Below are 72,089 nucleotides of genomic sequence, written 5' to 3' on the forward strand. Positions count from 1 at the left end.
TTATATTTATTAGACTGTCTTGCTTGATTTCTTTCTCTTTTTAATGTGCTGCAGGACCTCTGTTTGCAGTCTTATGCCTTGTCATATTTTATTAGCCTAAGGTTTCTAATTCTGTTTTTAATTCTTTAAAGCTGTCATCAGTTGATATAATATTTATTTTTTAGAACTTCATTAGGTTTTTCCAGGCTAGGGAAAGTGTCATCTTCATGTGTTGAAAACACTGATTAAAAATAATCATTGATTAAAAAAAATCACTTAATTTCCTACATGAATTCCTATTTAGTAAGACACACATACACTTAATTTTTGAATCATTAATACTGCTACCACTTAAATTGGTGTTAAGTCTGGAGTGATACTGTTAACGTCTGTGGTTTTACCTTCTGTCAGCTAATCAAAGTTATGGTTGCACTTTTCAGGGTCAGACTTTTCCCTGATCTATAGGTGTCAATGATGAATGTAGTTTATGGAGGCCTGTTCAAATATATTTTTATGTAACTTGCATGTGCTTATTAGCTTTGATGGCAGTTCATAACAGCAACTTTTTTAGCATGACTGTCCATTTAGTAGTAGTGCGTTGCACTAGCTATAGACATCCTATACCAAATATAATTCAAGTTGTCAGTTCTTTTTTTCAAGAACCATGGCTTTGGATGAGTCTAATTAAAAGATGATGTTCATATCCCTGAATGGGAATTCTGCCAACATAAATACTAAAATACAGTTAGCTGGTTTCCTCTATCCTAGACCCTACAGCAAGAATACACCTGTGGAATAAATAAGTAACGTGGTAGTTTCAAAAATAACTGTGAAATAAGTCTGCATAAAATATTAAGCAGACCTTAAAATCAAAGCACCAGGCTGAGTACACTATTGACAGTAAAAGGGTAAACACTTTTTCCCTGCTTTTATGAAGTCCTGAGCAATGAAAAGAAAGCAGATTAAGTACGATTGGAAGCAGTTCCTTATAAATGCGAAGTGGTTGTCCTTTGAAACTTTACATTTAAGGAATCAAGAAAGCTTATTCAGTCAATGAATAATTCAAGTGTTCTCTGAAAAGTGAAACAGCTAGACTTTCCATATTGTTTTCACAGTGCCTGATACTCATTTTGGTTACAAACTTTAGAAAATGGCATTATTGATTCCCAAGAATGATAAATTCAAATTAAGTATCTATTTCATCACAAATAGTGTTTTAGAGAATTATTACAATAACCTGGTAATACTTTAAAACGTGCTGCTGAAGAAAGTGGTACAGTCATTCTTAGCAAAAATATATACCATTTCTGCTGAAACTGTATGAAACATTCATACAGCAGTGAAAGGTGAAGGATACATACTGATTTTTTTGGTGGTTTGTGATTGCCTTATGAGAAACATTTTGAAATCTTTTGTAGGTACCTGTACAAGAACATACTGGTACCAAATACACCCTTAAACCTGTTCATTGAGTGTTTCTTCACCACCAGCAAATAAATCCAAAATATTTTAACAAATCAGTCAATGAACTGGAAGAATTATGAATTCTGACTTTCATTGTTAATTAAAATCTGTCAGTTTGAAGTTTTTGAGAAGTTTTTCTAAATTGTATTACATGCATTATTTGCTGTGAATTCTTAGAACCTGACAGTAATTTCTTTGTCAAAAAAATAAAATAAAAAGAATAAATACAAACTGAATAAATACAGACATTGTTTCAAGCATGGGAAAGTAAATGGAGGAAAAGCCAAGCATGCAAACATGTTGAAATTCTTAGAAGTTCTTCCCCCCCCCAAAAAAAAAAAGTGTATGCACATACTTACTTTATGGACTAGGAATAGAATTAAGAGCATGTCTGGGTAGATGAGGTATAGCAGAAGTATAAATCTTAACAAATACGAGCTTCAGCGCTTTTTAAATTAAGCGGGCAAGTAATTGCCTTAGTGTATCCTTTAAATATTTTCTTTTCATTCTGTAGTATACTCATGTATTGACCTAACGCACCTTTGTTTCAATGGTAATTGCTTTATATAAGAATATGTTTTTATTACTTATATTTTATAATTAACTGTAGCAGGTAGTGCCATATTCTGTCATGGTCAGCAAAGTATTTCTATCCTCCTTATCTCTTTGCTGTGTTTTACAAGTCTTATTTTAATACAGATAATCTTCTGAAAACTTGTTGTTTGAAAACTGTCCTTCTTAAAATACATCCTTTCCATTACTGTTAGGGTAGTGCTGATAGACTACAGTTAGGTTGATAAATGATACTGAAACAGATTGCTGTGGGACAGCCTACATTAATTCTATTAAACGTATTCAGAACAGGGCGGTTATACACATTCTATTGGGAATGTTTCTTAATATAAGCCAACTCTACACTCATGAAAAATATTCACTGGGAGAGCTGGCATAAACAAAAGTTCTGACAGATACTGATCTAACCTTTTAAGAATATGTGCATGCTCAAGTTCCTGTGCTGGGAAACATTCCCTGTCAATGTATGTCAGGGGTAGCTGATGACTTAAAGAAACAGATATTGGCATTTGAAACACACATAGTTAAAGTGACACATAGAACTTTGAAGATTTAGCCTGTTGTCAGTTGGTTTTCAGAAGATAGTGGATTTTCTCTTACGAGAAGTTAAAATAGTTTTTGCTAAGGTGTTGGGCAGGGGGAGCATCAGTAAAACATACAGTTCCTGTGTTTGTGTATTTTATTTCAACAGACTGATTGAGGTATGTCTACCCAGTGCAGCATTCTAACCTGCTTCATACTGGAACATTCCTTGCCCATCCCACCATGTACAGATTAACTGGAACTTCCAGTCTGTTACTTCAGGCTAAGTAGTTTGCTTGGAAACCTGGTCACAGATTTAAGGGTGGTCAGCACATTGGTCTGGATATGGTATATGCTGTGACTACAAGTGGTGGAGCTATCAAGTACTTTCAAATACAGTTTACATAGAATTGAACAAAATTCTAGCTCTTGAGATACGCAAGGCATTGGAGAGACAGGCAGAAGGATTTTTTATCTTAAAGCAGAAAAAAATTTTAGCATTCATCTTGTGTACCAAAGAGCAGGAGTCAGTGTGTTACATAATCAAATCCTACAAAAAAGTGACGGAAACAAACACAAAATAAGCTTTTAGAAGCAATCAAAACCAAATAACAAAATAAAAAAGCTAGAAATATATTATCATTATAAATAATTTTATAAACACCAGTAAACTCTTATATACAGATATTTAAAACCATTAAAAGGGTCATTTTAGGTACTGTAGAAGTTTTATTTTCCTGTACCACTTGATTAAAAAGTATCTATAAGGGAAAAATGAAAACCATGGTAAATTAAAATACTGCAAATAAACCTGCACTAATGGACTTACTATCTGATTTTGATACCACACATGAGATTAGTAGATAGGAAGTACAATGTATAATGCTAATAACAAAATTAGATACCTAAAAGAAATTTAATACTTATAGCCATTAGCAAGAAGTACTGTTTCACAGGAAGAACTTTAAATGCTGAGCTATTTATCTATGATATTGATCCAGATAATGATGACTTACACTTGCTTTGTTCTGAGAAACAATGTGAGAGATTTGAAAAATCAATAAATTTTCACCTTGGATTTATTCATAGTACACCTTAACTCTTTATTTCTATCTAGTTACCATTGAATTACAAAATTATTTCTTTAGAGAATGCTCACATTGTCCTAAACATTAAGCATGATTTGTTATGACCTCAGTCATGAATAAATCACACCATTAACGTAATGTAGCATGCAATATATCACATGCACAAAAAAAAACAACCCACAAAACCAAAAAAAAAAAAAAATACAAAACAGAACAAAACAAAACCCCAAACACCCAAAGCCAAACAACAAAAGCACCAAAAACCTGTAGCAGCTTCTGATAACACTGGTGTTACGACACTTACAACATCTACAGATGCTCTGGGAGGTACATTTCAAAATATCTTTTGACATCATAAATGGCCATTTGTTGACTTTCAGTGACCTTTGGATCAGGCTCAGCAGCTGAGGATGTTTTTGAATCTCACAAACCTGCTTCAATGGCCCTTACTGCCCTTGCGTATTAGTTTTGTTCAGTGTACAGCTTTCCAGTACTTGTTAAGGCATTCCTCATTCCTCCAGTGAACCTGAATATCAAATTTGGGTTTTTGAACAAATACTGTGGCTGGGTAAGCTTTTTCTTGATAAGAATAAAATAAAAATTAGGAAAAAAAAAAAACAAAACACCAAAAAACCCAAACAGAAAAACCCCAACACAATACGAGGTCTGTTTGAAACATTAGAAAGCAAATTTCTTCAAATGTTCTAAGGTAAAGGAGTTCAATAAGCAGTAGGTTAGACAAGCTTACAGGTGAAATTGGGGAATACTTTTGAGGGAAGCAACATGGATCTGTGTTTTTGCTTGAAAACCAAACCAAACAAAATTAAAATCTCACATAAGCTCCACAAGTTCTATGGTTAAGAAAATACCCTTGTATTTTGTAACCTACTAGAAGTAAATTGACATTTTAATGGAAAAAGTCAGATTAAAAATACCATGGTTCTAAGAACACAAGTTAAGTATTGGAAGATATTCCAGTATCACACTGGAAAACAGTATGCTATCTATTCGCATAGGAGAAAGAATATTAAATGTACTTAATTTCTTAACCTTATACAAAGGGAAACTTAAGCTACTGCTGACATTTTGCTTCTAGCTGAAGTGCAGAATTGTGTGACTAAATTGATAACATTCAAAATGCTTGCACACATAAAAGAAGAAATGTAATGCATTGGGTTACTGGAGTAACATGTACTGTGTAACCATGTCTGCTTTTACCTTTTCAAGATAGCTTCTCAATTACTTCAGCAGTTTCTATGGTCTCTTTTGAATAGCAAATGAAAAGGCTAATTGTCTCAAAATCAAAGAAATTAGGTAACAAACACTTGGAGGCAGATAATATCCTCGGAAAGGTGAATGATTTGACAATACCCATATGAATAGTGTCATATTACAAGATGCAGAGACTCTTTTCTGATAATCTGGTTTACTAATGCAAAGAAACCGTTTGTTGAAAATTAATATAAACATTTTTCTTGCTTCACCCCATAAAGTAGACAAAATATCCATTCTTTAAATTTGGAGAAATTCTCTAGATCTGAACAAATGCATGTGAAAGGTCTATGACTTCGTATTTCTTTCTGGGTCTCCAAACGTCTATATTAAATGGGCTGCCTCAGATCTCAGATTTATAAGCTTTCCACATTTGAAATTGATTCCTCTTCAATTTATTTCTCTTCAAAACGTGTCTGTTATATTTTCCCCATGCTAATTTTAAAATTGTTTTCGTAGAATGGTAGAAAAATATGATAATATCACACTGAAATTAAATAGATCTATTGTCAGCATTTTTTTCTCCTCAGTTTTTGTTCAACTTGTGTTCTTACCTAGCATAGAACTGAAACTAGTGATTTCTTCTGCAGTATATTCACTTTATCTTTCTGTGCTATAGATGTTACAGACATAAAGAACACATTGTATGACATAATATTGAACAACAGTGTAATGTGTTTTATAGGTTTATAAAGAACCAGTGTTTCCATGTGATCTGTTAAAAAAATTGTTCAGTCTTTTGAAATTATAAAATTATTTTACCTAAAATGCATTTTTGTATATCTAAACAGCCTCAATACTGTCTTTCTTTTTCTGGCACAACTACTTTGAGCATTGTGCCTTGCTTCTTTGATCATTGTAGATAGATAGATAGATAGATAGATAGATAGATAGATAGATAGATAGATAGGTAGATAGAAAGGTAGAAAGGTAGAAAGGTAGATAGATATAGATATACATTCTTGAAAAACTGAATGAAAGTAAAGTGTGTATTTCAATCAGTAAAAGCAGATAATTTCAATTATAACTGAAATTATAATATATCTCCATTTAATATGCAAGCTTTTGGATGCTTCTGCCTGTAAGATTTTTGTGTTATCTCTACTCTTATCATACAGATGCAGAAATTTCATATATTGGGAACAGTGATGTTCTTGGAATGATATTGTAGGAAAGAGTCAATAGAACAGAACAGAATGTTGACCTATTATGTTGTTAGCTACTGCCTGCAAGGTTTCACACATTCACTTACAGGTCACATGACAAGGTGGATAAAGGAGCTTTTTTTCTTTGTTAGGGTTTGGGTTTTTTTTCCTCCCCCTTAAATCCTTGAGTAAAATAGTAGTTTACTATGAGAAATTATCTCCCAAGCATTATCCTTTGATCAATCTTTTACAGGTTCTTGATTTTTTTTTGATAGCTTGACTATCTTGTCAGTGTTTATTATGTTTACTATTACCGGTTGACAACATTTTAGTAAAATAAATATAAATAAATATTTGTATTTAATTAAACAAAGTTGTGGGGTTTTTCATATGAACAAAGTAATGTCAAATGACATTTTCATTGGTATGTTCAATTTTGACAACTTTGAAGCCTTTGATCTTGTTTTTATCACTGTAATTGCTATGGTACATTGATAATAATGTTTTGTGTAAAAGCCTTTTATTGAACACAAAGTATTTAGATCTCTTTTAACACTATTTCATTACAAATTCTGCCTTCTTCTTGTATCAAGACAAAATTCAGTTTGCTTTTCTAAATGAGCATTTAGTATGGAGGCCTACCTGCTGTAAAATCATAGCACCACATAAAAAAAGACGCAATGTGTTCTCAAAAGGTCATTGAGCCACTGACTTCCCCAAAGGTAAATAATCTATGCTTAAACTATTCTTTTTGTTTGACCTGCTCTTTAAAATTCCACTGACATATACTCTTTAACATCTTTCCCTAATATCTTTCCATTATCCAGTATCTCTGTTTGGAAAGTGTTTTCAACAGAATGTTTTTATTCTATCATTCTCACTTTAGCTTGTAGATAACCTGATTTAAACCAGTTTGCCTTCACATTGTCAAAATTCTTGTTAGGTAGGATAAAGCTTATTTATAACAATATCCTGTTGTCTTTCCTTAACTTGCTTCTACTGTTTTCTACTGTTTTTGGTTTCCTGCTAACACCTTTATCCTGGGACAACACTTAGTCTTCTTCTCTGCCATTTTTTTGGCACTTCACAGTTACCAAAAAAGTCCTGAAGCATTAAAAAAAAACCATAAAAATCTGTTCTTGCAGGTTTCAGTTAGCAACTATCTGACTCTAAGAGGTAATGCACCTAGGCAAAATATGGATATGCACTACACAATGAGAAAGGTCACTTTATTACTTGCAAATAAAAAGCAACAAAAAGAAAAAAAAAGCTTCCTGATTGACCTTCTGTCTTCTATTTTCCTACACACTGCAAATTTCAGGACCACTGCTGCTTGAATTCTGTTTGAATTATTAGAGTGAAGACCAGCAAAAAAGTAAATCAAAACCAAACCCAAACCAACCAACCAAAACAAACCTAAAACCAAAACAAAAGGGCTGGGCAATGCCAGTTCCTTTCAGTTCAGTAGCATTTATCACTTAGATTTAAGTGATTAACAAGATCTGCAGTGGTTTTGCCACAAGTCTGTCATCCCTCTGAGGGATCTGAGCAGTGAATTCTCTTAATTTTAGATGGCTTAAGGTGAAACATCACTGTCTGACTTACAAGTCCTAGTCTTCTGTACTGTGAAATGAGAGACTCCTGCAGAGGACAGTTCAAGCATACTGTGTTAGCTACATCACAGTGAGAGAGAAGGAAAACAAACTAACAATGATATATTCCTTATGGTGATAGTATGACTTTTGCACTTCCAGCATATGATACTCAGAAAGGCAGGAGTGGGACTGATAATGCAGTTATGTCAACAGATAATTTGCCCCCAGTGTACATTACATTTTTTCAAAATCTTTTTGTCACAGCTACAGCAGAACATACGGTAATTTTTAAAAGTATTTAAAAATAAACAAGCAAATAAAAAGAAAGTAAGAAGAAGAAAAAAAACCTTAATTTCTTCATGGGTATAGGGGACAGCTCCATACTTCAGCAGAGAGAAAGCCCCTTTGTTCTCTTTTTCCCCTTATCATGAACTCATTCATTTGTTTTGATAGAAATTTTGTAGCAAGAAAGACTTAATGAGCTACTTTCCAGAAGCAATTTATTATACACAAGAAATGTCAGTTCAGGCTTTATGTGAGACAGAAAGAGTCCATCTGGGGCTACTTTCTAGTGGGCTTGTTTCAAAATAATCATTGAGCTTTAGCTATTTTTAGTTATGGTAGATATGCTTTAAAATGCACTGTACAAATAAGCAATGCTCATGTAAACTACATCAATCAGTTCAAAGGCTCAGAAGTCAAAATGTTTACACAGAGAATTGAGTAAGAAATGTACTTATTATACTAATGGCCTTAAGGTAAGCTTCACTGTTAGGAAGTCACACTATCTCGTATAGCCTGGGGAGACACTAAGCTGTAATATAAATAATATTTGCTTTGTAAATGTGATCACTAATGAATAACAGAAGTATAGCAGAGAAAGTATGATGAAACAATATACTGAGTATCTTAAAAGCAAAAAAAGTCTCTGTCTTACATAAAAAAGCTCAAAATTGAATTGATTTAATGAGGTCCAGAAGCTAAAAAATCAGGCATTTTAATGAATATTAGGACAATTTCATAAATATATGTCTGGCATATATGTATAAAAGAGACACCCTTGCAGTTAATACTGAAACTCTTAGGGCTATGTTGTGGTTCAGGCCCTGTAGACAGCTAAGCCCCACACAGTGCTCAGTCACTCTTCACCAGTGGGATGGGGAAGAGAATTAGAGGTCCAAAAATGCAAAAACTCATGGACTGAGATAATGACAGTTTAATAGCTAAAAACAAACAAACAAACAAAACAACTGTACATCCATATAAAGTAAAATAAGGAATTCATTCACTGCTTCCCATCTGCAGTCTGAAGTTCACTCATCTCCAGGAAAGCAGGGCTCCATCATGATTAATGGTTGGTTGGGAAGACAAATGCCATCGCTCCAAACTTCCCTCTGTCCTTCTTCTTCCTCCAGCTTTATATGTTGAGCATGCTGTCATATGCTATGGGATATCCCTTTGGTCAGTTGGGGTCAGCTGTCCCTGCTGGGTCCCCTCCCAACTTCTTGTGTACCCTTAGCCTTCTTACTGGTGGGGGGGTGTGAAACTAGAAAAGGCCTTGACTATGTGTAAGCACTGCTTGGCAGTAACTGAAACACTGGTGTGTTATCAATACTATTTTGGTCACAAGTTAAAAACAGTGCCATACGAGATACTGTGAAGAAATTTGACTCTATCCCAGCCAAAACCAGTACAGTAATTAATGAGAAAGACATGATGTGATTGCATACATTCAGAATTCACACATACATACTTCACAGTAATTTCCAAGTTTCCCTAGCTCCATCTGTATACCAGTCCACCTTGAAGTGAGGCAGTTCCAAGAGAGAAGCTGTTTTGTTGTGTTACTGGTGCACTGATACAAATATAGAACACCTGCAGCTATACGCTACATACCCTGTGTATCTCATGGCACAAGCCTCTGATATGCTGTCATGGTAATTATTTTCACTGACAGAAATTCAGTTTAATTTAATTCAAATCCCCTGTTGTTTCAGATAGGTATTCCTGCTTTGCTTTTCATATGCATGTTCTCTTGTCTTCTCCCTGTATGCTTCCTTTGAGTGTAGTGTTTTGTTTCCTTCTGTGAGCAAATAGGTGTCACTTTCATGCCATTCAGTCTTGAGCATTGTTCTACAGGTGATAAAATCACTTACATTAAAAGAGAGATGAGATAGCTGGAGATGCAGCTAAATAATGATAAGTAGTCACTAATTTTCTCAATTCTGCTTTGGTACCTCTTGCCTGTGCCATTTTTTTTGAACCTGGTACAGAAATTCATTACCTTCACTAGGCTGTACCTTAATCCTTTCTTTGGTGATTTCCAATTCTACTAAAATTAATTATAATGCAATGGTAAAAGCAAACTACAGCACTAACTTTCTCCCTACACTATTTTTTATGCCAAGTTCAACCTTGGCATAAAAACTGTTGATTTAAAATACATGACATTAAGGGTGAATTAAATTTATTATTCTGAATAGCTATATAAGACTAGAAAAACTACCACATGACTTTCAAACCCAGATCTTGAACGATTAGATTGTTAAGCAAACTAGAAAGCAATTTCCATATGTGCATGCAGTGAAGACAAAAAGCCAAGGAGCTCTATTCAGCTAGTTCTGAGTGTAACCTTTAAATCTGCTGAGACAGTAAGGTTCAATATTGCATTTACATGTACATTTGTCTGCATTTGTAAACTCATGCAACAAACTGGTTTGATCCAAGGTACTCAAGTATACGTCTGAGAACTCTCTGTCTGATGAATTGGAGGGCCTCTCAGGCAGAGCATCGAAATAATTAGAAATACAAATCACTGAAGTATATTTCTGCTCCCTGACAGGTAAAATCTGCAGTGTGAGAGATCCTCTTAATTCGGCATAATGAGGTCTTCCACATGCTACTTACCTTCTACCCAGGCTTTTAAAGCCACTTGCTTTTTGAGCATTTCCTGATACTAACCACCTAATCCAACCACTAAATCTGCTTAATCAATTGATGCCAGATGGATAACCCTGTCAGGAGACTAAAGCCCAAAATAAAATTTCAGTCATCTCTCAGTTACGTATCACAGAACTTAGTTTTTAGTTATCCATACCTTAATAGAATCCAAAGGTGGTATCTTCGGGTTCTCTCTCCTATATGCAGGAATGTTTAATGCTTCAGAGATAGAACATGAAAAACTCCACTTTGTATGCTGACTGTGGAATGGATCTAGAACTACCCAAGGGAAAGACCTAAAGCCAGAGGTATGTCTGCACTCTTATTGTACTCTAGAGATTAGGGGCTTGAATCAGGTCTACAAGGACAGAATATATTTGTCTGCATACAAAAGCCACTTACAGTTACTAACTGAAGGTGTTAAGCATGGCTGCTTCTAAAATGTGATTTCTGAAGAAGACAGCAGCGGTTTCTTACTGTAAACCAATTCAGCATTTGAAGCAACCATGCTCAATATAGGTCATATAGGTCTCCATCAGCTGAAAAGAAACACATTTCCAAGGGAAAATTACAGGATGTTCCACACTCAGAAAAAAAGAAAACAACCTTCTCCCAAAACCACCACCCTCAAAAAACCCCAAACGGATTTGAAAACCTCAAGTCACTTTACTTTCCTTACAGAAAGATTGCCACTAGAGAAAAAGAATTAAAAGATCAGTGATTAAAGAAGTGTTTATAATTTAGCACGCATAGATTCAGCTGCAAATTTTAGACATCCATGTCTAAATAAAGCCCTAGAATTCACCCTAGAAATGAGTGCCACTTGGGAGATCCTACAGTAGGTATGTCACTTCATCTCCTATTTTCATTTTAGAAGGACCAGAAGTATTCCATGGATCACAGAATCATGGAATTGTTTGGGTTGGAAGGGATTTCTGGAGATTACTAGTCCAATCCCCCCTTCCAAGGCAGGGGCACCTAGAGCAGGTTACACAGAAATGCACTCAGGTGGGTTCTGAATGTCTTCAGAGAGGGACCCCAGTGATTACATATGCATAGATGGCTAAGCTTCCATTACAGTCAACAGAGATCAGGATCATGATCTCTGGTGGGTCACTAGAACAGGTGAGGGTGCTGAGACTGGAAGAGGTTGCCCTGAGAAGTTGAGGGTGTCCCTTCACTGAAGCGTCCAAGGTCAGGTTGGATGGGGCTTTGAGCAACTTACTCTAGTGGAAGGTGGCTCTGCCAATGGCAAGGGGGGTTGAAACTAGATGATCTTTAAGGTCACTTCCAACCAAATCGTTCAATCATTCTATGACTTTTCCTTGCTCAGCCAGGTGCTTTTTTTTTTTACCTAAATAAATTGTTTTCATCCTTTTATCCAAAAGTGCAACACTCCAAAATGAGAGAAGAAATTGTATTTCATCTGTCAAGCTGTTTTATAAAAACTAGATTTAGTTCACATTGCCATTGTTGATTTTCACCTACGTGGTTAGTGTTCACACTGCTGATATGCTCAGTGGTGAAAAAGAACTAGTTGTCCCTTCACCAAATTTGCAGATTTTGAAATGGGTTAGCTAGCACTGAACTGTATAAGCTAAGAGAGCAGTAAGAACAGCAATGTTTGAAGTTCTTTAGATGACAAAAATTGGTATTGGCATTTGTTACCTATCTGTTCTCAGTAACCTCAGTAACCTTTGCAAGCACCCCAGGTTTCATATTGCCACGCATGTAGTAGGTATGGATTGTGATGAATACAGTCATTACTTATAGTTTTGATGTCTGTATAAAGGCTTAATATTCTTATTTCCAAATGTTACCCGACTATTATTTTCTGAACTGTGTATTTTGTGACAAACTGAGTCTTGGTTAATAGCATTATACAGAACTAGAAGAATGCATAAGAGCTTTCTGTTTCGATCTATTGTTCTGTAATTCTAAGAATAACTCCAAAGATATTAATGAAAATAAATGGGCCAATGTTTTAGATTACTTTGACAAGTATATGCCTGCATTAATTGTAATGTACAATTGTACATTGTAATGTAATGACGAGTATTAATTACTTTGACAAGTATAAAGGAAAAACATTAAAAAATAAAATGCAGAAACCAACTGCAACTTGCTCTCTTTTGATTACAAAAGATTTTATCTTCTATGTTTAGAGAACTGTATTGGGTTTGTATGGCAAGGTTTTGGTAGTGGTAGGGCCACAGGTGTGACTTTACTGTGGGAAGCTGCTACAAACTTTTCCTACTGCTGGCTCCAAGATGAGACTGGACTAGATGACCTCTGGAGGTCCCTTCTAACCTCAAATGTTCTGTGATTCTGTGACTGACTCTGTGACTCTGTGATTATGTGATGTGATTTCCTCTTTTTTTGGTTCTAAAGCCATTGCAGCTTTTTAGGTATAATATATGTCAGTGTTTACAGTAGGCAGATATATTTTGGACCTGTCTACACTAAACCTCTGGAGAAACTACAAGCTGTTTCCATACTGGATCTATGGGAAACTACTCATGTTTACCTTTGGTTTAATCACATAAGCAGTGTTAATATACTGAAAAACAAACTAAGACAAAACAAAACAAAAAGAAAACCAACAGCGAAGGGACTATGTCACAGTATGATCCTATAAAGTTACCCAGGAGGAGTAGCGTTCATGATAATTACTGAGTAAATAATGACTTAGTATTACACTCCGCTGCAATTCCGCTCCTCCCAACCATCCAACAGAAGGAATGAACTAAATGGAAAATGCTAATTATATTACTTTTTATTACTTTTATTACTTTTTTTAATTATATTATTTATAATTATATCATAATTATTTTATATTACTTATTTTTTAAATTCTAACTATTATAATAGTAATATTATATATTTATTATATTATTAGTGGCAATTATATTACTTTATTATATTTATTATAGTTAATATATTAATTATAATTATTTACATTACTTTTATTACTTAATTATATAATATATTAATATATCAATCATATATTAATATGCTCTATATATTAATATATTAATAGTAATATAATTAATTATATTCATAGAATCATAGAATCGTTAGGGTTGGAAAGGACCTTAAGATCAACAAGTTCCAACCCCCCTGCCGTGGGCAGGGACACCTTACGCTAAATCATATCACCCAAGGCTTCGTCCAACCTGGTCTTGAACACTGCCAGGGTGGAGAATTCACAACTTCCCTGGGCAACCTATTACAGTGCCTCACCACCCTAACAGGAAAGAATTTCCTCCTTATATCCAACCTAAACTTCCCCTGTTGAAGTTTTAACCCATTACCCCTTGTCCTGTCACTACAGTCTCTAATGAGGAGTCCCTCTCCAGCATCCCTATAGGCCCCCTTCAGATACTGGAAGGCTGCTATGAGGCCTCCACGCAGCCTTCTCTTCTCCAGGCTGAACAGCCCCAACTTCCTCAGCCTGTCTTCATACGGGAGGTGGTCCAGTCCCCTGATCATCCTCGTGGCCCTTCTGTAGACTTGTTCCAACAGTTCCATGTCCTTTTGATGTTGAGGACACCAGAACTGTACACAATACTCCAAGTGAGGTCTCACGAGAGCAGAGTAGAGGGGCAGGATCACCTCCTTTGACCTGCTGGTCACGCTCCTTTTGATGCAGCCCAGGATACGGTTGGCTTTCTGGGCTGCAAGCGCACACTGCCGGCTCATGTTCATTTTCTCATCAACCAACACCCCCAAGTCCTTCTCCGCAGGGCTGCTCTGAATCTCTTCTCTGCCCAACCTGTAGCTGTGCCTGGGATTGCTCTGACCCAGGTGTAGGACCTTGCACTTGTCATGGTTAATGCACTTGGCATATTACTTTTGAAAACTGCATTATTAGTAGTTTGTCTGTGATATGCAGATAAAGATAGGATACCTGGAAAAGGTAGAGAATGAAAGATGTCGAAGGGACAGAAATAAAACTGCTTCATTGTGATATGACTCCTCCAAAAGCTGTAGGCTTTCCAAAACTGAAAAAAAAGGTTGTCAATGGCTATATTGATTTGATACTTCAAAAGGTAATGAAGTACATTCACTGCAAATAAGAATGCCAGGGGATTTGTAGGATGGATCCCATTAATTAAGTGTACAGTCATAAGCTACCAGAAATTTAGCTGGTCATGTATTAGTTCCTGAATGCATCTATTTAATTTAATCTTTCTCAGTGTTACTTCCCCACAGAATCACTAATTTTGGTTCAGCTAGGGGTTAAGGTAATTTAGCGTAAGAAAGATCTAAAAGAAAATAATTCCTTCTGATTTTAGACTGCATGTTTCTGTGGGGGTATTTAAAGAGACTGCTAAGTTTTAAAGAGAAACATAGAAAATAAAAAGAATAATTTTAAAAAATAATAATAGATTCTCATGAGCTGCTTTTGAGAACAGCGTCTAGACATGAAAGAATGCCAGTGTCACGATAAAACCAGAACAAAAGTAATTCAATAAAGTCTACCCTTAGCCTTAAGTGTTTGTATTTAAATATCCCAAGGGAAAAGCAAAACTGGATAGATTTGACCAATCCTGAATTTATCAATAGATAGAATTTTTATAAGGAAATCCTACATTTTCTTAAATACCTTCATATACCTCAACTGCCTAAAGATACGTATTAGAACATAATTGTCATCTTCTTCGGCAAGTCATTTTCCAGCTCTGTTCATAAATGATAAATGGGCATCTTTAGATAAATTAGGTGTTTACTGCCTAAGTGGAATTCCCTCTGAGTGAAAGGAGATACAGTATTTCTAATTACAACAAAGAATATACATATTTTTGTACATCCAGAGATTAAGGAAAACTAAAAAAAGACCAACTGAAAACACAGAAGAGTTATATGACTGAGTTATTTCAGGTTTGATCAAAAGATAGAGGAATGTGAAAAGAATGAAATTTAAATAATTACAAAAAAAAAAAACAAAAAACAAACACATAAACAACAATGAAAAGTGGACCACAACAGGGTTTTGTCTAACTTAAATCCAGTGCACTCCAGCATTGTGATCACTCAAGTGCTTCACATAATTCCTGTCTGAAAAGCATCATGATCTTCTTCTGAGACCTTCTCTCCTAGGTTTTCCTCTTGAGGAATAGAACTGTAAGCTAAGGAAAGTCCGATATATTTCTGAGGTGGAAAATATGGATTGGAAGTTAGCAGAAGTACTCTCTTGGACAGAGGAATGTAGGTGCTCTCTCACAGGCAACAGTCTCTCTAATTCAGGCTTGATAAATAGTATCAAATTTCTGGAGGACAGTATAGACTGAAGAATGTCTGTGTACTGGTGAGTCTCATTTATGAAAATTAAACAAGTAGGCCCATGGATTTTATAAAGCCTGGTTTCCATTGTATTTTATTTGTAACTTAATGACTTTGATCTCGAAGAACATATAAGGTATGAAGGAAGCTTTTTTTTTTTTTTCATTTCTGTAACTCATTTATTGAGTTCCTCACCACAGAAAATGTCATGTGTTATTAGGTGTAAGAACATGACAGCTTTTTTTTCATAGTTAGAACATTAACCTGGTACATCCCTTTAGTCAACCTTTTGTTTTAATGGTCTTTTATGCTTCTGAAGGCAGCCAGCAGTGTGTGAGCAGGCAAAACCATTTTCACAGGAATCTTTGCAAAAACAAACTAATAAAATAAGCTGGAATTAAAGCTGCCTGTTACAACAGGTTAACAGAAATATACAGAAATATTAACAGCTAATGGAGTTTTCTTATTGTTTGCACATACGCATGGATTTATGAGTGCATATTAAGACCTTTCTGCTTGCCAGTAAGCCTTCAATGTCACCAGCAGTTACTGGAAGATTTTTCTGTCAGCCTGACTTGTGTAATACAGACTCTCCAAGGGAATGTACTGTTTTAACCTTAGAACATTGAAAGTGACATTGAGTTAAGGTATTGACTGCTTTAGGTAACACAAGGACTGATCTACAGTTTCAGCATACTCAAAGAATAGAATGTCATGTTACCATCAGGGTTGCTGAACCACAAAAGAAATTCAAACTAGATTAAGGTCATTTGTACATATAATGCTTTAGTAATAACACTCAAAATAGTCAACACTGATATAGATACTTGTAATAAGATAACTGGTGCAGAAATGAAAGAAAATCTGCTTAATGCATTTACAGGAAGTAAGTACTTACCAGTTATCTCTCAGTCTTCTGTGCTTTAGTGACTTGCTGTGTTCCTCAAAAGGACACAGCAATTGAGATTTCCATTTACATGTTCCAGTTTGAACTATTTGTTAATATTTATGAATAAAATCATTCATAGGAAAGAGTCTGTCTTGAAAAGATGCTGTCATGGAACACATTCAAGGTCACTTCTCAGAGAGCACATAAAATTGAATCCTAAATATTATCCTTTCTCCCATTATTTTTGAGAAAGTCTGCTGATTTCTTATAGCCTGTATCCCCTTTGAATTATTCTAGTGGGTTATAAAAATGTAGTCTTTCATTTAAAGTTTCCTCTATTCTCTCATTATCTTGGACTTAGTTGTGCCACTTTCTTAGCTAAAGTAGATGTTGCTTTACATCTTTAGGAAGAAAGGTGTCTTTTTTACTTTTCAAAACAGAAAGTGCAGTCACCTGCACTGAAATGTATAATAAGTAAACCTGCATTTCAATGACATGTAAACCAGTTATTTTATCCCTTCGGTGACTGATTGCTGTGTTTCAATATGAAATGTCCCTTGCACTGAAATATATTGTACAGCAAACTATGCATTTTCTACATAAATGCTAAATAATGTAAATGTTACTAGTTCATAACTAGCTTCTGACCAACTCTTTCTATATATTACTAAATAAAGCGGGGCCAAAGACTACTCTTTGGCCATAAGTTAAGAGGCCACAATTACATCACGAAAGCTCTGGATATGGATCTTTCCTGTGGCTCCTTTGATTGTCTCTAGAGCCAACATGTAGTAGCCCTGCTGGACACTTTTTTCCCAAATCAAATTGTACGAAATAAGGTGAAGTTTCTGTTTGCCAGATTAGTGTTTACGCAGCATGTTGTTGAGGGGTACTGTATTTCTTTGGGATGCGGCATGAAAATATATGGAGGTATGAAGATATATGTAACAGTGTTGAAGCACTGCATGGGATGGAGTAGCCAAACCTGGTGCAGTGTTCAAAATAACCTCACTGCAGGGATATTTTATAGAATCATAGAATCATTAGGGTTGGAAAGGACCTTAAGATCAACAAGTTCCAACCCCCCTGCCATGGGCAGGGACACCTTACGCTAAGTCATATCACCCAAGGCCTCGTCCAACCTGGTCTTGAACACTGCCAGGGATGGAGCATTCACAAACTCCCTGGGCAACCCATTACAGTGCCTCACCACCCTAACAGGAAAGAATTTCCTCCTTATATCCAATCTAAACTTCCCTGTTTAAGTTTTAACCCATTACCCCTTGTCCTATCACTACAGTCTCTAATGAGGAGTCCCTCTCCAGCATCCCTATAGGCCCCCTTCAGATACTGGAAGGCTGCTATGAGGCCTCCACGCAGCCTTCTCTTCTCCAGGCTGAACAGCCCCAACTTCCTCAGCCTGTCTTCATACGGGAGGTGGTCCAGTCCCCTGATCATCCTCGTGGCCCTTCTGTAGACTTGTTCCAACAGTTCCATGTCCTTTTGATGTTGAGGACACCAGAACTGTACACAATACTCCAAGTGAGGTCTCACGAGAGCAGAGTAGAGGGGCAGGATCACCTCCTTCGACCTGCTGGTCACGCTCCTTTTGATGCAGCCCAGGATACGGTTGGCTTTCTGGGCTGCCGGCTCATGTTCATTTCCTCATCAACCAACACCCCCAAGTCCTTCTCCACAGGGCTGCTCTGAATGTCTTCTCTGCCCAACTTGTAGCTGTGCCTGGGATTGCTCCGACCCAGGTGTAGGACCTTGCACTTGGCATGGTTAAACTTCATGAGGTTGGTATCAGCCCACCTCACAAGCGTGTTGAGGTCCCTTTGGATGGCATTCCTTCCATCCAGGGTATCAACCAAACCACACAGCTTGATGTCATTGGCAAACTTGCTGAGGGCGCACTCAACCCCACTCTCTGTGTCAGCAACGAAGATGTTAAACAAGACCAGTCCCAACACCGATCCCTGAGGGACACCACATGTTAATGGTCTCCAGCCAGACTTTGAGCCATTGACCACAACTCTTTGTGTGCGGCCATCCAGCCAGTTCTTTATCCACCGAGTGGTCCATCCATCAAATTGATGTCTCTCCAATTTAGAGACAAGGATGTCATGTGGGACAGTGTTGAACACTTTGCACAAGTCCAGGTAGATGACATCAACTGCTCTACCCCTGTCCATCAGTTCTGTAGCACCATCATAGAAGGCCAACAAATTGGTGAGGCAGGATTTCCCCTTAGTGAAGCCATGCTGGCTGTCACCAAGCACCTTGTGGTTTTTCATGTGCCTTAGCATGTTTTCCAGGAGAATCTGCTCCAAGATTTTGCCAGGCCCAGAGGTGAGACTGACTGGTCTGTAATTCCCTGGGTCATCCATTTTCCCCTTCTTGAAAATGGGGGTTATATTTCCCTTTTTCCAGTTGTCGGGAACTTCACCTGACTGCCATGATTTCTCAAATATGATGGCCAGCGGTTTAGCAACTTCATTTGCCAGCTCCTTCGGGACCCGCGGATGGATCTCATCCAGACCCACGGACTTGTGCACGTTCAGATTTTCAAGACGGTCTCGAACCAGTTCCTCTCCTACAGTGGGCGCAAGGTCTTCATTCTCACAGTCCCTGCATCTGCCTTCCAAGACTTGGATGGTTTGGTCAGAGCCTTTGCCAGTGAAGACCGAGGCAAAGAAGTCATTCAGAACCTCAGCCTTCTCCAAATCCTGTGTAGCCAGTTCTCCTGAGAGCTTCCTGAGGGGGCCTACATTCTCCCTAATCTGTTTTTTATTTGCTATGTACTTGTAGAATCCCTTCTTGTTATCCTTAATATCCCTAGCCAACTTTAAGTGGGCCTTAGCTTTCCTCATCTGGTCCCTAGCTTCCCAGACAACACCCTTGTATTCTCCCCAGGCCACCTGTCCTTGCTTCCACCTTTTATAAGCTTCTTTTTCCCTCTGAATTTTCCTCAGCAGCTCCTTATCCATCCAGGGAGGTCTCCTGGCCCTCCTGCTGCACTTCCTTCTGGTTGGGATGCAACACTCCTGAGCTTGTAGAAGATGATCCTTGAATATCAACCAACAGTCTTGGGCCCCTCTGCCCTCTAGGGCTGTATCCCATGGAACCTTCCGAAGCAGGTTTCTGAAGAGGCCAAAGTCTGCTCTCTTGAAGTCCAGGGCAGTGAGCTTGCTGCATGCTCTTCTCACTGTCCTGAGGATCTCAAATTCGAGCATCTCATGATCGCTGCTTCCAAGGCTGCCCTGGAGAGTCACATTTCCAAGGAGCCCTTCCCTGTTGGTGAGCACGAGGTCAAGCATGGCACCTCTCCTTGGCAGCTCCTCTATTACTTGCAGAAGGAAGTTGTCTTCTACACAATCGAGGAACCTCCTGGATTGCTTGTGCCGGGCTGTACTGTCGCCCCAACAGATGTCAGGGTGGTTGAAGTCACCCATGAGAACAAGGGCCTGCGAGCGTGAGGCTCTTCCTGTCTATGGAGTGCTTCATCCGCAGGTTCTCCTTGATCAGGCGGTCTGTAACAGATCCCCACAGTAATGTCTCCCATAGCTATATTCCCTTTAACCTGACCCACAAACTCTCTGTGGACTGCTCACCTGTCCCCAGACAGAGTTGCATACTCTCCAGCCTATCCCTAACATAAAGGGCAACTCCCCTTCCCTGCCTGACAGGCCTGTCTTTCCTAAAGAGCCCGTAACCTTCCATTCCAACACTCCAGTCATAGGAGCCACCCACCATGTTTCTGTGATGCCTATTATATCATACCCCCGTAGACGTGCACACATCTCTAATTCCTCTTGTTTGTTCCCCATGCTACGGACATTTGTATAGAGGCATCTGAGCCGAGCTCCAGCTGAAGCTGGCTCATTGGCTGGAGTGGCTGGGATATCTCTACAGTGCTCCAAGCACTTATTATAGGTTCTGGCAACTGACTGGGTGTGTTGGAATGGAATGATGCCTCCCTCCCCCAGCACAACTAGTTTAAAGCCTCCTTGACCAGTCTGGCAAGCCTCCTACCAAAACTGCTCTTTCCCTTCTTTATCAAACCAGCTCCACCAGCCCCCACTAGACCTGGCCTACAAGCTTGGCTCCCATGTTCAAGACACCCAAACCCCTGACTATGACACCACCCTTTTATTAACCTGTCTAATCTTCCTAGCTTTTTTTAGGTCCTCCCCTGTACCCTGGAGAATTGATGAAAATACTATCTGAGCTCCAGAGCCCCTAACCACCTCCCCCGGGGCTCTCTAGTCCTTCTTTATGTTCCCCAGGCTACTACTATCTATATCCCTAGCACCCACATGTATCACCAGGAGTGGGTAATAGTCCATGGGACTTACTAGAGCAGGCAGCCTCTCTGCCACATCCCTGATCCGTGCCCCTGGTAGGCAACACACCTCCCTTGAGACAGGGTCTGGCCGGCAGACAAGTGCTTCTGTCCCTTTCAGTGTAGAGTCCCCTACTACTACGACCCGCTGCTTTTTCCTAGCAGCACCAGTAGAGATCTTCTTTACCAGTGCATCAGCCAGCTGTTTCTGGCTCGAGTGCATTTCCTCATTAGCCCCCTGCAGGACAGCAAAGTGGTTCTGCGTGGGGACAGGGGATTTAGGGGGAAGCCCCTTGCTTTTGGTAGTCCTTTTCCTTCTTTTTTTTTTGCTGTTTTTTTTTTTTTTTTTGTCACTAATTCCCAGCTTCCCAGGGTAACGGCCTCCTTCTTTCCTTCATGAGCTAGAGGTGAAGCTCGAGGCCCCTGCACAGTTTGGCCCAGGTGCAAGCATTCCTGCTTACTCTCAGCTTCCCTGATATCTCGCAGCCTATTAACAGCATCCCGCAGCTCAGCCACCTGCTGCAGGAGGACCTCCACCAGGGAGCACCGAGTGCAGCCCTGCCCATTGTGCACCCTCCCCTCACCAGACCAGTGCGGGCACTCTCTACACCCCGAGCTCTGCGCTGCAGCCTCCCCTCTCACCGGCTCTGCCTGGGTGCCTACGCTGGCCACCGCCGGGGCAGCCAGAGCAGAGCTGCCAAACCGGGCCCTGATCATACAACGAGTGCTCACCATCCCGCTCGACTGCCCGCACAAACTGCCTCGACCACCTCTATTCGCCCGGTGTCTCGCGCTCCCTGGGGCAGGTTTTTACCCAGCCAGGGCTGGTAACGCCGCTTCAGGCTCCGCCCCCTGTGAGTCAGCTGCTCAGGCAGGGCCTGTCGAGGACTTGAGGCTCCCTCGGTGGCTCTTATCGCTCTGAGTTGAGGCTCCTGGACGCTGATCTCCCCCCACCCCGCTCCGGTGTTGAAGGTGTCCTCTCTCGAGCTACTCACCTCAGCAGTCTCTCATAAACCTGAGTGACACCAGCTGCATGTGCCAGGGAGCCTTCTAGCACTCAAAGATTATGAAGAACCATTGATCTAGTAACGAAGATTTTCAGTGAGCTCTGTGTTACTCAGCAGAATGGACAGAGCCATTGTTGACCAGCAAAAGTGAGAGTTAACCACTCTAGCATGTGTTATGTTTCCTGGAACCTGTTTAAGAGTCTTACTCATCCAGCTGAAGTAACAGACCTGCAGTTGCATAGACAGTTTTCCTTACCACATATAAACTTAGTTCTGGTACACAATCAATAATAAAAGTTGTGGAAAACATAACAGTTTCTGAAACTTGGTGTTCTGTACCACTAACTTGATGTACTGAAATTGCATCAATTCCATTTTATTGGTTTCCTTCTGCAGAAAATTAAGTGCTTGTTCTACCATTACATCTTGTGTAAGAATTCAGAAAACTGCTCAACGAATATGTGAAACTGTTAACTTAGACACAAATGCATTGCCTCAATTTAAGTCAAAATTACTGTAAAATACCACTTTTACAGAACAAGATGATTTTAGAGAACCATAAAATAAAGTTTTCAGTATATATGAATATTTATTTCCCAGGTGAGGATTGCTTGTGCCCTGCTATTTTGTTCCTCCAACAGATATCAGCGTGGTTGAAGTCCCCCATGAAGACCAGGGCTTGTGAATGAGAGTTTGGAATCCTGGTGGGCAGTAGGTTAAACAGGAATCAATAGTGTGCCTTGGTGGAAATGAAGGAACAGCAGCCTCAAGAATACTTGGACTTGCAACACGGACAATAGAACTGGATTTAGGAGTACAAGAATGATGTCGATCATCTGGAATGAGTTCATTGGAAAGCGACCCAGATGGGTCTGGAGCACTTGAACTGTCAGGAAATGCTAAGAGACAAAGCATGTTTAAACTGGAAAAAGGCAGGTTTCGAGAGAAACAAAGAGCAATTTCCCAGTATGCAAAAGAAGGTTACTGACAGTGCCAGGCTCTGATGAAATGCATGGCAGGAGAACAAGAGGCAGTAGCCACAAATTGAGGGGTTGTGACTGGATAGAATGAAAATAAAATCTGTGTGAATATAATTAAGCACTGGAAAGAGAAGGAACCTGCTTAGGCTGGGGGTGTAGGTATGAGAAATTGTTGCTTTATTTTGGGGGGTTTGATTTTTTAATTGGCAATGTTTTGATTTTCCCCAACTTAAGTCTTTTTTACCCATGACAGTAATTGGTAAAGAATCTCCCTGTCATTACTTCAACCCACAGGATTTTTTCATCTTAATTTCTGTTCTGTCCTGTTGAGGGGGAATAATTACATGGGGGGAAGGAGGAGGGAGGTAGGAGGCTGGCAACTGTCCAAGACTAAATCACCACATTAGGTTACATAATTAGAATAAAGCCTGTTTTCCTTATCCCTGCTCATGCCTACATTAGATGCTTTGCTCTACTGAATTAAGAAAAACAAGCAAATCAAAACAAAACAGGGTAAAAAAAACCTTTAACTTTCTAAGCAAGGCTTTATGTATCTCTCTCAGGCACATGCATTCATTCTGGTTTGTGTTTCATGGGCTCGAAGGCTATTTTTAACATTTTTAAGCAAACTTCAATAAATTCAATAATTTTTTCCCCAAATCTATTTAATTGCATCATATTTATATCTCACCCGAGACAAAATTAGCACAGTAAAACTCTCTCTTTTCTTCAGGACAAACTATTCATGATTCCTGAGAATACATCATCCCCTAAACAATGAAAACTGAGTGTTTTACTGGGAGAGTGTTATTCTGAATGGTTGCCAATGTCTAAACTATATGATATTGGAGGGAAATAGATTGTTCCCTCACCTGATGGCTAGCTTCTAAAATTTTCAATAGTAACTGCATTATGTATTAGAGGGATAATCACTTCCATCATTTTTGTCATGTTGACAAATTGAAAATAATACTGGAAGCACTTTGCATGCTTTTGGTATGAAAGTAATTTTTTTTCTTTTTCAAGTATTGTGAGTAGATTGACTGAGTACTGGCAATCCTTGCTGATGTAGAAAGATGGATTCCCAGAGTTCTTTCAAACTTTGAACTAAGAGCAGATGATACTACCTCATTATTTCAGTTGTTCCAAGCTTATATGACTTAGCTTCTGGATTTCAACAGGGCTATTTTGTCTAGTGATGAGTTAGCACAAAATGAGAACTCTAGCAGACTGGTCAAGAGTATAAACATGGAAAATTCTGAATATCTTCAAGCAAAATAATTCCCCCTCCCCATTCCACCCCAAGAGAAAGGTGTAAGGGGCAAAACTGAGGTAAGTATCACTGGGAATTTTTACTAGTTGAAAGCACTTCGAGTGCTTTACTGTCCACACGGAAAACTTGAAATAGTGGATAGCAGTCACTTGGTAAAGTGGGTAGCCACACAAGCAAGTTTAATCCACCTGGTTTTGCTTGGAATAACTGACCTCTACTTTAATATTTAAGAGACACCTGGGAGAGCTTCTGAACTCCTCCACCCTAGTGTGATCCTTAGCAATATTTGCTTGTATGTATACATTGTCTGTGGGTCCCGTTCTCCATGGCAAGGAACAACTAAAGTGGAGTACTAGATAAAGCTAGATACAGCTATCTGCTCTCACTGGTGACAAAAAAGCAATAGATGGGAATTTTAAATTAGACACACAATATCATACTGTAGAAATGAGATGGCATGCTGGAAAAAAATGGAGAAATTAAGTAAATAAAAGATTAAAGATGACTGTAATTTCAGTACTTTCCTGTGCTATTATTCAAAGGAATTTAAACACTTTTTTTTTCTACTAAGTTAGAAAGAAGGAACAGTATGTAGCTCAATTTTGAATGCAAAGAATTATCTACTTTCAAAGTACAGTTGCTAGAATGCAATGTACCCTTGCAGAAAAAGCCAATTGTTTCTGGAGCTCCATTAGGAAAAGCATCATCGGTGAGTTGAGAGGGGTGATCCTTCCACTCAAATTTACAATGGTGATCCTCACCTCAAGTTGTGCATCTAAGTCTGGTCTGCCTAATACAAGAAAGATATGGATTTATCGGAGCAAGTGCATCATGGGGCCGTGGGGCCTCAAAGATGATTAAGGGACTGGAGCATCTTCCATATGCTAAGGGGTTGAGTGAGCTGGTATTGTTAAGCTTGCAGAAAACAAGCCTTAGTGAAGATCGTATCAATATCTTTACATACTGGAAGGGAATGAACAAAGAAAACATTTGTTTCAGTAATGCCCACTGACAGGACAAGAACCAATGAGCACAAAAAAACATGACATTCAAAAGCCTTTATTCTTGGAGAAACTTAAAACCCCCTGCATATGGCCAGATTTTTTGTTATCTATGTACATTTCCTGGGAGAAGGGAAATAAATTCTTTGATATCTAAGTCAGTTAAATCACTAAGTAGAATCTTGAAATCAGTATTCTAACTTTGTGCTGCGTGAACTACAGATAAGTAATTTACATTCTAAATCTGTGTCCTGGGTTCAGCAGTAGCATTCATGTTTCTCCTTCGTGGTAGCTGGTGCAGTGCTGTGTTTTGACTTCCAGCCTGGGAGCAGTGTTGGTGATACCGATGTTTTCGGGTGTTGCTAAGTGATGTTTACCCTGACCAAGGACTTTGTGAGGCTCATGCTCTGCCAGGGAGGAGGGGAAGCTGTGAGGAAGCAGAGAGGGGGCACCTGACCCAGGCTAGCCAAAGAGGTATTCCATACCACAGCACATCATGCCCGGGGTGGGGGATAACTGGGAGTTACCCGGAAGGACACGGGCTTCCAGGTGGAACTTGTTTCTTGGCCGGTGGTATCGTATTCTCTTCCCTTGTTATTTTCTCTTATCATCGTTGTCGTTGGTAGTAGCGGTGGTGATTTGTGTTGCACCTTGGTTGCTGGACTGTTCTTGTCTCAATCTGTAGGAGTTGTACTCTTTTGATCCTCCTCCCCGTTCCTCCAGGAGCGAGGAAGGGGAGAGCCCCTGTGGGGGGGGGGACCTCAATTGCTGTCAGCCCAGCACCACTCGCTGGGAGTGAGTGAACAAGCTGTCTGGCTAGGGTTTAAACCACGACAATCTGGATTTTTGTACTTTATTGAAATGAAATTGGATTTTTTTTTTTAAATCGATATAGAATATTGTCAGAGCAAAACAATGGATGGCATGTATCAAATACTTTTTTCTAGGAAAGTTGTTTTAAGGATCCACTTCTAGTTATGTCTTGAAAAGAAGCTAGTAACTGCTCAAAATATCAAGTAATGATCATTCAAGAGTGCAACACAGAACACCCTTGGCAATAATATGATTATCTTGTAGCTTAAACTGAGCTCAAGGTCACAACCAAGCTTGCATATCCTTTAAAACATAAGTTCACTTTACAATAAAAACAATGACCTGAAAATTAAAGCAAGAATGTTTGAAAATATTTCAATATGGTGTTAATAGATGACTACTGTCATAGGTACCATATTGATTGATTTATATCGGTAACAGTTACATTTTAAAGAGATCATTTGACAATGGAGCATTTACTGTTAAGGAATGTAATTTGTTAGTGTCCTCACAACTTTAATTGGGAAAAAAAAATGGATTATGAAAGCAATATGAATTTGAATTCAGTAATTTGACCTCCTGGTTGTATCAGCTAGATAGCAGAGTAGATTTCACATACTGGAAGTACTTGTAAAGTGCTGTGGTTAATGGAAATTTGATGGCATTTTAAAAGTGAATCACTGCACAAAACCCCTCTTCTTGCAGCTGCAGTATCTGTTATTCATACTATGTGAAGTTCATCAATTAAAGTTCTGGTTCATGAATTAAAGTTCATCAATTAAATCTTCTAACTAACACATACTTAAATAGTTTTTCAGTTTCTGGACAAATCTCTAATTGTTAACAGTTCCATTACTAAATTCTTTAATTATCAGCTAACCTGTCCATTTTTTGTCTTCTCAAAATGGGTATCTACACAACATTGCCTAATTACACCTTAGCTAACTGATTCTTTCTTTTCATTGCAATTGGCTTAGTCAGCCTTCTTCAACATCCCCAACAGTACAGCATTTGTAGCCCTTTGCTAAAAAACACAGTATGTCATTTCTGTGCATTGGAAAACATTCAATGTTTTTTATTCCTCAGCACCACATCTGGCATTTTATCTTCACTGTTATCAAGAAATAAAATTATACTGGTAGGTAAACTGAAGTAAGCTACATTTTCCTGTGCTTGAACTGTTTTCAGATGGAAACCCTTTACATCCAGCATTTGTGTTGTGCTTTCTTGAAATAAAATATATACTAAAGAAATATATATTAAAATTTCAAAATAAGGTTACACATACAAAATTTACAATCTTTTAATGAAGCTAATAAAACCAAGGATGTGATAAGGAATTGTTTGCATTCAAATTTACCTAACTAAAATAAGAGATTTAAATCAAGATGTTGTTGGCAGTATATATGATCCCCCATTTTAAGACTTGTTATTATTTGATGTTTGTTTACTTGCATACTCTCAAAAACACACATATATGTGTTCCCTTGTATGTCAATAGAAACAAAGCAAATGATCAAAGGTAATGATACAATTCAATGATTAATGCTTTTGTAGGAAACAGGATATTCTACAATATTGCTTAAACTTGTTAACACAGGAGCTGATTTTTGATGTGAATTTAAGACATCAAACTGTTATTTCCGAGCAATCTCATTATCTAATTGTAGGGATTTTACTTGCTTTCTCTCCCCTATTATTAAAACTCTTACAAATGTTAACTCTATTTATTATTATATAGAAACAATCAGGTCTAATAGCTGTTTTCTTAAAGAGTTTTGAAATTTTTGAATGCTAATGAACATCCAGCTGACTTGAACAGATGGCACAGTTACTAGAAGAGTTAAGTGGCTGTTGGTTAAGACTGAATAGCAAGTTCTTGAAGGAGCAACAAAATATACTTCACAGTCTATTTCCTGTTAAGTAGCTCTGTGAAGGAACTACTATGAGACACTGTGAAGGAAGCATCTGTGAATTTATTTGCTGGAATGGATGCTGCCACCAGGAATTTCATTCACAGTGTTTCATAGACATGTAGAGGTTTTTTGGAGTAGATGAGTTCACTTGAAACTGTGGAGCTTTTTGGAGAAATTAAACAAATAAATGCTGACTTATAAATATGCTTTCAGATTTGCATATATTAATAAAATTAGACAGAGAAGAGTGATAATTTAGTTTTGAGCTTATCAACTGTGCAAAGTTTAATATTACACAACAAGTCCCCAGTAGCTTTGATTCCCACAGTCAATTATTGAGGTCAACATCTTTGTCTTGCTAGTACATGACGTTTCCCAAAGGGATGAATTTGAAAAGAGAATCATGTAATTAATTTAAATCTGTTTTCAATGATCAAATCCCAGTAAAAGCATCCTGGGTAATGGGGGGGGGGGGGTGGAAGGGTGGAAGAAAAGTAAATACTTGCACTATTAATATTGATGGGGTAGTTTTCTCGGTTACAGGAATGTAGTGTGATTAATTGATTAGTCGTAGTAATAATTATTTTAAAACAAAGTTAATAGTTATTTTAAAATACTTTAGTGTAATTCCAGGTATTGAGGGTTTTATGATTAATACTAGTTCACATCAAAACTTGGTTCTAAATTTAAACATCTCAAAACCTGTAAACACTAAGATGTCATGTTTGACATTATGAAGTCAGGGATCAGATCAAGAATATCATTAGTAGTCACCCAAGTTTTCAGTGTTTTTTTAAAGGTGTTGTACTTTAACCTCAGAGGCAGCTAAATACCATGTAGCTATTTGCTTGCTTTCCCTTCCTCCCCCCACTCCCATTTGGGATAGGGAGGAGAATCAGAAAAAGCAAAAACCCACGGCTGAGAGAAGGATACATAAATAATTGATATAAAATAAAATATTAATATAATAACTACAACAATAATAATAGGGAAAAGAGAGAGAGATAGATAAAACCCAAGATAACTGAAGTGATGCACAATAGAGTTGCTCACCACCTGCTGACCAGTACCCAGCCCAGCATGAGCAGCGATTGGCAGCTCCCAGCCAACTCCACCCAGTTTATATACTAGGCATGACGTTCTATGGTATTAAATACCACTTTGGCTAGTTTGGGTCAGGTGTCCTGGCTGTGCTCCCTCACAGCTTTTTGTGCCCCTCCTCACGAGCCAAGCATGAGAGACTGAAAAATCCTTGTTATCAACATTATTGTTCGATAAAAGATAAAACACAGCACTGTACCAGCTACCAGGAAGAAAATTAATTCTATCCTATCTGAAATCAAGACAGAAGGCCTATTCGTCTATTCATGATTTTATCTAATAAAATATAACGAAAACAACACGTACTATTTTTGATTTAACTCTTAAAAAATTACTTTGTGTTGGGAATTTAATTCTTTCAGAAATGTACTGTAATCTGAAACTGACATTTGTGATGTGATTTAACTAATAATAAGAGTCAAGAAAGACTGGAAACTACAGGAGAAATATTGCAACTCTTAAAATTAGTGCAGCTTGGAATTGCAGTGTATAACACAATGCTGTGAATATTAAAATGTCTTGAACAATTTTAAAAATCTGCAGTTATTTCTTTTCTGTGTGTGTGTTTTCTATTATGCAGGTTAAGTTCAAATGTTGCTTGTAAAACTTTCATGTTGGTGAAAACACAATCTAAAGCAGTTGATAAAAAAATCATATACTAAATAGAATCTGGGAAGCAGTATCGGTCAAGATCAACTCTAATGAAGATAGCAGTGCTCCTTTTAGTTTGCAATATGCAACTAAGACCAGAATCTGTCACAAGGGCACTTTCACCAATAATGTAGTAACATCAAAGCTGGTAGTCATTTTCACATGTAATTCTGGATTTTAGGAGGAAGACGTGGTTAGATGGAAGTATCATACAAGTAAAGAACTGTTCCCTGTGAGAATTCAGTCACAAAATGAATGCAAAGCACAGCTAACACTAGGAAACTGATCCATAGGGTTATGCTACCAGTACTGTCCTGCCCCCTGGCATACTTAAGACCTGTCTCAAACCTACTGTAAATATATTTGCTTTAAAGCCTGTTAAAGGAGGTTAAGAGATTTAACAGTTTTGTATGAAGTGCAAACAAAGAATATGTGTTTCTATTGCATCTGCTAGCACCTTCTTAAAACTCCCATATCAATCACAAACTATAATGATAACTGAAACCTATTTAGTAGCAGAGGTAACTGAAACTGAAGATTGGATTTGATCAGCACAAAAATAGTAATTTAGTAATCAACTGCATTTTATCTGAATTTTGAGATGAAATAAACTGTTCAAATACAGCTTGTAAAAATCTATCTTCCATTACAGGTTGAATATTGTATGTCTCTTCAGACTGATACAGCTGAGATTCCTGAAGTATCACTGAAGATTGAGGAGTAGATGGAGATATAGCTAAATTTTTTCTTGGCTCATTTTCTTTCTGCAAAATGTTTAGTTCTCTTTGGAAGAATAGAATGGCAAGAAAATTAGAGTTAGCTCAAGAGAGCTTTAAACTAAATTGATGGGGGAAAGGGATGCCAACAGGACTGCAGTAGGTGAACCAAGGGTTGAAAATCAGGTTTTGATTGTTGACTTCTTGTTTTAAACTGCAATATTAATCATTATTACTTCATGGACACACATGACAAATAAACAGTGGATATAATTGAAACTATGGTGAAATTGGAAGCACTAAAACATTAAGCAGGTTAACCATTGCAACAACAGCATGGGATGGGAGGAGAAGAGTGCTCAGCAGAAAAAAAAAAGTAAAAATTATCAGCCTTTGAGGAGAGTAATAAAGTGTAGAACAACTAAGAGGAATCAGTTTTGTGTTTAATCCATGCAAATATCCACTGATAAACTGGATCCTAAAGATTCAAAGATATGACTAATTACAATTACTGATCTGATAAAAAGGTCAATAATTGCTTGCTGAAATATTTAAACAATCAGTCTCTGTTTTTGAAACTTCCAATAATCAATGTTTGTCTCATGCTTCAGCAACATTTTTGCTGTTACAGCATGCCACATGCCAGAATACCTTCAAGAACCTGTCAACAGTATTATGTAGGCTTAATTCTAAATTATTGCAGTAATGAATGAAGGCTCAAATGTCTAATTGTCAGTGAAATAAATAGTATCTCTGATAAGATGCTTAACAAGAGAAAAATATCTTTTCCACCCTATTTCTGCTGAAGAAAAATATAAATAATTGATGCATTATACTATGTTGCAGGTAGGATGAATGGTGATATTTTTAATCCCAGTCATTAGAGAACACATCATGGCTGCCCTGAGACATGTCAGCAAGGGACCTTCAGGCTTGCCACCACTTGCCTCCACAGATTCCCCTGGAATGAAAACCTAAACATGCAGTCATGGAGGGAGCTGAAGTACTTTCTATGTAGTACCCTCTCTACAATACCACGTTTTGTGTGGTCTGGGCTCTAGCCGGCTTGGTGGTGAACACCTTCCTTCAATATAAGCATAAGCATTAGGATCAATCTTTTGGTCTTTCTTCTTCATCTCTACAAGCCAAAGAATAATAACTGCTCGGTGGAGGAAAAAGCATGATAAAGATTATGATTCTTCTGTGATGCAAAAATAGAGGATAATTATTTCATCATTTTCATATCCAGTAGATACGTCTTTTTAAAAATTAAATATGCCTAATTTCAAGGGATTTGGTCCAGACAGAGAAAACAAGCCTGTGAAAATCCTTACTGTGCTTTGTTTTTTGTTCAAAAAAAAAAAAAGAACCTTTAAGATATGTACTCTTAGTGGTTATTGTCAATTCTGTAAGCCACCCACCTTTTGATATTAGTCTTCAAGTCATCATCAACTCCTGAATTCCTGAGTAAAAACAGAGGGGAAAAAAAGGGAGGTTTTTTTGCTTCATCAACATATGCAATAGTAGAAAATACATCTATATTTAAGAAACCCAATGAAGTATCATGCCTGAATTGAAAACTAAAAATTGTTATAGATTCTCAGCCAGTAAGATAAAAAGCTCATGTTAGGAATTATTATAATTTAAATACGTAATGAAAATAGAAAATATTTATATAATAAGATAAATAAAAGATGGTACCATTTTTAGCATCATGACACATCCATTACTTTCATGTAACCAAGAGATCATTTGAGAAATTCAGTCAATAAGATTGCATACTAGTGAACTGTAATCCAATAAGACTGGAAGCTAAGGGATATAAATACATATACATATATAAAGTTGATAAATATATGTATATTGCAGATATATAAATAATAAGGGGAAATTATATAAGAAGATCTATATATGAACAAAAATGCTTATTCCACCACATATAGGGCAGAGGTCTCATTAAAAGTTTATGTGACTGATTTTTTAAAAATAAATGTACATGTCTGAAACTAAGCTAGTCACCTAATTCTCTCTCTAAGTCATCTATGGAGATGCACACATTTTTAACTAAATCTCATTTCATCATAAAGTAGATTTCTATTTCTGGTCGGATGAATCATGTATTGGAAGTTCAGAGCTGAACAATGTCCACAGTATAGACCTCTAAAGCTACTGGCAATTAATTCCATTCTGAGAATCATCAAAATTATAAATAAGGGCATTTGTATGCATCAGGCTATTAAAAAAAAAAAACAACAAACATTTAATTTAAAATAATGTATTTATCCTTGCAACAACTTCCTATGTATTAATTTGCATAAATGACACAATTTCTCACTAGTCCAACCAGTCCAGTTCATGCTTTCCTATACTGAGAAAATTTTCTTTTATAGGTTGCCGCTTGCCTCCTTTTCAAGGTCACAGTTTCCTTCTTTTCTTATTGAAGCCTCTTAAGCAAACTTCTTTTTTATTATAAAAATTATTACAAGTATCATTATGCCCTGAGACATATCTAGTTATTTTATTCATTAGATTACTATTAAAACCAAAGGCACTGATTGTGTTTGCTTACATTTCATTGCTTCTGTTGCACTGTGTGCAGTGGTTTAGTGACAGAAAGAACAGATATCCAACATATTCATTTCCATGTGTTATTATATTCTGATAGTGTGTTTCATTATAAGGGAATAGTATTTTTTGGTTTTGGGGAAATAGCTTTTATGCTTTAGGAAAGGAAGCCTTCCTCAACATTAATAGAGCATTAACACACAGGAATACAAAAGCATTTTGGCAAAGAAGCATCACAAGGAAACATACTTGAAGTCAGAGAGGTAATTAGGACAGGTAACTGCCTGCAAGGAGGGAAACAGCATTATCTAAATAATTGAAGATATTAAAAAGCTAAAAGAAAAGCAGGCAACAGTGCAGTGAGCTAGAGTTTGCTCAGCATTCTTTGTCTCCTAAACTGTATGCTTGAGTTTCAATCCACATAAATCTGGTGAAAGAAAAAGAAGGCTGACAGAATTAGTCTTTTTTTTAATAAATTGTCTGTTACATTTTGTCTTCTCCATTGCTTTATCTCTGTGAGATATCCAGATCTGAAGTCCAATTTTACCCATGCATCTCACCTTTATGAGTATAGAGGGACTCTGAGCTACAGAACTATATTTCAGAATCAGTTAGGTATAATAAATTCCATAATTTTCATCTAAAATGCATTAATTTGTTGAGTTGAACCAAACAAACACAAGAAAAACAGCCTCAAGAAATGCCAGAAATTACTGAACTAATTATTCCCAAACCATATAATTTTATTTTCAAGGACCTCTCCTCATAACTGCTATACTATTTTAATTTTGCCTGTAATGTTTTGATTCACGTTCTTAGGACACTTTTAGAGGGGATAAGAGCATTAAGTGAACCATGCCTGTGTTTTATACCTGTCAAGTTCAAACATGTTTTTTATAAGTAGTTTTTAATTTATATATATATTTTTATATATATATTTATATATAGTATTTAATTTATGTACAGAGAGATACATATGTGCAATACATATTGTTAAATTCAACAGATCCATACTTTTTGTTACAGTTCGTGAAAAACTAAAAACAATGGAGCACTGATTGATTAGAGTATCAACAAACCCTTTTGAGCAGGAAGTAAACTTAATAAAAATATCTCATGCCTCATTTCTACATTTTGTCAGACTTTACTCAGTCAGAAACATAGCTTGCAGTAGTTGTGAGTCACTAATACCAGCAGTGGTTTCTTGTCTAGTACAAACTGCGAATAATTATCTGTGGTGTGTTAATCTTGGCTGGACACTGGGTGTTCAGCAGGCCACTCTATCAATTCCCCTCCTCAACTGGATAGGGGAAGAGAAAATACAACAAAAGCCTCATGGGTTGAGATAAGGCCTTCCCCTCACCACTCCCTTCTTCCCACACTCAACTTCAGTTTCTCTATACCCTCCCTCAGAGCGGCACAAGGGGACAGGGAACAGGGGTTGCAGTCAGTTCATCACACCTTGTCTCCACCACTCCTTCCTAGAACATACAGGTGTATTAACATTGACTTATAGAATATTCCAGATAGCTATTTCAGATAGCTTTGATATAATGTTTAAGATATAGATATTTAAGAGAATAAGATGAATTTTTATACTTGTACCACCAGTAAATAGTGTTGGGGATCCACAATACTGTTGGGGATCCAGAATAGAGTTGGGGATTGGTGAGGCACTGGAATGGGTTGCCCAAGGAAGTTGTGAATGCTCCATCCCTGGCAGTGTTCAAGGCCAGGCTGGACAGAGCCTTGGGTGACATGTTGTAGTGTGAGGTGTCCCTGCCCATGGCAGGGGGCTGGAACTAGGTGATCTTAAGGTCCTTTCCAACCCTAACTGTTCTATGATCCTATTCTAGGATTCTAGGATTCTAGAATTCTATGATTCTACTTGCTGGAGCACAAACTAGCTTTTTCCACAGAGACCAAGCAAAAATGCAAATGAGTCAGATCAAGCCTCAAAGATCCTAAAAGGTCTCTAATGTCATTCCCAAAGAACCTTTTAATGAGAAAAAAAACCCACAAACTGCATTCAAACTCATGGTAGGTATATCACAGTATAGCAAAAAAATTGCTGCCTTTAAGTGACTACCGTCAAAACAGGGTTAGAGCTTGTTTCTTCCTGATGATTGAAATGCCTGCTATTGGATTACTACTTTCTGCAGTAAAGTATGTGAAATTGTTAATCAGGTGTTTTCTATGATTAAAACAAAGAAATGGTCAAATAAACAAACAATTTCCCTGTGTTCTGGGTTCAGCAGTAGCAGTCATGTTTCTCCTTCTTGGTAGCTGGTGCAGTGCAGTGTTTTGACTTTCGGGGAACAGAACTGATAGCGATGTTTTGGTTTGGCCAAGGACTTTGTGAGCCTCATGCTCTGCCAGGGAGGAAGGGAAGCCAGGAGGAAGCAGAGACAGGACACCTGACCCAAACTGACCAAAGAGGTATTCCATACCATAGCACGTCATGCCCAGGATGTAAGTGGGAGTTAGCCGGAAGGGCTGGGAGACTGCAGGGTTGGAGGAGGTATGGGTCAGAACTTGGTCGGGCTGAGGGGGGTGAGTTATCGGTTGGCTGGTGGTGAGATGTTGTATTCTCTTCCCTTGTTATTTCCTTTATCATTGTTATTACTGGTAGTAGCAGTAGTGATTTGTGTTATACCTTAGTTACTAAACTGTTCTTATCTCAACCCGTGGGAGTTGCATTCTTTTCAATTCTCCTCTCCGTCCCTCCGGGAGTAGGGGGAAGGAAAGAAGGGGGGAAGTGAGTGAACGAGTTACCTGACTGGGTTTAAACCACAACACCCTGTTCATTAATTGAAACTTATGACAGCAGCATATAAAATCATAGAATAGTTAGGGTTGGAAAGACCTAAAGATAATCTAGCTCCAGGCACCCTGCCATGGGCAGGGACACCTCACACTAAATCACGTCACCCAAGACATTGCCTCATTTTAAGTTGTTATATCCTTAATAGGTAGGCTTTATATTTTGGAGCTTTACAACAAAAGGAAACAAAGAAAAGTGTTTGGCATGTGGTTAATTTATCTTCAGTGTAGACATCTAAAAGTTCAAGTGACCTAAAAGTGACCTAAATGTGATAAATCCCTCTGGTATCTGCTGAGTGGTGTCCATCACATAAAACATGCAAAATAAAATGGGTAAAATGATCTGACAGCATTACTAAGGGCTCAGACATGAACTGAATGGTCCTTTATTTCTCATGTGCTGAAGATCATTTCTCATGTGCTGAAGTGCTTTAAAATTTTGTAATTTTTTCCAAAGTTGGAAAATTTTCCTAAATCTTGCATAGGTACATTCACTTCAGTTCATGGCTCAGTGGAATAAGACTTTATAGGCCATTTACATCCCATAATCACAAATACAAATCAACTGAATTTCTTCTCCCTCCATGATCCCTCTCACTTACTTGCCTCACTTTTAAAAACTCTATTACAAACTTGCTTTTTCAAAGAAAATAAGGATGAGGAACTCTCTCGTTGTTTCTTGCATAGTCAGGCTTCAGAGCTCAGTAAGTACAAAATTTATGGTACTTTTTTCACTTGGAACTCTGCTTTTTCCCTCTCATTACTCCTTGAATTGTCTTTAAAATACTAAAATCACAAGTTAGTATCAAAAGACATATACTGGGGAAAAAAGTTGTCAAAAAACAGCTCTGTCCCACAGTCTAATCTGACGAAATTTCTTCTGCATTCAGTGTTGTTTGGCCTCAGTAAACAGCATTGCAAGAAGAGACAAAACAGTCTTTAAAGGAGCATAGATTACTGAAAATGTGTAATCTAAAACTAATAGATGAATAAAGGATATTACTGTCATAAATATGCAGGTTCCTTGATAATTTCCAATTAAGCATCTGAATACTCTCAAACAAATTAGCATGTCAATAGGAATGTAATTTTATGTTCATTCTTTATGTAAACTCATGTTTTTTAAATGGCAACCTAATTTCACATTCATTTTCCTAACTCTAGTTTTGAACTGTTGTGTGTACTTTCAAGTTCACTTATTTATGTGGTCCCAATGATAAAGCTAGAGTAAGTAAAATCAATAAAGAAAACAGTATCACCTATAGACATATGTAGGTATGTAGATGTGCACTTCCTAGAAGGAAGTGCAGTGGGAGGGCCAGGAGACCTCCTTGGATGGATAAGGAGCTCCTGAGGAAAATTGAAAGGAAAAAAGAGGCTTATAAAAGGTGGAAGCAAGGTCAGGTGGCCTGGGGAGAATAAAGGGATGTTGTCCAGGAAGCTAGGGACCAGGTGAGGAAAGATAAGACCCAGTTAGAATTAAACTTGGCTAGGGATGTTAAACAAAATGGCAAGTGATTCTATGGGTACATTGGGAATAAAAGACAGACTAGGGACAACATGGGCCCTCTCCGGAAGCTGTCAGGAGAACTGGCTACCCTGGATTTGGAGAAGGCTGAGGTTCTGAATGACTTCTTTGCCTCAGTCTTTACTGGCAAATGTTCTGACAACACCACCCAAGTCTGGGAAGGAAGACACAGGGACTGAGAATGAAAACCCTAGGCCCACTGCAGGAGAGGATTTGGTTCAAGACCATCTTAAGAACCTGGACATACACAAGTCCATGGCACCTGATGAAATCCATCCGCGGGTCCCGAAGGAGCTGGCAAATGAAGTTGCTAAGCCGCTGGCCATCATTTTTGAAAAATCATGGCAGTCAGGTGAAGCTCCTGACAACTGGAAAAAGGGAAATATAGCCCCCATTTTCAAGAAGGGGAAAATGGATGACCCAGGGAACTACAGACAGTCAGTCTCACCTGTGTGCCTGGCAAAATCTTCGAGCAGATTCTCCTGGAAGGCATGCTAAGGCACATGAAAACAACAAGGTGCTTGGTGACAGCCAGCATGGCTTCACTAAGGGGAAATCCTGCCTCACCAATTTGGTGGCCTTCTATGATGGGGCTACAGAACTGAAGGACAGGGGTAGAGCAGTTGATGTCATCTACCTGGACTCGTGCAAAGCGTTCGACGCTGTCCCACATGACGTCCTTGTCTGTAAATTGGAGAGACACCAATTTGATAGATGGACCACTCGGTGGATAAATAACTGTGTGGATGGCTGCATGCAGAGTTGTGGTCAATGGCTCAATGTCCAGCTGGAGACCAGTAATGAGTGGTGTCCCTCAGGGATTGGTGTTGGGGCCGGTCTCGTTCAACATCTTTGTCAGTGATGTAGACAGTGAGATTGAATGCGCACTCAGGAAGTTTGCCAATGACACCAAGCTGTGTGGTTCGGTTGACATGCTGGAGGGAAGGAATGCCATCCAGAGGGACCTCGACACGCTTGTGAGGTGGGCTGATGCCAACCTCATGAAGTTTAACCATGACAAGTGCAAGGTCCTACACCTGGGTCAGAGCAATCCCAGGCACAGCTACAGGTTGGGCAGAGACGAGATTGAGAGCAACCCTGTGGAGAAGGACTTGGGGGTGTTGGTTGATGAGAAAATGAACATGAGCCGGCAGTGTGTGCTCACAGCCCAGAAGGCCAACTGTGTCCTGGACTGCATCAAAAGGAGCATGACCAGCAGGTCAAAGGAGGTGATCCTGCCCCTCTACTCTGCTCTTGTAAGACCTCACTTGGAGTATTGTGTGCAGTTCTGGTGTCCTCAACATCAAAAGGACATGGAACTGTTGGAACAAGTCCAGAGGAGGGCCACAAGGATGATCAGGGGACTGGAGCACCTCCTGTATGACGATAGGCTGAGAAAGTTTGGGCTGTTCAGCCTGGAGAAGAGAAGGCTGCGTGGAGACCTCATAGCAGCCTTCCAGTATCTGAAGGGGGCCTATAGGGATGCTGGAGAGGGACTCTTCACTTAGGATGCTCTTCCCTAGGGACTACAGTGATAGGACAAGGGGTAATGGGTTTAAACTTAAAACTTTATTTCTCCTCCCCCCCACACCTTTCTTTTTTATTTTTTTTTAATTATTATTTAATTATTAAACTGCTTTTATCTAAAAACATGAGTTGTCTCACTTTTACCCTTCAGGTTCTCTCCCCCCATTCTGCCTGAGTGCTGTGTAGTGCTTATATGCAAGCTGAGGTTAAATCTTGACAGTAATCCATGCATCTAATCTAATCTGCAATAGTCTGGTTTTTGGAGATAATTTGCGGCTGTGTATACTATGAAAACTTAAAGCCGAGTACAAATTTTAGCACTTTTGCCATGGAATATAACCTTGAAAGTGATGCGTAGTAAATTATGTGGTATTTCTCATTATAACAATCAGTATGAAATGTGGGTACTTCTCAGACATTAATTAATTAATTTTCACTGTGCTGTATAACACGAAGTGTCCAGTATCTTATTTTCCCAGATATTTACTGGATATGAAGAAAGGAATGCCACAGAGAATAAATATTCACAAAATACTAATGTTCAGCCTGCTGTGCTCTGGATCATATTTTAAAATCATCAATATTTTAACACCATACTTTGCAGTATTTTGTTTTTTCTTCTCCCACTCCATCTCTACAGCTTTCAATAACTTTAGTTGCTTCCTGGAATGATAATTTTTTCTTCATAATTTTTCCCAGAAATTAAGTCAGACATACACAATAAGCAATATGCAGTAAATTATCACTTGTGAAACGAAAGGGTTAAGTGGCTTGCCTACTGTAATGCAGAAACTTTCCTATGGAGGAAGGGGTTAAATTTAGTTCTATATCTGTTATATATCTATATCTATATATCTAATATGCTATTAGAAAATATATATATATTTTCTATATATTCAGTAATTTCATCTTGACATGTTTTTTGAGTTCTCATTGTAATTAACAGATAACAAGTGAAAACCTTCTAATTTCATTTCTGTAGACTAAGTAATTTAACTTTTCTTTCTCAGCAGCAGGTCTGGAAGCCTCCTGCCAGCAACCTCTTTTGAATCCTTTGCCTTTCATTCAGACAAACTTGGGAGGATGCCATGATTCTGACTGGAAGACTGTTGTACTTTGAGGAGTTAATGATTCGCACAACTGATGTAAGCAGGTACGTGCTGTACAGCATTGCAAATAACCCTTGACCTCCTGGGCTGTGCTGTGTTGCACATACTCCTTCACAGAAGATGAACCCAGCTAGCTGATGGCAATGGAAAAGCCTGGAGGCTGCACCTGCTTGACAAGAGCAATCATGCCACTTGCTATCATTGCCTTTATCTTGAAGTGAAACAACACCTCAAATAAACATCCTTTTCTACCACAGTTCTTTTCAGAAAAATCGTATGAACCCCCTGAAGTCCACAATACCCACAAAAGTCACCTAGGACAGCATACCATGGCCACACTAGAAGTCCATACTGTATTGACTCAGGATTCCCACCATCAGAATCATAGAATCATAGCATGGTTTGGGTTGGAAGGGACCTTAAAGCTCATCCAGTTCCCACCCCCTGACATGGGCAGAGACACCTTCCACTAGACCAGGTTGTTCAAGAAGGGACATAAGACTGTATAACTGGTCATTACCTTATCTAAAAGTTAATGAAATACTTATCTTGAGAGAGTTTGTTTTTTTTCTTGTGGCACCTAAAGGAGCCAGTACCTGTTGTTGCAAAGCAGAAGAGGAGAAAGACAGGCCTTCTGAAAGAAAAACTTAGTTTATTGTTATTTGCCTTGTTTGTGTTAGGGTAAAATTTACTCATTTGTTCAAAGAAACTTTAGTCTTGCCTGCTTAAGCAATGAGACTTTATTCTACAGTTTCATAAATGATATAAAACTTTGTTAACAAATTTTGCAGGGGCCAGGAATTGAAGATTGGCAAATAATTTATAATATTACTTATCTGTAGTCTCAAGCTCAGTTTAAGACATCACAAGTATATGTTTTCTTATGTAAACAAATATAACTGTGCATCGTACTTATGGAACCTAATTCACCAAGCAATGATTCTTAGAAGTACATGGGGTTCTGCAGATGGTTGTCAGGGGTCTGACAAATGGTCTTAAGTGTTGCGAAGTATAATGCAGAGTCAGACTGAACAAAAGGTTAGGAATCACTCACGCAATAACAGGAGAAAACAGAAAAAGTAATTTATATTTGGAACTGGGGAGATATCTAGGATCATGCACCTGATCCCTACAATTCAGGAGGTATCTGAATAACTGGAAAGAATTGTGACAATCACTGAAAAACTGAAATGTGTACCTCACAGTCGAAGATTACAAGAGTTCTATTGAATTACCAAAGATACGACTAAGCCACTGACTTGGTCAGTGTCTATTACCTTCACAAGGAACATTACTTTGAAAATAAAGTGGAAAAGGATATAATTGACAAAGTAATAAGATCTGACTGCTGAAGGATGAATTTATAGAGCTACCTCTACAATTCGTTCTTGTTTTAATTGCCTGTTAAAGCTGCACTGACTCTAAAGGTAGCAGAGGGCTTTTGCTTTTATTATAAGCAAAAAGACAATTTACCAATTATAAAAATACCATCAAGGCTCATTTCCAAAATGAAAGTTTTAAACTCTGACCATGTGTCGTGGTTTAAACCCAGTCAGGTAACTTGTGCACTCACTCCCAGTGAGTGGTGCCGAGCTGACAACAATCAAGGTCCGTGTCCGTCTCCCCCCGCCCTGCACCGGGGCTCTCCCCTTCCCCGCTCCCGGAGGTACGGGGAGGAGGATCGAGAGAGTGCAACTCCTACGGGTTGAGACAAGAACAGTCCAGCAAAAAATCACCACCGCTACTATCAACTACAACAATGATAAGGGAAAATAACAAGGGAAGAGAATACGATACCACCGGCCAAGAAAACGAGTTCCACCCGGAAGCTCCTGTCCTTCCGGGTAACTCCCAGTTACCCCCCACCCCGGGCATGACGTGCTGTGGTATGGAATACCTCCCCGGCTAGCCCGGGTCAGGCGCCCCGTCTCTGCTTCCTCACAGCTTCCCCTCCTCCCTGGCAGAGCATGAGCCTCACAGAGTCCTTGGTCAGGGTAAACATCACTTAGCAACAACCGAAAACATCGGCTTCACCAACACTGTTCTCAAACTAGAAGTCAAAACACAGCATTGCACCAGTTAACACAAAGGAAAAAAACATGACTGCTACTGCTGAACCCAGGACATTATCCACCCCTTATTCCATACCATTCACGTCGTGCTCAGATCCCACATTTTCAATACACCATCGCTCTCCCACATATATACATCCATATACATACAGACCAAGAGGAAAAAATCATTTTCTTAGTGCATGGACCAATCCCTATAATGCTGCCGAGTCCATTCGGTCCATGATGTTCCAAGTTCATTCTCTGTTGGGATAATGGCTGGAGGGAAGTCAGGGCCAGTCGCTGGTGACCTGGAGACATCTAGTTGATGGGCTATAAAAGCATTACACAGCAGGCAACGGCATACAATTGAGTTCACTGGCTGTTTTCCCCTAAAATCAAATCCCCTTGAGGTATACATCGGACTTCCCCATCTTCCCGCATTACCCACCAAGTATATCCAGGTCCCTGAGCAAAAGCAATCCCACGAGTGGGTTTGCCTTTACCTGAAGCAGGAATAACCCAGACTGTCTTCCCCAGCAAATTCTTCATATGCACCACGGGAACTTTGTCCCCCTCTACAATATGTAAAAGTTCTGACTGGGCTGGGCCAGCCCTGTTGGCAGATCCTCTGGTGTTGACCAACCAGGTGGCCATTGGTAAATGTGTATCCCAATGCTTGAAAGTTCCCCCACCCATTGCTCTCAGTGTAGTTTTTAACAGCCCATTGTACCGTTCGATTTTCCCAGAGGCTGGTGCATGGTAGGGGATGTGATATACCCACTCAATGCCATGCTCTTTGGCCCAAATATCTATAAGGTTATTCCGGAAATGAGTCCCATTGCCTGACTCAATTCTCTCTGGGGTGCCGTGTCGCCACAAAATCTGTTTCTCAAGGCCCAGGATAGTGTTCCGGGCAGTGGCATGGGGCACAGCGTCTGTTTCCAGCCACCCGGTGGTTGCTTCCACCATGGTAAGCACATGGCGCTTGCCTTGGCGGGTTGGTGGCAGTGTGATATAGTCAATCTGCCAGGCCTCCCCATATTTTTACTTCAACCATCGTCCTCCATACCAAAGAGGCTTTAACCGCTTGGCTTGTTTAATTGCAGCACATGTTTCACACTCATGAATAACCTGGGCAATAGTGTCCATTGTTAAGTCCACCCCTCGGTCACGGGCCCATCTATATGTTGCATCTCTGCCCTGATGGCCTGAAGTGTCATGGGCCCACTGGGCCAAAAATAATTCACCTTTATGTTGCCAATCTAAGTCCATCTGAGCCACTTCAATCTTAGCCGCTTTATCCACTTGTTGGTTGTTCTGGTGTTCCTCAGTGGCCCGACTCTTGGGTACATGGGCATCTACATGACGTACCTTCACCACCAGGTTCTGCACCCGGGCAGCAATATCTTTCCACAGTGCAGCAGCCCAGATGGGTTTACCTCTGCGTTGCCAGTTGCTCTGCTTCCATTGCTTCAACCACCCCCACAGGGCATTTGCCACCATCCATGATTCAGTATAAAGTACTGGCCACTTTTCTCGTTCAGCAATGTCCAGGGCCAGCTGGATGGCTTTCACCTCGGCAAATTGACTCGATTCACCCTCTCCTTCAGCAGTTTCTGCAACTTGTTGTCCAGGACTCCATACAGCTGCCTTCCATCTCCGATGCTTTCCCACAGTACGGCAAGACCCATCAGTAAACAAGGCATACTGCTTTTCACTTTCTGACAGTTTATTATATGGTGGGGCCTCTTCAGCACGCACCACCTCCTCCTCTGGTGACATTCCAAAATCTTTGCCCTCTGGCCAGTCCATGATGACTTCTAGAATGCCTGGACGACTGGGATTTCCTATTCGAGTTCGTTGTGTAATTAGTGCAGCCCATTTACTCCATGTAGCATCAGTTGCATGATGTGTAGAGGAGACCCTGCCTTTGAACATCCAGCCCAGCACGGGCAGCTGGGGTGCCAGGAGGAGCTGTGCTTCAGTGCCAATCACTTCGGAAGCAGCTCGAACCCCTTCATACGCTGCCAGTATCTCTTTCTCAGTTGGGGTATAGCTGGCCTCAGATCCTTTGTATCCCCGACTCCAAAAGCCGAGGGGTCGACCTCGAGTCTCCCCTGGAGCTTTCTGCCAGAGGCTCCAGGTAGGACCGTTCTCCCCAGCTGCACTGTACAGTACATTTTTTACATCTGGCCGGGTCCGGACTGGTCCAAGGGCTACTGCATGAACTATCTCACGTTTAATTTGCTCAAAGGCTTGTTGCTGCTCAGGGCCCCATTTAAAATCATTCTTCTTCCGGGTCACATGATAGAGAGGGCTTACAATCGAACTGTAATTTGGGATGTGCATTCTCCAGAACCCCACTGCACCCAAGAAAGCTTGCGTTTCTTTCTTATTAGTTGGTGGAGACATTGCTGTTATCTTGTTGATCACATCTGTGGGGATCTGTCTACGTCCATCTTGCCATTTTATTCCCAAAAATTGAATCTCCTGTGCAGGTCCCTTGACCTTACTCCGTTTTATGGCAAAACCGGCTTTCAGCAGGATTTGGATTATTTTCCTCCCTTTCTCAAAGACTTCTTCCGCTGTATCGCCCCACACAATAATGTCATCAATGTATTGCAGGTGTTCTGGAGCTTGCTCCTGTTGCAGTGCAGTCTGGATCAGTCCATGGCAAATGGTAGGGCTGTGTTTCCACCCCTGGGGCAGTCGGTTCCAAGTGAACTGGACACCCCTCCAAGTAAAAGCAAACTGTGGCCTGCACTCTGCTGCCAAAGGAATGGAGAAAAATGCATTGGCAATATCAATCGTGGCATACCACTTGGCTGCCTTTGACTCTAGTTCATACTGAAGTTCTAGCATGTCCGGTACGGCAGCACTCAATGGTGGTGGGACTTCATTCAGGCCACAATAGTCTACTGTTAGTCTCCATTCTCCATTAGACTTTCGCACTGGCCATATGGGGCTATTGAAGGGTGAGCGGGTCCTGCTGATCACCCCCTGACTCTCCAGTCTACGGATCAGCTGATGGATGGGAATCAGGGAGTCTCGGTTGGTGCGATATTGCCGACGGTGCACTGTTGTGGTCGCAATTGGCACTTGTTGTTCTTCAACTTTCAGCAACCCCACAGCAGAAGGATCTTCTGAGAGACCAGGCAAGGTGGACAGCTGCTCAATTTCCTCAGTCTCCAAAGCAGCAATACCAAAAGCCCACCGGTACCCTTTTGGGTCTTTGAAGTACCCTCTCTTGAGGTAGTCTATGCCGAGGATGCATGGAGCCTCTGGACCAGTCACAATAGGGTGCTTTTGCCACTCCCTCCCAGTCAGGCTGATTTCAGCCTCCAGCACAGTCAACTCTTGGGATCCTCCTGTTACTCCAGAAATATAGATGGGTTCCACCCCTTGACAGCTTGATGGCATCAGGGTACACTGTGCACCGGTATCTACTAGAGCCTTATACTTCTGTGGGACTGATGTGCCAGGCCATCTGATCCACACAGTCCAGTAAATCCGATTGTCCCCTACCTCCACCTGGCTGGAGGCAGGGCCCCTCTAATGGTCGTCACAGCATTGGACACTTAAGTCGTGTTGAAAGGGATTATTCTTCGTTATCACAGGAGCTGGAGTAAAATCAGCTCTTCCACTCCATCTGGGAAACTGCTCACCAGAGACTGAAGCCGTAGCTCTCATGGGACGATCAGTCTTGGCCCTTGCTCCCCTCTTCAGTTCACTCACCCGTTCCTCCAAAGCTGAAGTAGGTTTTCCATCCCACTTTGTCATGTCTTCTCCGTGATCCAGCAGGTAAAACTATAGGGTACCCCGTGGCGTATACCTTCTGTATCTCCTCTCTTGAATAATAGGACGTCTTTTGTTAATAGCTGAGACGTGTGTTGGTATACGTGAGGAGCTGGATAAATCAGATACATCGTCCCTCAATTTGTCGAGGTCCTGGGACAGTTTTTTCACAGCTGAGATGATGGAAGGAGTGAGATTGTCTTCGAACTCTCGGAGTTTATGAACCATTTCATCCACTGTTAGTGGTACTATGTCATTCCAGGTCACTGTTGCCAATGAATGGGCATATGATGACGGTGCATTCCGTGCAAGTTTTCGCCACATGGGTCGTGTACATTCAACTTTATCTGGATCTATAGGTGTATCCCCGTTATTCGGCTTGATGTGATAGATCATCTCTACGATGGCCGATTCCCTCAGAGACTGGATGCCTTTGTCTATAGTAGTCCACTTGGCCGAACGACTCGTAACATCGTCCTTGTACGGAAACCTTTCTTTCACAGCTGCCAAGAGCCTCCTCCAAAGGCTGAGGACTTTTTCTCTCTTGCAATTGCTTTGTCAATTCCCCCTTCTCTAGCAAGTGATCCCAGCTGCTTGGCTTCTGTACCTTCTAGTTCCTGACCATCGGCCCCATTGTCCCAGCATCGGAGTAACCAGGTGATGATGTGCTCCCCTGGTTGACGGGTAAAATCTTTTCGCATATTCCGCAGCTCGGTTGAGGTCCGAGGTCGAGAAGTTACCTCTTCTTCTTCTTCTTCGTCATGTGATGATGACTCCTGATCAGATTCTGGACCGGGTGGTGAATTCATTGGTTCTTCATCTCGCTTCACCCTTTTTGCCTCCTTTTTGCTTGTTCTCTTGCGTACAGGGGCAACTGATATTGGTACGAATTGGTCCTCTGGTTTGGCTGCAGTGATTATCACTGTGGTTTGAGTAGCGACTGTACTTGTTGCTGGGGGTGGTGTAGCTACCGTGCTTGGAGCTGGGGTAACCGCGCTGTCTGTTGCAGTTGAAGTTTGAGCAGCTGCTGTACTTGCCACTGGGGTAGCTGCGCAGTTCATTGCAGCCAAAGTTTGAGTAGCGACTGTCGCTTTGCCCTCAAATCCGCCGATATTCTTTTCCATTTGAAGGTGCTGGATAGTGTTGAACAAAGCCCTGTAAGCATAGGCCAAGCCCCAGCACGTTGCCGTGATTTGTCCATCTCTGGTATGGCCAGAATGACCACACACCTCATTTAAGTGTTTTACTAATTCTTCTGGATTTTGCAGTTGTTCGGTAGTGAAATTCCAAAATACTGGAGGGGCCCACTGACCTAGATACTTGCCCATACTATCCCACACACCCTGCCACTCATGGCTGTCCAGCCTCTGGGAAAATCTCTCGGTCCTCCTACATCATCGTTTGACCCCAGACAAGACCCAAACCTGACTCTGCTTAACTCTTGAAATCAGTCGTGGGCAAAACACACTCTGTATGCGTGTTAGCATGGTGATTCCCATCACCATCAGCAAACAAGTCCCAACAGCATTAAAAGGCCATTCAAAAAATTCAAAACTCTCAAATGTAAATGGTCTGGGGGGACGACTAGGAGGGTAAAAGGATGTCTCCTTCACAGGTTGAGCACCTGAGAAGGAGAAAAAAGATGTGTAATTGCTAAGCACCTCCATCATATACCTCCCAAAGTATAAAGGTGGTGACCACACTGGGAACATAAACCAGATCAGTTTCATGATCAATGATTCTATTGTATTACAAGTCATTACCATAAAGTACAATGGGATAAAAACCTTAGCCCAAGCCCCACACTTGAAAAACACTAATACAGCCAATACCGGATGGACGTAAGATATGGTATACTGAAACTGTGAGATCAAGAGGAAAAACCTTGAGAGCCAATAAATCAGCATTGTGACGAGTGACTATCAATCCAGTCAGATCTGTTCTTATCTCAACCCCTCGTGCCCCATGTTGGGCGCCAAAAAGAACTGTCGTGGTTTAAACCCAGTCAGGTAACTTGTTCACTCACTCCCAGTGAGTGGTGCCGAGCTGACAACAATCAAGGTCCGTGTCCGTCTCCCCCCCCCCTGCACCGGGGCTCTCCCCTTCCCCGCTCCCGGAGGAACGGGGAGGAGGATCGAAAGAGTGCAACTCCTACGGGTTGAGACAAGAACAGTCCAGCAACAAATCACCACCGCTACTATCAGCTAAAACAATGATAAGGGAAAATAACAAGGGAAGAGAATACGATACCACCGGCCAAGAAAACGAGTTCCACCCGGAAGCCCCTGTCCTTCCGGGTAACTCCCAGTTACCCCCCACCCCGGGCATGACGTGCTGTGGTATGGAATACCTCCCCGGCTAGCCCGGGTCAGGCGCCCCGTCTCTGCTTCCTCACAGCTTCCCCTCCTCCCTGGCAGAGCATGAGCCTCACAGAGTCCTTGGTCAGGGTAAACATCACTTAGCAACAACTGACAACATCGGCTTCACCAACACTGTTCTCAAACTGGAAGTCAAAACACAGCACTGCACCAGTTAACACAAAGGAAAAAAACATGACTGCTACTGCTGAACCCAGGACACCATGTTTCCCTAAAGAAATACTCTGCATATAATAAAAATTAGTAGGGTATACTGCTATGAATATATGCAGGAGAAACCTGGTAATTGTAACAAGTTTTTCTGCCTTTATAAGGTATGATTTTATTTATTTATTTTTAATCTAATTTTACCTTAAGTAGAGCTCTGGTCCTTTCAGCAGAAGCTTTTTTTCATTATAGTATCTTCATTCACACAAATGTAGCTTATCTTTCTATGTATTTACACCTTTGGATTGACTTGTTAGCTGAGTTACAATTTTTGTATGATCTCTTCTTATAGTTACATAATTCAGTTGAATTGTTCTTATTAGAAGATCCATATGGCTTGTGGTAAATTGTCAGAGACTCAGAGTCAACACTGGAAAAAAAACAACCCAGTGTTTCTTCATTCATTAACATTTTCTCCACGAATCAGCCACTCAAAAGTTATCAAGTTCTGTTAGTCAAGTGCCTTAATAATAAAAGATTATTGGTAAGATTCAACGAAAGATATTAATCAGAGTTCATCCTGAAGATGTACAGAGCCTGTATTGTATACTGAGGCCTCAGACAAGAAGGCAGAGCTAGGAAAGTTAAAATGCAGCAAGCAGGACTAGAAACAGGACAAAGAATCACAGGGAAACACTTCTCAGTTTGTTAGCGTCGAGACAAACACATAACCACCGGGATGGATATATGAGGTGTTTTATTGAGGTGCCGGGAACCAGGGGTACGCACCCAAATCTGGTTCTGACTCCCGTCACATCGCATTCGCAATTTATACACTAAAAATTTTGTAACTAATACATATTCAACACAGATTACATCATTTATTAATACATATGCATCAAGGATTTATACATCAGCCTATTACGACATCAGCCTCTTCTGCGCTTGCGCAGCCCCCTCTGGTGGCCGCCCTGATGAAGTAAGGAGTCTTCCTCAGATGAAGTAAGAAGTCTTCCTCAGGTTGTCCTCTTCACCTTTTCTCTACTTGGCTAGGTCCCAATTGTCTTGTGGACGTTAGCATGCTCTTATCTTCACCAGGATGCTTCTGATATGCCCTTTTTGGCTATCTTAGGTTCTGCTTGGGTAGAGTTTTACAATACATACACCCATACTCCCCTCACCATATGCAGTTATGTTAGCTCTTGCTACCAAGACTACCATTGTAACATTTAGTTATAGAGTAACTATGATACAAAACAGCAAAGTTACAACATCTTCTAATATACAAAGCCTCACTATTGATTTATAAATTTCTCAAATATAATCATTTTACTATTTTATATGATTATTTTATTGTAAAAACTTCACCCTCTCTAACAAGTTCATCTAATGTAAACCAAATCAAAGACGGTTATTGACTTGTTAATAACATGTAATTAAGCCACAATGTTGCTTCTTTCATAAATGTGTTCTCTAATGTTGCACACTCTTAATGTATCATTTACTTCTCCAAATTAATTGGAAGGATGTGACATGTTACTTTCACATTTAAAATTTCATTATTTTTTTAATCTTGCAAATGGTAAACATCTCGAAATTCACTTCAGTACAAAGCTCTGGAGCAGTGTGCTAAAGGCATTTTCTGCAATCCTAGCACTTCTTATTCTGTTCATTGAAACACAGCACTGCCCAAAACCTGTTCCTTCCTCTGAGTTGTCCTAACACCCTTCTTTTAATTAGGACAATGGTGACTTCAGTCACCATTCTCAGGCATCTAATCTCAACTTCAAAGTCTTAACCAAGAAGTCTTTTAGTCAGCCATGCAGATAAAATATTATGTTCATATTATTCTCATTTCCCAGGGGAGATTTTGAGAACCCTGAGATAGGTAGTCTGCATTTATGAAATGAGCCATTTATTGTACTGTTTAAGTGTAGAAGCGTTTGTTGTAAGACAGACATGAAACTCATTGTCAATACTCATCAATACAGAAGAAACCACATATAAAGAACTTTTTTAAGCATGGATGATAGAAATAAAATTAAACAATACAGGTAGTAAAATGTTTGACCAAAGGACTAATAACAAAAATGACTGATATAAACTGAAACCTTATTATTAGATAATTACTGAGATGGCAAATAGCCTTGCTGTAGTAATTTCATCACAGCAAAACAAAGAAGTTAATTCAGGAATGGGGAAATTGTCTAGAACCTGATTTTATTTTTGCCCAACAGGGTAGTTAAACAAATGCCTGGGATGCTGCCTCTGCTCAAAGTATTACTGGGCCTTTCTATAGAATACAGTATATAGTTTTAGTTATCCATGGTTCATGAAGGAGGAGCACAAACTTAGCTAGGTCACAGAAAGATTAATAGGATGAAATGGAATTTTACAAGCAGAAAATAAAATAATTCAGCTTGTCCAGGTCAAAAAACAAATGCTGAGAGAATGTGATTGCTCTCTATAACTATATAAAAATACTGTTTGAACTGAAGGACAGCTTTGGTACAAATAGAAATTAATTACATGTGGGGAGAAAAAGAAAAAAAAGGACCAAATTAGAGATTATCAGAAGGTTCCTTACCACCAGTAAAGTTCTAGAGCAGCCCTGTAAAAGGACTTTTGAGACCTAAAACTAAGCTCATTTTTAAATGCAGATCTGTAAGTGAATTAAAGATAAAATAAATAAATAATAATATATAAAAAAAAAAAAAGTTAAGAAAGAAGATAGGTTCCAATGGCAAAAAATCCCATTTCAAAGCTGAAGTATTTGATAATACAAAGTACTTGACATAATATAGGGAAGCCTAAACAATACTTCAAGCATAGGTCATGAGCACCACTAGGTTTTTCATTTGCACTAGTGTTTAATCATTTTGAAACAGTTATATCCTGAATAATTTCATATCTGGTTCCCAGAAAAAGAGAGAAAATGAGACGTTAAAATGCATTTTTGCTTTCTTGACCCTAGACCTGACTTGAAATTATGTCCTTCACTGATTGCCACTAAAACTGACACTGTCAGAAAAACTCCCACTATTTTCTACTAGTTAAAAGGTAGCAATGGAGCTTTGCAAAATCTCATCAATAATTTTGACTTGGATGAAAATGTGACACACGGATTGAGTTTGTTACCACCACATCAGATCAAAGACAGTTCTCCACACCTTAGGAAGCAACTGAGTAGACAAATCTATACTTTACATAAGCATATAGATGCAGTATATAATTTTGCTTCAGTGCATCTTGTTATCTGAGTACTTGTAATCTAAATTCCAGAAACATGACAAATCTTTCATGTCTATTTTTCTATTATTGGAAAATTCTAGGAAAATGTGAAACAGTTGAAATCAACATCAGAATTGAATATGTGAACAAATACATCCATTGCCTTTTTAAATGCCTTTGGTATGGTACCGAACAAATCTCCTCAGGGCTGACAAATATGACACCAGGCATATAGGAGAGTCAGTCATTTCTAGAATGGCAAATGAAGGACAAATAGGATGAAATAAAGTATTAAATATTGCAGCAACTATATATATTTAGGTTCTCAGCTTCCCAAATATGATTTCCTTTTAGGTCTTCATATTTTAAAATTTTAATACAACAGAGTTTTTTTTGCTTTCTTTAGTAGAGCCCTTTCCTCATGTCTTTATATGAACAACTGCAAGCCTCTGCAATACAAGAAAAGGAATAACAGGGAGGAGGGAAAATAAATTGACATTTTCTTGACAAAAGAACACCTTCCCAAAATAGTAATAACTAGAAAGGGTATTATTTACAATATATCATGTTTTATACATAGCAATGCAATGAAATATTAAATTTATATTATCAAAATGTAATACACAACAGATTCATGATATATTACATGATTATATGAAAGTGATATACGTATGCATATAATAGGAAAGAATATATGATATTAAACTGCTGAAAGGTTTAATCTCCCCTAATTTTATATGTCTAACCTGGTCATTTACATTTCATTTTGGTACTGTCAATTGCTTTCTAGACAGTGAAAGGAAGCAGATACTTTTTGGATGTCCTGACCCATGCCCTCGTAAAACAAATTTCTTCCCATAAAAGTACTTCAGAGATGTCACAGGTATTGTATTTGCACTGTAGATTTCTGCATTTGGTCAAATACATACCACATCTAGCAGTCAGATCAAACCCGCACTTCATAACTGTACTACTTCTATTCTGTGCATTTTGCATTTATGTACAAATTGGATTTGTCCTCATTGCAATCAATAAGCATTAGTAAGTTCAGTGACACTGGACTGACATGACTAAAATTACATCTTGTTATGAATTACCCTACATGAATTTCCTGTTATGAATTTCCAGTAGTCTGTGTCTTTCTGTGGATTAATTCTGTGAAATTGTAGGTAATGAGTATCTCTCTGCTGAATGACACAAATATTAAAACCAACTCTCTGCACTTCACTAATATCAGCAGGGTCCCCCAGTTTCAATTTTGTTGGACTAATTCATGCCACTTCAAATTTTATTATGACTCAGAAATTTCATTCCATAATTAATTGCATGAGCAGCATGAGCATGTCCTGGATACTGAAAGATTAGAGCCTGCTTTTCTACATCTTCAGACATGTTCAGACACAGAGCTTCTATTTAGATGTAGGGAATTTAGTTCTGAAGTTATAGTTCAAGGAATTTCCAGTACAATGTTAAAAATTAGTTTTCCTATTTTCCTAGCCACTTACAATTTAGAGGTAGAAATACAGGAGACATGTGTTCTTCTGAGGCAGCAGCTACAGGCTAGGAAAGTTACCCAAGAGTTTTTTTAAATTATACTGGACACCTATATTTAGATACCTGAATCACACTCAGAATCTGAGCTATCAGTTTGGTTGCTTTTATGCCAATAGACAGTCATTTCCTGAAAGCAATTCATCCCACCTTAAAAGACTTTTCTAAGAGAGAGGGAACGACTTGCAACTTGGAGGTACCAAACTCTCTACTGATTGTAGTGGAAATACATTTATTAAATTGGAATAAGCAACTAATTTTTAGATGGCTGATTTAAGCTGAGGTGTTTGTTAATCAAAAGAGATAGAAGCATATCTGTCAGTGACTACTATCAAGAAAGAATGGAGACGTGAAGTACTCCCAGTTTTCAGATTCTATCTGGTCATGATCATGGACTGTGAATACATAGATCATATCTTCTCAAATTGTAGGTTGCAGATTGTTCAACACTTAGTCAATTCGGCAGATCATGACATCACTTATGAATTCTGTTAATTAAAGGCCATGAAATTAATAACAAGGTTCAAATAATGGAGATGACAGCCTTTTGTTACTCTTTAATGGGTATTCCAAATATCAGGAATTGCATTATGTTTATTGGTCATGTTCCAATAAAATTATTTCCTCTCTACGTTGTTCAATTATCATATGATTTCATGAAAGCAAAACTTTTGATGTAGAAAATGTATGCTGCTTTCACTTATTTGAGCACATCAAATAAAAATGTAAACTTATTTTATGTGTAAGAACTGTAAAATATTTTTGGTAGAACAGGAGCTCAATTAACTTGAAAGCATATTTAAATTCTGAGCAATTACAACTTTTGCATGTAATAATAAAATAATATTGCATGTAATATAAAACACTTTTTTTTTTAAGGTTTTCTATGTCAAGCTGTTTAGGGATATATTAAAATTGGGATCAAAGCAAGTACTACCTTTTCTACTACAAAATTTCCCTCCATTCCTCATACGTCAGTTCAAAGCCAGGTGGTTCAGGAAAAAGTGGTTGTTGGGGTTCTAATGTCGTTTGAATAATAACACCTTCCACTGATCCTGTAAAGCATATTTATCACTAATGATATGCTACCAAACTGTTGAAAAAAACTCCATCCAGAAATTTAGATTGCTTTCTTTGATCTCTTAGGAAGATAACATGCTCTAAACATGGTCAAGTGCTCAGAACTGAGTGGCAGACTTGCCTGTCAGTAAACTGTTAGCGTAAGGACTAATTAACCTCTGCCTGATGTTCTGAAGAGCCATTATAATAATTCTTTAGCAAGGGATTTTTTTTCATTTTTAATTTTTTTTATATATGGGGGACACCAAAATAAAATTTCACAGTGATGCTGAGAATTTTTAATTAGGCCAACCAAAAAATTTATGAGGGCTTTTCTCACCTTTCACATTTATAGAACAAACAGGACTAGAAGTCAGTCACTTAAAGCCTCATGTCGTGGTTTAAACCCAGTCAGGTAATTCGTTCGCTCACTTCCCCCCCTTTCTTGCCCTCCCCCTGCTCTCGGAGGGACGGAGAGGAGAATCAAAAGAATGCAACTCCCACGGGTTGAGATAAGAACAGTTTAGTAACTAAGGTATAACACAAATCACTACTGCTACCACCAATGATAATAATGATAAAGGAAATTACAAGGGAACAGAATACAACACCTCAGCACCTGCTGACCGATAACTCGCCCCCCAAGCCCGACCAAGCTCCGACCGATACCTCCTCCAACCCTGCAGTCTCCCAGCCCTTCCGGCTAACTCCCAGTTACATCCTGGGCATGACGTGCTGTGGTATGGAATAGCTCTTTGGTCAGTTTGGGTCAGGTGTCCTGTCTCTGCTTCCTCCCAGCTTCCCCTCCTCCCTGGCAGAGCATGAGGCTCACAAAGTCCTTGGCCAAACCAAAACATCCTTGTTATCAGCTCTGTTCCCGAGCTGAAAGTCAAAACACTGCACTGCACCAGCTACCAAGAAGGAGAAAAAATGACTGCTACTGCTGAACCCAGGACATTATCCACCCCTTATTCCATACCATTCACGTCATGCTCAGTTCCCACATTTTCAATATACCATCACTCTTATCTTAGTGCATGGACCAGTCCCTATAAAGCTGCTGAGTCCATCTGGTCCATGATGACAGGCTCCATCTCTTGTAACAGTCTTCCAGAGCAGGAGAGACTGTGTGCAGTGTTCACACTCGTGAATAACCTGGGCAATAGTGTCCATTGTTAAGTCCACCCCTCGATCATGAGTCCATCTCTGTGTTGCATCTCTGCTCTGATGGCCTGAAGTGCCATGGGCCCACCAGGTTTAAAATAATTCACTGTCCCCTTCAGCAGTTTCTGCAGCTTGTTGCTGGGAACTCCATACAGCTGCCTTCCATCTCCGATGCTTCCAAAGCACTGGAGGGGCCCAGTGGACTAGATACTTGCCCATACTGTCACACACACCCTGCCACTCCTGGCTGTCCAGCCTTGGGGAAAACCTCTTGGTCCCCCTGTATTGTCGTCTAACCCCAGACAAGACCCAAACCCAACTCTGCTTAACTTTTGAGATCAGACAAAATGGTTGTGGGTAGAACACAGTCTGTGTGTGTGCCAACATGCTGATCCCCATCACAATCCGCAGGCAGGTCCCAAGGGTACCCAAAGGCCATTCAGAGCCTTCAGAACTCTCAAACGACGCTGCTGTGCTTGTCACTGGGGCTGGTGTAGCTGCTGTGCTTGCCGGCTCTCCCACCGCCAGCTTCTCTTTTCCTGAGTCCAGCTCTTCCTCCTCTGCCTTGCTGGGAAATGCTGCGTGGTCTCCTGCATCCTCCTGGGGCTCGGCGGGTGGCTGCCGGGGAATGCTCTCGGCCGTCGCGGGGCTGGGCTCGGCCGGGAGGCTCGGCTCCTCCGCGGGGCTGGGCTCCTCCGCGGGGCTCGGCTCCTCCGCGGGGCTCGGCTCCTCCGCGGGGCTCGGCTCCTCCGCCGCCTTCTCCCTCTGCTCGGCAGCCGCCTCCTTCCTCTCCTCGACCGCCCCGACCTCCTCCACCGGCAGCCGTCCCCTCGCGGCCTCCGGCCCCGCTCCCGCCGCCGCTTGGTCCCCGGGGCCGCTCTCCCGGGCCGCTTCGGCTGCCGCCGGCTCCCGGGGCCGCTCCCCCTCAGTTCCCCGCAGCCTCACGAAGATGGAGAGTAGGGTGAGGGCCAGGACGGTGAAGAGCAGCCGGACGGCCAGGTACAAGTCCACGGCCACGTCCGTCCCGCCCTGCTGCTGGAGCCCACCCGTATTACAAGCCATTGCCATAAAGCACAGTGAGACAAGAACCTTAGCCCAGGCCCCGCACTTGATAAACACTATCACAGCAAATACCGGCTCTACGTAAGTTACAACGGTCTGAAGCTGTGAGATCAACAAGAACAACTCTGATACCCAATAAATCAGCATTGTGACGAGTGACTATTAATCCAGTCAAATCTGTCGTTATCTCAACCCTTCGTGCCCCACGTTGGGCGCCAAAAAGAACTGTCGTGGTTTAAACCCAGTCAGGTAATTCGTTCGCTCACTTCCCCCCCTTTCTTGCCCTCCCCCTGCTCTCGGAGGGACGGAGAGGAGAATCAAAAGAATGCAACTCCCACGGGTTGAGATAAGAACAGTTTAGTAACTAAGGTATAACACAAATCACTACTGCTACCACCAATGATAATAATGATAAAGGAAATTACAAGGGAACAGAATACAACACCTCAGCACCTGCTGACCGATAACTCGCCCCCCAAGCCCGACCAAGCTCCGACCGATACCTCCTCCAACCCTGCAGTCTCCCAGCCCTTCCGGCTAACTCCCAGTTACATCCTGGGCATGACGTGCTGTGGTATGGAATACCTCTTTGGCTAGCTTGGGTGAGGTGTCCTGTCTCTGCTTCCTCCTGGCTTCCCCTCCTCCCTGGCAGAGCATGAGGCTCACAAAGTCCTTGGCCAAACCAAAACATCCTTGTTATCAGCTCTGTTCCCGAGCTGAAAGTCAAAACACTGCACTGCACCAGCTACCAAGAAGGAGAAAAAATGACTGCTACTGCTGAACCCAGGACACCTCACAATTTGCATATTGATGATGTAATATTGCTCTAATATTTGTGATTATAAGTAAACTTACTGATAAGTCAGGCAGAGAGACTGAAGACAAAGACTTCTAGTATTACCTTTTACTGTCTCTGTAAACAACCCAAAGTACTTGAAAAATGTTTGTCCTTTAACAACAAAGATAGTGACACAAAGCACAAGAGAAAGCCTTTCACATCAACAGCAACAACAACAAAAAACAGAAAAAAGCCACCCCAAAACCAAAACCAAGAACAACAAAAAACCCACAAACAACACAAAAAAACACAAAACAACCACCAAACAAAAGAAACACAGACGCACAAATAAAAAGAAAAAAAAAAAACCACAAACACATACACACAAAACAACCCACCCTGACGTTGTAATTTTTGGAATGAGAAACGTTAAAACAACAAGTTTTTAGAATCTGCTGGGAGGGTTGTTTCCACTTGGTTTATCTGTAACTGTATTCTTTCTAATGACTAGGTGTCTATATGTCTGATAAATTTTGCTTATATTTGAATACTAGCTACTCCATGTAGAATGAAATACTTGTAACTAACATACTGATGTAGTAGTATATATTCATATAGACCTGGCACAATAACAGAAGTGGGAGTGCAAAATGCAGTATGCATGTGTAGGACATGCATGGAATAACAAGACAACGGACAGAGAGTGGCACTGGAAATCCCAAAGCTATAAGGATATTTAGCTAATTGTCAGTGAACTGTGAGACAAGGAGGCACAAAAGTACAAAATGTAATCAGTTCTAAGTAATGTTAAGTTTGATGGCTTTGTAATGGAAAATAACTGCAGTGCTTGGAGGTAGTTGACATAGTTTCAGGCCCTCAGGGCCTCAGTACAAAAGGTGTGAGAAAAGCAGAATAGAAGGACAGGACCTGGGATGGGGAGTATCCCGGACTAGCAGATGTCCAGGATGAGAGCAGTTAAACTAACTGATAAGTAGAAGGCCAGGATGATTGCTATGTCTGTAATGTTAATTAAGCTTGTTGGGAAAAGTAAACGACCCTTAAAGACCACCACAGTTTTGTATGCATGCCGGAAACCTTTTGGAAAATGATGTAATATGCTCAGTAACCATATAAGGATGACCTGTATAGCAATTCGGGAACACACGTTAGGAGGAGCTATCCCCCATGTCTCCCGTCACCGCAATAAAGAATACCTGCTTGTCAACTTGAAACTGTTGGCAAGTTTGTTCCTGGAGTTTTCTCCGAATCACTGTAGACATGGGAACTGAACAAAATTAGGTTCAGGGTTAACAGATGAAACAACATATGGGTATGTGACATATGTTAACAAGCCAAATATAAGAGGCATAATGTGAATTTTCACACCAATGAAGAAAAAGCAAAGTGTAAAACATGTTAGCAAAGTTATTAAAGTTCCAATTGTCTCTTCCAGTGAGGACAAAGAAATCACTTTCAACTTGATAAACCACCATGACAAAGGACTCAGGATGCTGATGACTCACTGTCCCAATATTTGAATACATATGAAGATTCCAAGGTGCAATAGGAGCATGGACATCTCAGCAGAAATTGGGTAGATAGACAATACGAAATATGTTTACACCAAGTTTAACTGTACTGTTACTTTAGAGATTTTTTTTTTCTGTTTCAATATTCTTTGCTTTATTTGTTTACCTATAATAATTAAGAATCGGACTAATAAGACAACTACAAAGTTCAGCTGATTAAATGTATTCCAGCTGAGCTGTTTTACAGAAAAGAGCTATCTCTGGAGTTGTATATTTTACCCTTCTGTGGTATGTAGAATGCATATTGGTGAATTTGAAAATATCTCTTGATTGCCTCAAGCAGTCTTCAATTGCAAGGTTACTGAATTTTGCAGCCCTACCTATGATGGACATGTGATTGATGAGAAGCAGATGTAAGAGATTAATCTAAGTCTATCTGATGTGGTCTCATTTCTTTCTCACCTGCTGAAATACACAGATTTTTTTTTTTCCCTCAGTTGTAAGGTATCTAAGAAAAATACTACTAAATCCCTTCTGAAATCACATGCTTCTTTAGCGATGAACCATAATGTTAAAATCCCGGAGTTATTTTGAACTTGCTTAGGGAAGCATATTTTATATATGTAAAGATATTTTGGTTGGAATTCAATTCAGATGTTCTGCTTCATGCATTTTTTTTAAGTTTTCTGCCTAGAACCATAAATATCCAAATTGCTGAGGACAGATAAAAATGACTGGACCCATCTACTGCCTAAACTGCGCTTAGCTGTGTGAAGAACATCATACTTGTACAAGACTTAAGGAAAGTCATAGAAAATTGTTATGACTCAGATCCCAGCTCTTACCCTTCACATCCATATCCTCTGTCTGTCCAGGTGAGTAACAGGTGAGTGGAAGCTGATCTTTTACAACATTGGGCAGGTTGCAGGAGAAATCACAGACCCTCCAGAGGCTGAAACAGAAAACAATAATTGATTTTATTATAAACTTCCCTAAAACTGTGTCAGGAAGAACAAAGGTCTTGACAAACTCATAAAATATCTGAAAAGGGAGGGGAAACAAAGAAAAGAAAAAAAAAAATTGAAAACAAAAGAATAGGCTCACCACCCCATGGATCCAGCAAAGTCTTAGTCAGTGATTTGTAGTCCTTCCAGTTATCATCCCTGTAGCCAATCAGGCAGCCAAAGTACAAGCTAGACAGTCACAGTTTTGCTATTTTATAGAGTCAGGCTCTCTTGGATCCTCCCACAGGTGAGGCTCATTTCCAAGCCTGGCCATGAGCCGTGAGCTGTTCTGAAACGTTCCAGATGGTGGCAGGGGGATTGGGTGAGCCCCAGGCCTGGTTAAGGCTGTGCCCTGACGGGCTTTGAGGTGTCTGTGCTGCTGTCTCTTGGCAGTTGATCTTCGCGGCCTCAGGGCAGGCACACAGGAAACCATTCCCCGACTTCCTGGAGCCCAATCCCTGCCCTGCCCCACTCATCAAGAGGTTTCACACCATGGACAGGCGCTCAGCCTCCCTCAGTGCCTTCTATCTTTTGAGTTTTTGAAACAGACACAAAAAGGGTCTCTTGACTATCATAGCCTCTCTCTCATTACTGAGAACAGCAGAAACTGTTGTTCACTGACTTTAACTTCCTTTCTGATCATTTAGTTTATCTGATCATCCTAGAAACTTTGCTGGTCTTTTCTGGTTGCAGCAACCCCCAGTATCAATACAGACTGAACTGAGAGCAGCCCTGCAGAGGAATTGGGGATACTGGCGGACAAAAAGTCCGTAGTAGTTCCACCCCATCTGAAAATCCTAATAATAAATTAATCATCTTTAAGATGCAAACCAATGGTGCATTCAAGGGCTGGTTTTGACTGAAGCATGTCTTTAGTAGTCCACTGCTAGAATACTCTGTGGGAACTGATCTCTACAAGAGTGTTCCAAAGCCACTTGCATTGGTCTCATTTTTGGTTCTTCAGGGATATGGTCTTTTGCTGTTATTTGCTAGTTTCAAGCCTGTAACATAAATCCTATTGAGCTCAGCTCCATCAGAAGCAGACTGCTTCCTCAATCAACTACAACATCACCGAGTTCTTTTTATCTGTCCGGTGACAGAGTTTGATTTTGACTATTCTGTATTTTGAGGGAAGAACTATAGCAGTAATTATCTGAGCAAAAAAAAAGGTTCAATGAAAATCTTACATGATATGCTTGCACACACACTACAAAATTGTATTTCTACTCTGTTTTATATGCATGTGATCCAAGAGTCAAAGAATATTGCTGTCCTGGGTTCAGCGGTCACAGTCATTTTTCTGCTTCTGGTGCAGTGCTGTGGTTTTGACTTTCAGCCTGGGAACAGCACTGACAACACTGGTGTTTTCAGTTGTTGCTCAGTAATGTACTCTGACCAAGGACTTCCTGAGTCTCATGCTCTGCCAGGGAGGAGGGGAAGCAGGGAGGAAGCAGAGACAGGACACCTGACCCAAACTAGCCAAAGAGGTATTCCATACCACAGCACGTCATGGCCAGTATATAAACTGGGGGCAGTTACTCAGAAGGGTTAGATCACTGCTCAGGTCAGGCTGGGTATCAGTCAGTGAGTGGTGAGCGGTTGTATTCTCTTCCCTTGTTATTTCCCTTATCATTATTATTATTGGTGGTAGCAGCAGTGGTTTGTGTTATACCTTAGTCACTGGACTGTTCTTATCTTAACCCGTGGGAGTTACATTCTTTCAATTCTCCTCCCCATCCTTCTGAGAGCAGGGGGAGGAAAGGGGGAGGAGTGAGTGAGCTGCTGCAGGATTCTGGGTTGCCAGATGGGCTTAAACCATGACAATTGCAAATGGAGTCTATTAACTTAAATATACCTTTGGTCTGACTTGGAGAATTAGGAGATGCCTGTAGTGAAATACATCCTTTTTTTTTTTATTTTTTTTTTTTGTTTATTTATTTAAATAAAGCAACAAATAAGGCTTTAAGTTCTATTACAATTTTAATCTCATGTATTGTAAAGTTTTAATGCAGGGTTTTTTTTCCAAATTGATATAAAACAAAAAAATAATTTCTCTTTTAAAATCATAGTGGAACGTTCTACTCAATTTGTTCAAAGTATGTTTATAGCTAGTGTGAATAGTACCCTAAATAATAAGTAAACAAAGGCTTTATCAGCTTGAACTTTCTGAAAGGAAAAAGTATTAGCTTCTGATCATGTTGGAATTAATGAAAATCATACCTTTCTTTCTTCAATATTTAATCAAATATTCCTACATGAAATGTATTGTAGTAGCTTTTCTGGTCATCAGAAGGGTAATCAGTGGTGAATTGTATTGTTAAATGAGATCTATGTTTACAGACTTAACAGAATCTGCTAATGAAAAAATATTTCAGAATCTCTTTGCCATGATATTGAAAAATAAAAATCTATTTCTTCTTGCACTAACCAGTAATTTATAGAGAAGCAAAAACTGTAAAATATCATAAAAATCAGAACAAATGTTTTAATATATATTTTTAAGACATGATTTTTGAAAGTAATAACTTACACTCTTTTTATAAAAGCATTTTGGTTTTAAGTCAGAAGAGGACAATGTATACTGTACAAAACTTTTTTTTTTGCAGTGTTTTCCCTCTAGGTTTTCTTGTAAGTTGTATCTCCTGATAGCTTTCTCAGGCAAGCTGAATATGTACAAATAATCTTCTTTTGACAAAGATTAAATCAAAAAGACTAACAAATTCTTCTTTAACAAAGGCCTATGCATGAAGTGCAAACAAATTCTGACTACAGGACAGAACAAATACATTTACAATGTCAGTGACACTGAATTTAATTTACTTCTGAGACTGATTACATGTTACTACTAACTGCTACATGTTACTAATTGCATGAAACAAGGAGTGCTTCACATTGGTCTGAAGGAATAGAAGATATACATCTTGCATGAAATGAGATGGGCTTGAGTAAAACACTTAAAATTTATGAAAAATTTACATTACTTTTCCTGTCTCCAACTAGTTTCCCTTTCTGCATAGGTAACTCCTCATCAAATGCCTCAACAGTTGCAGATTGCCTCCTGAATTGCTCACTACATGTCCAGGATAGGAAGGCTACATAGTGACATATAAAAGCTAGACACTGCATTACCAAATACTGAGTCTCACAGCTCCATTTAGTGCAATTAGCCATTTACCTCAAACTGGTGGTGCCCATATTTCAAACATCTGTAAAATACCTGTAAAATGCCCTTGTTTAAAATTCAAATACTTTCTGAAAACTTGAAGTATAATAAAACTGAATTATCCATAGCCAAAGGAGATAAATATAATAATGTAGAATCACAGAATTGTTTAGGTTGGGAAAGATCTTTAATATTATCAAGTCCAAATCCACCACTGAACCATGTCCCTAAGCGCCACATCTGCATATCTTTTAAATACTTCCAGGGACAGTGACTCTGCCATTTCCCTGGGCAGCCTATTCCAATTCTTAATGACTCTTTCGGTGAAGAATTTTTTCCTAATATAAAATATAAATCTCTCCTGGCACAACTTGAGGCCATTTCCTCTTGTCCAATTCCTTGTTACTTGCGAGAAGAGACTGATACCCACCTCACTACAACCTGCTTTCAGGTAGTTGCAGACAGCAGTGAAGTCTCCCCTGAGCCTCCATTTCTCCAGGCTAAACAACCCCAGTTTACTCATCCACACATCATAAAGCGTGTTCTGTAGAAAATATATGTTATATAAAATTTTATATATATGGTTAAGAATAACAAAATATTACAGACCAGAGTGTCTATCTACCATGATCTCAATAGATTTTCCCTTTTTAAAATTCAGAAATCATGGGACAAGACTTAAAAAAGATAAATTCATTTTCCAAGAAATAAAGAAAATAAAATATGTATTAGGGCAGCATCTGATTGCTATTTCAGATTAATTCCTAGGAATAAGTCTGCTACAGCCATTTAGAGCATATTTCTGTTACTGTGAATATCACTTCCATATACTGCAAGGCACTAAAGGGATCATAGAATCATAGAATAGTTAGGGTTAGAAAGGAATTTAAGACTATGCAGTTCCAACCCCCCTGCCATGGGCAGGGACACCTCACGTTAAACCATGCCACCCAAGGCTCCATCCAACCTGGCCTTCAGCACTGCCAGGGATGGAGCATTCACAACTTCCCTGGGCAACCAATTCCAGTGCCCCATCACCCTTACAGTAAAGAACTTCCTCCTTATATCCAATCTAAACTTCTCCTGTTTAAGTGTGAACCCACTACCCCTTGTCCTATCACTGTAGTCCCTAAGGAAGAGTCCCTTTCTAGCATACTTATAAGCCCCCTTCAGATACTGGAAGGCTGCTATGTGATCGCCATGCAGTCTTCTTCAGGCTGAACAGACCCAACTTCCTCAGCCTGTCTTCATACGGGAGGTGCTCCACTCCTCTGATCATCCTTGTGGCCCTCCTCTCGACTTGTTCCAACAGTTCCATGTCCTTTTTCTGTTGAGGACACCAGAACTGTACACAATACTCCAAGTGAGGCCTCACGAGAGCAGAGTAGAGGGGCAGGATCCCCTCTTTGATCTGCTGGCCACGCTCTTTTTGACGCAGCCCAGGATAGGGTTGGCTTTTTGGCTGTGAGTCCACACTGCCGGCTCATGTTCATTTTCTCATCAACCAACACCCCCAAGTCCTTCTCCACAGGGCTGCTCTGAATCTCGTCTCTGCCCAACCTGTAGCTGTGCCTGGGATTGCCCTGACCCAGGTGTAGGACCTTGCATTTGGCATGGTTAAACTTCATGAGGTTGGCATCAGCCCAACTCACAAGCATGTCAAAGTCCCTCTGGATGGCATTCCTTCCCTCCAGACTGTTGACTGAACCACACAGCTTGGTGTCATCAGCAAACTTCCTGAGTGCGCATTCAATCTCACTGTCTACGTCACCGATAAAGATGTTGAATAAGACCGGTCCTAACACCGATCCCTGAGGGACACCACTCATTACTGGTCTCCAGCCAGACATTGAGTCATTGTCCACAACTCTTTGTGTGCGGCCATCCAAAAAGTTCTTTATCCACCGAGTGGTCCACCTATCAAATTGATGTCTCTCCAATTTAGAGACAAGGATGTCATGTGGGACAGCATAAAACACTTTGCACAACTCCAGGTAGATGACATCAACTGCTCTACCCCTGTCCATCAGTTCCATAGCCCCATCATAGAAGGCCACCAAATTGGTGAGGCAGGATTTCCCCTTAGTGAAGCCATGCTGGCTGTCACCCAGCACCTTGCTGGTTTGCATGTGCCTTAGCATGCCTTCCAGGAGAATCTGCTCGAAGATTTTGCCAGGCACAGAGGTGAGACTGACTGGTCTGTAGTTCCCTGGGTCATCCATTTTCCCCTTCTTGTAAATGGGGGTTGTATTTTGCTTTTTCCAGTTGTCAGGAGCTTCACCTGACTGCCATGATTTTTCAAAAATGATGGCCAGCGGCTTTGCAACTTCATTTGCCAGCTCCTTCAGGACCTGCGGATGGATTTCATCAGGTGCCATGGACTTGTGTATGTCCAGGTTCTTAAGATGGTCTTGAACCAAATCCTCTCCTACAGTGGGCACAAGGTCTTCATTCTCACAGTCCCTGCATCTGCCTTCCAAGACTTGGGTGGTGTGGTCAGAGCCTTTGCCAGTGAAGACGAAGGCAAAGAAGTCATTCAGAACCTCATCCTTCTCCAAATCCTGTGTAGCTAGTTCTCCTGATAGCTTCCTGAGGGGGCCTACGTTGTGCCTAGTCTGTTTTTTATTTGCTATGTACCTATAGAATCCCTTCCTGTTATCCTTAATATCCCTAGCCATGTTTAATTCTAACTGGGCCTTAGCTTTCCTCATCTGGTCCCTAGCTTCCCGGACAACATCCTTGTATTCTCCCCAGGACACCTGTCCTTGCTTCCACCTTTTATAAGCTTCTTTTTCCCTCTGAATTTTCCTCAGCAGCTCCTTATCCATCCAGGGAGGTCTCCTGGCCCTCCTGCTGCACTTCCTTCTGGTTGGGATGCAACACTCCTGAACTTGTAGAAGGTGGTCCTTGAATATCAACCAACAGACTTGGGCCCCACTGCCCTCTAGGGCTTTATTCCATGGAATTTTACTAAGCAGGTTCCTGAAGAGGCCAAAGTCTGCTCTCTTGAAGTCCAGGGCAGTGAGCTTGCTGCATGCTCTTCTCACTGTCCAGAGGATCTCGAATTCGACCATCTCGTGATCGCTGCATCCAAGGCTGCCCTGGAGCATCACGTTTCCAACAAGCCCTTCCCTGTTGGTGAGCACGAGGTCAGGCATGGCACCTCTCCTTGTTGGCTCCTCTGTTGCTCACAGAAGGAAGTTGTCTTCTACACAATCGAGGAAACTCCTGGATTGCTTGTGCCGGGCCGTACCGTCCCTCCAACAGATGTCAGGGTGGTTGAAGTCCCCCATGAGAACATATCAAATACTGGCAACTGAGTGCATTTCTGTCAGCTTGGTCAGAGCACTCTGTATAGAAATAATTCAAGAGATTTTTTGTTTATGCAATTGGTCTTGGTAATGCTTAAATTATCTGAGTGTTGCATGATTATCATATGGCCTTGGCTTACATGATCTCATTTAGCAATATTAAAGTCAGATTTGGTGTGTTAGTGAAGTATGAACAGAGGATATTTTTACATAGCCATTTGACCTTTGAAAATAAATATGGTATCTGAGTCTTTGTGATTATCATGAGTAATTAAACTTCAGAAGGAATTACGGCTTACAGGCACAGATTGGCTAAAGGTCTTCAAGCCTGTAGTTTTCCATCCCTTACCTTCCCACTTCCTCCTTTAGACTTCCAATTGCTTTAGGACTTCCTGCTGCACCCCACTCATCCTATCCCATCTGGATCAATCTTTATTATGATGCAGCTTGCCTTAGTTTCCAGACTGATAGCAGCAGTGAACTGTATGAAAACACAATGACAGCTGACACCTCAAACAAGTGTAAAGTTCATAAGACACATTACATATTGAGTAGGTAGAATATGAACAAAAATAATGTGTGATAAATCTCTTAATTGTGAAAGAGATATGAGAGCCTTCCATTCAGTATGGACCTAGCATCTGATTCTATCAGATCAACTATGTCACCTTAAATTCATTGGCAAACTGGCAACAAAATTGGGTAGCGGCTTTGTGCTACCCATAACTAACTTGCCAGGTCTACTGTACTTATCAAGATCTCTGCTAGAATTCTATCATAAACAAATATTGTTTATTTATTGTTTAAACAAATAAAGGTTTGTCTCACAGAGGCAAAAGGATGCTGGGGCACGAATTAGTAGGGCTCATTTGGAGAGCTTTAAACTAGATTCGAAGGGGGATGGGGTTGTAGCTGGGCTTGCCCCAGTGGGGCAGCGCTCCAGAATTAATGAAGACTGGGAGGCCTCCTACAATCCTAGGGTGAAATCGGTGTGCTCAGCTCGCTCCCTGGAACGTCTGTACACCAATGCGCGCAGCATGGGAAATAAGCAGGAGTTAGAAACCTGTGTTAAGTCAGGAGACTATGATCTGGTGGCAATTACAGAGACGTGGTGGGACAGCTCACATGACTGGAATATAGTCATGGAGGGCTATGTCCTTTTCAGGAAAGACAGGCCAGCCAGGAAGGGTGGTGGGGTTGCTCTTTATGTGCGGGAGCGACTACAATGCACCGAGTTCTGTCCAGGGACAGATGATGAGCGAGTTGAGAGTCTGTGGGTGAGAATTAAGGGGCAGGCTGGCAGGGGCGATACTGTTGTAGGTGTCTGTTACAGACCACCAGATCAGGGTGAGGAAGTTGATGAGGCCTTCTACAGGCAGCTGAGAGCGGGCTCACAGTCACAGGCTGTGGTCGTCGTGGGGGATTTTAACTTCCCTGATGTTTGCTGGAAGGACCACTCGGCAACCCAGCCGCAGTCCAGGAGGTTCCTCCAGTGTATGGATGATAACTTCCTCCTGCAAATGGTGGATGAGCCAACCAGGAGAGGAGTGTTGCTGGATCTCATCCTCACTAACAAGGAGGATCTGGTCGAAGCAGTAAGGGTTGAGGGCTGCCTTGGTTGCAGCGACCACGAGATGGTGGAGTTCAGGATCTTGTGTGGTAGGACTAGTAGAATAGCAAGTAGAATTGCAACCCTGGACTTTAGCAGGGCAAACTTTGGCCTTTTCAAGCAATTGCTAGGGGAAATCCCATGGGCAAGGCTGCTTGAAGGTAAAGGGGCCCAAGATAGTTGGTTGACATTCAAGGACTGCTTTTTCCGTGCTCAAGATCGGAGCATCCCGACACGTAGGAAGTCAAGGAAGAGGGCCAGGAGACCTGCGTGGCTAAATAGGGAATTGCTGGGTATGCTCAAGTGGAAGAGGAGCGTTTACAGGTCATGGAAGGAGGGGCTGGCCACTTGGGAGGAATATAAGGCTGCTAGAGGATGTAGGAAGGCAGCTAGGAGGACTAAGGCCTCCTTAGAATTAAACCTGGCAAGAAGGGTCAAGGACAGCAAAAAGAGCTTTTTCAAATACATGGCAGACAAAACTAACACCAGAGGCAATGTAGGCCCACTGATGAACGGGATGGGTGCCCTGGTGACAGAAGATAAAGAGATGGCAGAGTTACTGAATGCCTTCTTTGTCTCTGTCTACTCTGCTGCAGGCAGTCCTGAAGAGCCCTGTACCCCTGAGACCTTAGATGAAGTCAGGTCGACGGAGCGGTTTGCCTTAGTCGATGAGGAATGGGTTAGAGACCAGTTGAGCAATCTGGACATCCATAAATCCATGGGTCCAGATGGGATGCACCCGCGGGTGCTGAGGGAACTGGCGGAAGTCATTGCTAGACCACTCTCCATCATCTTTACCAAGTCTTGGGAAACGGGAGAGGTGCCTGAGGACTGGAGGAAGGCAAATGTCACTCCAGTCTTCAAAAAGGGCAAGAAGGAGGACCCAGGTAACTATAGACCGGTCAGCCTCACCTCTATCCCTGGGAAAGTGATGGAACACCTTGTCCTTGGTGCCATCTTAAGGCATATCAAGGATAAGAGGGTTATGAGGGGCAGTCAACATGGCTTCACCAGGGGGAAATCATGTTTGACCAATCTCTTAGCCTTTTATGAGGAAATAACACGGTGGATGGATGATGGCAGAGCGGTGGATGTGGTCTACCTTGACCTCAGCAAAGCATTTGACACAGTCTCCCACAGCATCCTCACGGCTAAAATGAGGAAGTGTGGACTGGATGATCAGGTAGTGAGGTGGACTGCGAACTGGCTGAAGGAGAGAAGCCAGAGAGTTGTAGTCTATGGGGCTGAGTCTAGTTGGAGGCCTGTAACTAGTGGAGTGCCTCAAGGGTCAGTACTGGGACCGGTATTATTTAATATATTCATCAACGATTTAGATGAGGGAATCGAGTGTACTATCAGCAAGTTTGCTGATGACACTAAGCTGCGAGGAGTGGCTGACACGCCAGAAGGCTGTGCTGCCATCCAGCGAGACCTGGACAGGCTGGAGAGTTGGGCAGGGAATAATTTGATGAAATATAACAAGGGAAAGTGTAGAGTCCTGCATCTGGGCAGGAACAACCCCAGGTTCCAGTATAGGTTGGGAAATGCCCTGTTAGAGAGCAGTGTAGGGGAGAGGGACCTGGGGGTCCTAGTGGACAACAGGATGACCATGAGCCAACACTGTGCCCTTGTGGCTAAGAAGGCCAATGGCATCCTGGGGTGTATTAGAAGGGCGGTGGTTAGTAGGTCGAGAGAGGTCCTCCTTCCCCTCTACTCTGCCCTGGTGAGACCGCATCTGGAATATTGTGTCCAGTTCTGGGCCCCTCAGTTCAAGAAGGACAGGGAGCCGCTGGAGAGAGTCCAGTGAAGGGCAACTAAGATGATTAAGGGAGTGGAGCATCTCCCTTATGAGGAAAGACTGAGGGAGCTGGGTCTCTATAGTTTGGAGAAGAGGAGACTGAGGGGTGACCTTATTAGTGTATATAAATATATAGAGGGGGAGTGTCACGAGGATGGAGCCAGGCTGTACTCAGTGGCAAACAATGGGTACAAACTGGAACACAAGAGGTTCCACTTAAACTTGAGAAGAAACTTCTTCTCAGTGAGGGTGACGGAACACTGGAACAGGCTGCCCAGGGAGGTTGTGGAGTCTCCTTCCCTGGAGACATTCAAAACCCACCTGGACACATTCCTGTGTAACCTTATCTAGGTGTTCCTGCTCCGGCAGGGGGATTGGACTAGATGATCTTTCGAGGTCCCTTCCAATCTCTAGCATACTGTGATACTGTGTGATTGTGAAAACCACAAAGCTAGCTGTCACTGACTCAAAGGAGAAATACAGGACTTCACATGGATGAGGTCATTAAAACCTTAGAACCCTGTCAGTGTGATAAAGTGTATGTATTTAAACTAAAAATTGCTATGTCCCTTGTTCAGTAAAAGAAAACTGATTTTTGAAACCTCATCATCATGCTTGCAAGCTGAAATGTTAACATTCAAGTAAAAAAAGGGAGATATTGATTGGACAGAGTAATTAAATGGAAGTTGACAAGAATATGTATCATGTTAATTGCTTCTCTGTAATTAAGGTTAGATAAATTAGCAGGAAAGGTAATATATTATACTTTATATTTGTCATTAATAAATTTAGTGAAGAACCTGTGCCACTTCATACTGTAGTGTTTTGAGGGTCATTTCCTACCATAAACCATGTTTTTTTGTTATTCAAAGTACTATATATAATGCAACTGAGGTGATAATGAAAATGGAAGTTTTTTCTAGATCAGCTATAGAATAACCGATTCTATATTCTTATATTCTACTCAGTATTTTTTTCTGTTTTCTCCTGCTGGATTTATGTTTGAAGTTCATCATTTATGGGAAGATAAAATGTCTCTATTCAGAAAAATGAGCTGACTGCTGAGGCAAGCAGCTCTGATGCCAGCATGGTCTGCAGCAAGCACTCTAGCACAGATGAATTCCTGAACTGGTGAAATCTCAGGGTGAGCCAAGAGAGCCACAGCTCATGCTACAGCAGCTGAGAAGACCTGAGCAGGGCCAGGAGCAATGGCAGCCAAGCACCCAACACATGTAAAATAAGCACCTGGGAGCCCTGGTGACCAGGAGTGCCAAGAACAGGGTGGGCAGATGGTGTGTGGTGCACCAGCAAGGTCGTGGTGCAGCAGTCTCTGTGGCACTTTGGATGGAAAGGCATGCAGGAAAGGCACTCTAGCTCTGCCAGCTTGACCAGGGAGCAGTGGTATCCACTCGACAGAAAGCCATCTCCTCTCTAAGCTCAGCACCCACCACGACTGATGCAGCTGCCCAGAGCTCCAGTGCTAGCACCCTGCCTCACATGTCTCAGGCTGCAGGCTGTACCCTGCACTTAGGCCAGTACCCCAACAACAGCAGTGAGCATACCTGTGAGAGGTGTGCCCAGGTAAAGGCACACCTCTGCTTGGTGGCAGAGCTACCGAAGGAGGTGGGTAGGTTGAGGAGTATCAGGGAGTCTGAGAGAGATATTACTGGAATCACATACTACCTTCTCTGGGACAGGCCCAACAGGCTGACAGGACACATAATATGGAGGATTCCCTATCCTTTCTCCACCCGGCAGAACACAGTGTCTTAAGGAATAGGGTAATGGCAAAACATTCCTGCCTGACCCAGTGTCCTCTGTGACTACCCCACCTTCACAGGTGCCCTTGAGTAGTAGGTAGAAGGGTCTGCAAGTGGAACAGAACACTGACAAACAACAATGGTTCATCTAGCTTGGACATATCACCAAGGTTAAGTTGTCCTATGTCCTGTGTCAAAACCAATTCCATAAAGAAAAAAAGATGAGCGATTGTCACAGAAGACTCTCTGCTTGAGGGGATGTCCTGATTTCAGCTGGGGGAGTTATTTTTCTTCCTAGTAGCTGGTGCAGCGCTGTGGTTTGGCTTCAGTCTGTGAACAATGCTGATAAGTCACCGATGTTTTAGTTGTTGCTAAGTAGCACTTTCCCCGATCAAGGACTTCTCACTTTCTCATGCTCTGCCAGTGGGGAGGGGCAAAAAAACCTGAGAGGTAGCAGAGAGAGGACCCCTGACCCAAACTAGCCAAAGGGTTTCTTTAAAGGGAAAGGGAGCTCTCAATCCTAAATTGGTCAAAGTCATAATTGCGCAAACCTCCCTTTTTGTTTCTTTTATGTTTATTTATTTGCTT

General features: G+C 40.5%; 1 long non-coding RNA gene across 2 annotated transcripts; it reads right to left on the reverse strand.

Annotated features, from left to right (window-relative positions):
* Positions 1–2,087: 2,087 nt before the first annotated feature.
* LOC133265057 (uncharacterized) lies at positions 2,088–60,135 on the reverse strand. 2 transcript variants are annotated; one of them, XR_009741859.1, is made up of 4 exons: positions 59,961–60,135; positions 3,931–4,205; positions 2,746–3,088; positions 2,088–2,217 (listed from the first exon to the last, which is right to left on the reverse strand). It is a non-coding gene; the product is annotated as an uncharacterized LOC133265057 (long non-coding RNA). The 2 variants fall into 2 exon arrangements; XR_009741860.1 differs by lacking the exon at positions 2,088–2,217 and having other exon boundaries at positions 2,567–3,088.
* Between the last annotated feature and the right edge of the window lie 11,954 nt (positions 60,136–72,089).

Source organism: Pezoporus flaviventris, unplaced genomic scaffold (genome assembly GCF_033815535.1).
Source record: "Pezoporus flaviventris isolate CSIRO_AGI_PZ_B2104156 unplaced genomic scaffold, CSIRO_AGI_Pfla_v1 ptg000003l, whole genome shotgun sequence".
Taxonomy (NCBI): Eukaryota; Metazoa; Chordata; class Aves; order Psittaciformes; family Psittacidae; genus Pezoporus; species Pezoporus flaviventris.